Source organism: Solanum dulcamara, chromosome 4 (genome assembly GCF_947179165.1).
Source record: "Solanum dulcamara chromosome 4, daSolDulc1.2, whole genome shotgun sequence".
NCBI lineage: Eukaryota > Viridiplantae > Streptophyta > Magnoliopsida > Solanales > Solanaceae > Solanum > Solanum dulcamara.
In genome coordinates, this window is record NC_077240.1 from 7,824,247 (window position 1) to 7,882,963 (window position 58,717).

The window sequence follows — 58,717 nt, forward strand, 5'->3', positions numbered from 1 at the left end:
AAAAGAAGTAAGATGTCTTCCTGCAGAAAGCTATAAAGAGGAAAGCAAATTTTGAACAGAGCAAGAAGTTTAAGGAGAGGCACCAGGCTTACAAGAAGGAAACTGCTGACATGCAATCTTGACGGCTATTATAGGTTTGTTTTCAAGATACTGTTGTGAAATGTTTCAACAACTAAGGAAAATTTAACGGCTGAGATTTATCGGAGAAAGAGTGGTGAATAGAATTGTTGTTCATCTATTCTGATGTTTTTTTGGATTTAAGTTAGTTAAAGTGAAATAAGATGTATAGACACAAGAATTGATAAATTACAGGAGCAACTTATCAGACCATTCAATTTTGATGCCTGAAAAATCTCAAACATCAAAATACTAATTTGATTATGTGAACTGATAGAAGGTTCATGTGTTGGTGTGAGATGGCAGGTGCCCCATAGTGTTAGTCGAGATGTGCGCAAGCTGACCTAACACACACGTTTTAAAAAGATAATAGAGGCACAGTAGCTTGGTTCTTTTGAGTTTTATCCTACCTTTCTGTTTATCTGTTTTGAGGTTTGGAAAGACACTAATATGGGGAAAGGAAAAGATGAAAAGGTCCTACATGAGAAAAAAAACAGATCTTGTTAGGATATTTTAAGACAAAGCAAATGTGAATTGTTCTAATACAAGGTTGTAAGCCAAGTCTTTTTTGGAACATGGAGCCTGGCGTGCATACTAAACTCTAAACTTGTGTTGATGGCCAGTTGGATGAACAATTGCCAAAAATTTGCTCCACAAAAATGTACTATGAAGTTTATATGTAGGATGACCAATGTGGTCTTTAAATGGACAAATAAAAGGGAAAAGGCTCGAATATGCCATCTAACTTTGAGAAAAGGCTCATTGTGCCATTCGTTAAAAGTTTGACTTATCCGATAAGGTAATTCTAATTTTTCCTTCTTTCTATAAGTATTAGAGATTTATCCGAGTTCAGTATGTGAAATTACAGTCTCTTGAACTTGATCACATAAGCACCAGTCTTCATTCATGGAATCTGAAATTCTAGGCCTTTTGGCTAAGTTTTTCTGTGAAATTGATGCTGGAATTACAATTGAATTTATTGGTAATAAATTGTTGAGGTTATTTCCTTCGTTCTCAAGGCAATTTTATCTTTCATTTGGCTCTGAGATGTTGTGGAAAGGAAGTAACATTTCAGAACAAGCAATAAATGTAAAAAATGTTTGCATCTATGAAAGGTAATGGTACACAGTTTAGTGACTGCTTGACTGTTAAAAAACCCGGGTAATACTTACTTTTAGAAGGCCTGTGGGTTAATGTTGCTACGGTTGGACAATTGCAATCTATTTTTGCTAAAGTTAAAGGTCTTCTGGTAATACTTACCTTTAGAAAGCCTGTGGATTAGTGACTACTTCACTGTTGACCAACCTTGGCAATACCCAAAGCATTAGCTCATCTCCCTATGATGCTGCTAATTCCTAATGAGGTAGTTTATGATCTTCCTTAGTCAAATAAATTCTAACCAATTATATATGTTTTATTCAAGGAATGAAATGTAGGGAAAACCATTTCAATCAATGGATGTGTTGAGTGAAAACTATGGCTATCTGGCATGATTATTTTGAGAGAATGAGTTACAACTTTCACTATGTTCATTTAGATATTTGAGAAGGTTCGATAGATTGGGACATGTATTTATAAAAAATATAGTGGAGTGGTTTCAGTTGGAAACAAAAGATACTAATGCAACCAGTATGATTGTTTAATTGAGCGGCTTTCAATTTATTAGAGTTGGATTACGGTATCAGAATAACATATAAAAGAGCTTAAAAGTCAAAAAGCTACTTAAGAGGGTGTTTGGATTGGCTTATTTTAAGTAGCTTTTGACTTTTAAGCTCTTTTTTATGTTACTTTGATACCCTAATCCAACTCTAATAAATTAAAAGCCGCTCAATTAAACTATCATACTGGTTGCATTAGGGCTTATCAAATTTGGCAATAGAGTAGAAAAAAGAAGAAAAGAAGAAGAAAACCCTCACTGCACCAAAAAGAAGAAACTTGTGAGTTTTGTTCGTCAGGTTACATTGGCGCTTTGCTTGTGGTAAGTTATATAATTGTGTAAAATTAGCTAGTTTTATTTTTATGGTTGAAATTGAATGATCACCATTATGATGGTCACCTATTTCTGGTTGGGTTTGTCTGTTCTTCCTCGCGTGAAGCTCAAGGTCTCGCTCTGGGTTTGCCCCTGCAAATCCCTATCCCCCTGAACTGCAGGTTCTACCCCTTCTTAAACCCATGTTGCACACATGACTTAATCAATCGTTGATTCCCTAACGAACAACATAAGACACTAGAATTAGACTAGAAAGTCTACAACATACTAAATCAAACACTTTGAATGTGTGGCTGAGCCACCTCAGTTAACTGTAGACTATATTAGTAACAATATGGCTGAGCCTTTGACAAACTGAGTTTCGAAAGGAGATTGATCCTCTCTTTGTTGAGGCAGCTGAGTTTCTCCCAGGACTGCTCACCATACTTCCTCCGAGGGTTCTTTGGTTAGCAATTAGAGAAACAGTATCATTTTGTTCATCACTTAACCTTCTCCTAGCCTCTATATCCCTCTCTGAGCTCTTCTTTAGTGCTAAACAATCCCGCATGGGCATGATAATGAGTATGAACATGCCCATCCCAATACAAAAAAAAAGGAAACAAAACCCACAAATGCAAGAGCTTGAAAAGGTAAATGTTCTGGTTGTGTTTTAATAGTTAAACCGAGTAATAGAACCCTTATAGGAAAGAAAGTTGAAACGGATACCACTAGCATGTATACTCTCTTTTGCAGACTCCTATTGATAACCAAATGGAGGATTCTTCCACCAAGCCAGAATAAATACGAAGTTAGCATGATGGCAAAAAGACCAAGGCAGAAAGTATTGAACAAAGGGTAAGTGCACAGTGCAACATCAACATCATCTCTAGATCGCGCGACTGGACTAGTGAAATAATGTGGCAAGTGGACCATGTATTTCTTCTTAAATTGCGGTCCAACCATAATAAGCACGAGCTGTAGAGCAAAAACTGGGAGGAAAAAGAGAAGTATGTATCCTACTGTTTTGCCATTCCATTTCTGGCTTAAAGTTCCTGACTTCTGTAAGGACGCCCGAAGTAGAAACACGACGGAGAGGTACAGACAAGGTTCTGCAAAAACTAAGCTCGAAACAATATAACACTTGCAAACAATTTCCTGCCATCTGAAGCTAAGAGCATTCAACAATCTTCCGTCACCTCTAATCAAGTTAAGCCGAACAACCTCTCCAAATCCCCACCAGATTGCAAACAATATAAATGTAATCCTGATGATCCAAGGACCATGAAAATAGCCGAGCTGATTGTACCCTTGCCTACGTATCTTTGTATGAAAGTAGATCAAGTACAAGATGCAATACAAGCCAACAAGTACCAAAATTGAAACAAGAATAATAGTAATTACACCTAGTGCATCAACAGCAAATCTCGAATAGGGCATTACCCAAACCACAAATTGCACGCATGCTCTCTGACAGCATGGAGACCTGAAACCCCTCTACCACATGAACCCTCAGTCCACCTCCACCTTCTCCTCCTCAAAACATATGAAATCACAGATTTACTCTTGCTAACTTCTCTCAACCTCAAAACTACCATATATTAACAGTCTCGAGATCTGATCACCAATTCCACTCTCCTTTTTCACAATTGTTCAACAATGAACTCTACCTATGTTCACGCCAATTCAATGTTCAACGTTATTTCCTTAAAAAAAAAAAAAAGCGTACACAAAATGATCACAATCTACACCTATACAAAGTAGGAACAGTGCATTTATCTTTATACAAACCCTAAAGCAAAAACTCAACAAAATAGAGACAAAAACATGCAAAAATTAGATCAATAGAAAGCTTACAAGAGGGAGAATCTTGATCTGGAGAGCTCAAATTCTGAATCTTCTTGTCTCCAGAGAGAATCGGGGAGAAGAAGAAAGAACCCTAAGCACAGAAAGAAAAAAAGGAAAGAGAGAGAGAGAGGAGTGAGGGAAAATGGGGGAGAAGATAGAGGGGTGGTGGGGGTAGTGTGGTAGGGAGACTTGTTGGAAACAGGCTGTCGCCAGCGAATAAACCAAAACCAGAAATCGAAGTTATTAATCAGATTTATAATGTTTAAAAACCATGGAACGTTTCATGGACCGAAGAAGTAGACCGTGCAGTACACTTCGGCAGTTTTTTATTGAGGTGTTTGGGTATTTTTCCATTAATTTAATTATGTACATGAATGTTTCTGGGGATTAATTCCTCGCCTATAATTAATTCTAACACTCATAAACCCTCATTCTTCCAAATCACAAGATCAAACCTCTTTAAGTTTCTCCCAAATTCTTTCTTAAGGAAAGAGCTAAGGAAAAATCTCCATGCTTCTATTGAAAGGGGTTAATTCAAGCTTTCTAAGTTCCGCTATGTGGAATTCAAACTATTTATTCTTAATGAACTCATGACCCAAACTATTTACTCTCTTACCCCACTTTCTTTTTTTTTATTTCGCGCATGACATCAGCATCACTATTATGAATTAATTATCTGTCATACTCCATCGGTATATTGATACTATATCGATATCATATAGGACTGAGCTTAATTATCTGTTATACTTTATTAGTATATTGATACCCTATCGGTATCATATAGGATTGAGCTCTATTTTTTAAGAAATAAAAATGAAACAATTAAGAGAAAATTATTAAAGTCACAATCTTAATTACTACTCTAAATTGGTAGAAAATATATTCTTTGTGATACTCCATCGGTATATTGATACCATATCGATATCATATAAGAGTGAGATTAGTCTTATGTGATACTCTGCCGGTAATGAGGCAATAAAGGGTAAATATTTTTCCTTTTTTAGGTATAAATATTCTTTTCCTTATCTTTTTGTTGCCGTTTTGAGGTATAAGTGTTCTTTTCCCTATCATTTTGTTGCCGTATGTCTGTGTTCAACAACCTTTTTTCCACAAGACTATTAGCACTAAAATTCGTGCATTCCTTATGTTGTTGGGATAAGCAAAATATGTAGGATCAAATAGCAACTGCAGTTATTATGGAAAGTGTTTTTTTTTACTTATGTGTATTCCCCAATGGTTTGCTCTTAAAGTTCTCATTTGGGGAAGTTTTCGGTTAAAAAAAGAATCTCCGATGAAAACAAATTAATATGCTACTCATTTTTTATCATTATATACATGGTGTTGCTTAAACAGTTTTTGAAATGTATATATATTTTTCGAGTAAGCCTGGCAATCTTTACCTTAGAATCATCTTAGGAACACATGGCCTCCAAGTAACTTTAGTTTTCTGCAATAAAAGTAAATTGGAGAGCATCTGGGAAAATCATATAAAGAAGAAATTTTGCAAAGTTACAAGTATTAAAGTAACAACTCCGCCTATATGAGCTTGTTTACCAAGACAAGATATAGGAGGAAGGTTAAAGAGGGTAAATCAAAAACAGTCTCTCTATCAAAGATAAGGTTGCGTACATCTTACTCTCTCCAAACCCTATTTGAACTCAAAATAATGAGTTTGTTAGTGCTTAAATAGTATTTTACATAAGACAATTAGTCTTCAAGAAGAATGCAATAACATTAGTGTCTATTACATTGATGTTTGGGTATTGTATTAACCTGCAAAGATGATTAATTTAATCAAGCCAACTACATCGTATTGTGATAGCTGTAGAATTTCTCGTTATTATATCCAAACAGCACCTTTACTTGGCTTGCTATCAAGGCAGAAAAGTTTTACACTAAACCAGATGCAACGGAAAATTCATGGTATTCTAGACACTAAAACTGTCAGGAATACAATAACACTAGGACCAACAAAAGATGCCCTTCAATATCAGGAAGCAACTCGGACACCAACAACATTTTGTCAATGCTTTCAAGCATTGGCGACCATCCCTTCATGGAAGTCAGTGGGTAAGCTTCCTTCTCCAACGGTTCCTTCAGAATCTGCTTTTAGCTCGGATTTGGGTGACCAACCATACATCTTCCTTCTGGCTTCCCTACGGGCAGCTCGTTCTTCCAACTTTACTTCCTTAAATTGCTCTTCAAGTTTTGTTTCATCTTCAGGTGTAAAGAAAACTACCTCCATTTTCCCGAGCTCCTCATACAACTTCTCAATCTTAGCTTTCCAGAAGAGGCCTAATTCAGTGTCCATCTCATGGTAAGGTGTCTTCAGCAGGTACTCATCAATACCCCCTGCCTTGTCAATACATCGCAGGGCATGCGTTGTAACTTTCACACGAATCTGACGATCTAGGATATAGCTGAAAAGTCGTTTCTCTTGCACATTAGGCTTCCAAGTCCTCCTCGACCTGTTCATATAAACAATCACAGTTTTATTTTTTGGGGAAAGCAAAGAATGGCAGCTTATTATGATTTACCACATAAGATCGGAACTAAACTGCAGTCAAAAATATAACCTTACCTTTTCCATCTTTGGTAACCAAAGAGTAGCTAGAAAATAATGTCCTAGAACAAACATTTTGGCAATATACCAAATTCTAATTTGGGAATTATCAAGTTTTTTGAACAACTGAGATGTACTTCAATCAAAACTTCAGGCAAAACATATATTTTTAATAAGGACTAATAGGATCAAGGATTCTCATGTTCACTGCTTTTTACCGTTTACCAAAACCATCCCAAAAAGGGTGATTCTTGAATCAGAAAATATAAATAAACTGAAACCTCACAAGGCATTTCCGAGGCAACCAAATGCAGCTCAAAATGAAACCCCTTCCAAGTTGTTATTACTAATTAACCAAAATTACCAAATTCTCATATGCCTCACTTTCAAGTTGTAGAAGCTGCATAGGCTTGAGCAGAAACAGGCATAAAATCACATTTGGCTATAAATAAATTTTCTTTGAAGTGGTTGCCATTGTAAATGACATTCATGGTAAGCAGTTAAAAGATGATTTCCATATTTACACAGTAAAACAGAAGATGCCTTCTGATAACTTCTAGCCAGTAACGAGATTTCACTTTTAGAACTTGATATTTTTTTCTTTATTTTACAGAACCAATCCCAACTTCCAGTTTACCACAAACTTTCAAAAATTGAACATTTTAGATGAAAACTTGTTATGACCAACCTCGGCCCAATGTCAATACCTACACGGATGTGACAAAACTAGTTATTGGGCCGAGAAGAAGCAACAGAACTGGAAGCCCTTCGCAAAGGTTGATTTGGGACCCAGGCCCAATTAACAACTAGCTAAAAGGACGACGGATGACAAAGAATGGTTTGTGCCTATTGTGAAGAAACTGTTGTTCCTCTCATCTTCGTTCTAGAGTCTAATATTCTCATCCTCATTCTTAAATCTATCCTTTGTTACCTGTTAATTCAGTATTTTCATTGTAGTTCAATAGTTTTAAGTGTTGTCGTTGTAATTTGGTTATCTGTTAGTATATAATACTTGAGTATTTGTGTTGAGAATTCAGATTTGCTACATTGGTGCTTTCATTCAGAAGCCTCTCTAATGGAGGAGCAAAAAGTACTCGAGGCTTTTGTTGATGATTCAATCTGTGATTCTATCCAAGAAATGAGCGATTCTATCTCCAAAGATCTCGCTAAATTCCATTCGATGTTGCTGGAGGTTTTGGGGGGAAATGCTACGACCTCTTTTGAACCCCCAAACACAATTATAGACGCCAAATTATGGCAGTTTCGAGGCGAGAATCCGAAGGCTTGGATAGTCCAAGCAGAGCATTATTCGATTTCCATAAAATTGAGGAAGATCAGAAGCTTAGTGTAGTGTAGTTCTACCTTGATAGTGAAGCATTGGAATGGTACCGGTGGTTATTTATGAATAATCAATTGATTGATTGGCCGCATTTTGCTGCTAAGGTGAGAATTTGATTTAAACAAAAAGGACTTGATTCCGCGAGAGGGAGATTCGCCAATCTCGGGCAGGTAACCTACGTGACTGAGTGAGTACCTAAATCGTTGTGAGGATATGTTGTCAAGCTTTCATGAGTCACATGTACTCTTCCCAGACCACACATATGTTCATTCACAATGGAGTAACACAACCAACTCACTTTTACCACAATATTATGGTGAGCAATCAGAATGCCAAAGCAACACGGGTAAGGTGTTTGATGAATTTTCCGATTGGGCTAAAGGTGCTATACTGGAACCACACAAGGTATGTACGATGACCAAAGATACTATTGAAACACATTTCCCTAGTGATTCTGAGGATCTTGTTGCCCTGAGTGATGCGACCAATGACTATGCTGTTGCTGAAAATAAAGACATGAATGAGGGAGAGACTTCACTTATCATTCCTACTGAAGATGATGTGATTGCCGAATTTTTCCCATGCCTATTCGCCTAGCCCTCTCTGCCCTTGATGCCTGATGATTTTGAGGATCTAACATTGTGTGTGAGCATGAAAAATGGCTTACCCCCTTGCTATTGGTTTGACACTGGACAGCATACTTCTCAGCTGAAACACAGCTTGCGAATGGGTTGCTCACAATTTGCTACTCAACTTGTGGGCGAACCACGTCCTAGGTACCTCATAGTTGTTCCTGTCAATACAGCAATTTTGGAGCGGTTAGTGGGGAACCAATTGAGGGTTGCACAAAGGCAGAACAATTGGATCGCATTGAGTTCTCCTTATTTTGTGTGCAATATTTTCACGACAGCCTTTCGCCAAACAACGATTCTGACTGGAGCATGACTCTTCAACCTTATTTTTCATTGTTTCTCTCGCCTTTGTAAATCGTCCATTTGATCCTGGTATACATGGTATTCTTCTATCCTGTGGTGCCAATGAGAATATGTTTCCAAATAGTAGTTCTGTTTCTACTTATTTTTTAGTAGTTACAGTGTTGGGTGAACAAGTTTGTGGCCATTGGCTGAAACATGTAGGCACTGATGCATCTGAACATTTTAGTAGTTCCTTGGAATTTCTCTTAGCACTCAATCATGTTAGTTTAGTGCAACATACATGGATAAAGCAGTGGAATGCACTACTTGAACACATTGACCCACATTATGCTAATATTATTAAGCTTAAGAAAACTAGGCAATGGAAGGGTCTTGAGCATAACTCTTCAGTGAATCTGATGTCACTATATACCATCACCTACAGAGGATGGCATCTCGGTGCACAGTACTATGGAGGAACAAGCATTTTGGCATGGTCGAGAGACCATATCATAGTCCACATCTTTCACATAGTTATCAGACTAACCCGAAAAAGTCTTTTAGTGTCCCAATGTTTTTCAAGACCATGTCATGCAAATTGGATGCAAGCACTGGTTATATTGACTGGAAGCAACTGGAGAAATGTGCCCCATTGTTTAGACCAAAGTTAATTGTTACTAAGGCAAGTGCTTATGCTCGCCGATATAATCGTGGGCGTCTCCGCAAGGTATGTAACAAGCAAGAAGTTTTTCTCTTGGCATACATGGCACATATCAGTGGCTTGGTTGCTTCTTGGGTCAAGTGTTCTCCTTTTGAGTTGCAGCTGTTGCTACATGTGCTACACAATTTATGGGTGCTAAAGTTTACACTACAATTGTGTTTGGAAAGAGCTTGTTTGCATTTGAGGGTTTTAGTAATGAGCAGACCGTCTTTTATATTGTTTCCAGGTTGGTGGTTCATGTTGTTGCAAGAAGTACACTAGATCACATACTATTTTTTCCCAACATTACACAGTTTGTCTTGGCTACAATTGGTGGGGAGCATGTTATTAACACTATTCTTGACTCGAACCTTGAGGACAAGGTTCTTATTAAGGACAGGAGTATTGTTATGAACCAGCCTCGTCCAACGTCAATACCTACACAGATGTGAAACAACTAGCTATTGGACCGAGAAGAAGCAACAAAACCAGAAGGCCTTCACAAAGGTTGATTGGGACCCATGCCCAATTAACAACAAACTAAAAGGACGATGGATGAGAAAGAACAGTTTATGCCTACTCCTACTGTAAAGATACTGTTTGTTCCTCTCACCTTTGTTCTAGAACTAATCTTCTTATGCTCATTCTTATATCTATCCTTTGTTACTTGTTGATTCAGTATTTTCTAGTGTAGTTCAATAGTTTGGGTGTTGTGGTCGTAATTTGGTTAACAGTTAGTATAAAATATTTGAGAATTTGGGTTTGCTACGAAACTACTCAGTCCACTACGTTAACAGACTAGCATCTAATACAATGCCATTGAACGCTATAAAACAACAACTAATGAATTTCCTGTCTCTTTCGATAGAGGGAATTGTGAGAAACTCCCAAACGGATGAAAACATACCTAATTAATAATAGAAAATTGCTTAGAAATTGAAACAACATCCGAGCAAGGTAATCTTAAGAAGAAACTTAACAAAATCTCACATTTAGCGTAGAAATAGAAAATTGCGAAGAAGAAAAAACTCACGTATTTCCACCCTTCTCACTGACCCTATTACCAAACTGAATGTGGCGTCCAGCAAAGAGGCCACGCTGAGCACGGCCCATGACGACTTTTGCATTTGGTACGCATTTCTCAAGCCGTTGTTTAACTCCAGATGCCAAGTTCTTCTCTCCACCTATATTCTTCACTATCTTTTTCATCATTTCTCTGGATCTGAACGCCATTTCTTCCCTTCCACTTCCCACTTCGGATACAAATTTCTACCTGATTTCAATGGAATTTGAGGTTTAGGGTTTTTTACAAGAGCTGAGAAAGCAGAGGATACTTTTTATTAATTTTCCACAATACTCTCTATACGAGGGTGTTTGGATTGACTGAAAAAAAATAAGTATTTTTATAATTTTTATGTGCTGAAATTTATTTTTATAAATAAGTAATTGAGTGTTTGTATAAAAGTATTTATGCTGAAAATAAGTTATTGATGTGTTTGGCAAATAAGTGTTATTAAGCACTTATTTTCTGTCAAAATGACTGAAATACCCTTAAAGTTGTTAATACCATAATAAATTGATTTAAAAAAATTTTAAACTCTAAAGTTGATTTTAATCAAAAGTAATTTATAATGTAAAATCACTTCCACTATAAAATGTTTATTTAAGTTAATTTTTTTATAAATACATGTCCCATTTACGCTTTCTAGTGAAGTTTGTTGGAGTAATGTGGTTGCTTTAGTATCTTTTGTTTCCAACTGAAACCACTCCACTATATTTTTTATAAATACATGTCCCAATCTATCGAACCTTCTCAAATATCTAAAGGAACACAGTGAAAGTTGTAACTCATTCTCTCAAAATAATCATGCCAGATAGCCATACTTTTCACTCAACACATCCATTGATTGAAATGATTTTCCTTACATTTAATTCCTTGAATAAAACATATATAATTGGTCAGAATTTATTTGACTAAGGAAGGTCATAAACTACCCTCATTAGGAATTAGCAGCATCATAGGGAGATGAGCTAATGCTTTGGGTATTGCCAAGGTTGGTCAACAGTCAAGTAGTCACTAATCCACAAATTTTCTAAAGGTAAGTATTATCAGAAGACCTTTAACTTTAGCAAAAATAGATTGCAATTGTCCAACCGTAGCAACATTAACCCACAGGCCTTCTAAAAGTAAGTATTACCAGGGTTGTTTAACAGTCAAGCAGTCATTAAACTGTGTACCATTACCCTTCATAGATGCAAACATTTTTTACACTTATTGCTTGTTCTGAAACGTTACTTCCTTTCCACAACATCTCAGAGCCAAATGAAAGATAAAATTGCCTTGAGAACTAAGGAAATAACCTCAACAATTTATTACCAATAAATTCAACTGTAATTCCAGCATCAATTTCACAGAAAAACTTAGCCAAAAGGCCTAGAATTTCAGATTCCATGAATGAAGACTGGTGCTTATGTGATCAAGTTCAAGAGACTGAAATTTCACATACTGAACTCAGATAAATCTCTAATACTTATAGAAAGAAGACAAAATAAGAATTACCTGATCGGAGAAGACCGGAGGTAGAGGTGGAACGCCGGCGCCGGAGAGAATGGGGCTGCAGCTAAAATTAGGGATCCGACTCTCGGTTTCCTTTTACCCTCAATTTCACAGTATTTGGGGATATTTGGTTTCTTTCTTATTATATATATATGTGGAATGTTTTAATCCTCTTAATTTATTTTCCTAAAATTTATAATTTTAGCTTATTTTTGTACTTTTTTGGCCTAAAAGTAGGTGCTTAAAGTTACTTTTTATCTTTCTCAAACACCCCAAACATAAAATGGAGCTTAAAAGTCAAAACCTACTTAAAATAAGTCAATCCAAACACCCTTATAGTCATATTTTAGATACATAAAAAATAACTAGAAGTCATAGAAAATATACACTGATAATACAATATAAATTATTTATATATGAGTTATACACCAAATATACATTATGATACATTTTATATATGAAATATACATTGAGTATACATGAATATACATCAAATGACATTTTTTTAGGTAATTAAAATGACCGAATGATCATCTATAATTATCCCTTTTTAAAAAAAGATTAATTGATTACGATAATGATATTATAGTTTGTTCAGATTTATATTATTTTCTACATTTTAAAAAAATATTTATTAAATAAGTTATTTTTACGGTATGCAGTAACATAAAGAAATTAATATATGAAGAGCAAATTTGTCAATTTTAATTTTTAATAGATTTAAAGAATTTACAAAAAAAAGACAAAATAAAAAAGGCAGGCGTAATACCGTAAACCACTGTAGAGATGAGTGTTATAAAGCGAAACTTTAAGAGAGATATTTGAAATTATCCCCAAAAAATGAAAAAGGGGTTTTGCTTTGTTCATATTATTAAAGAGATGAAGAAAAATGAGTATTAACTTTTTAATTTGCAAAATAGTTTTTTATGTCAGTTTAAGTCCTATAATATTTATGTAAAATCCTTTTTATTATTTGCTATATCAAATTGATATAAACTACATATCATAAAAACATCAAATGTTATATTTATGACATAAAATGCAATAATCACAATGCATGGAAACCTTAATAAAAAGTTGAGGTTGTATGAACTACGTAAATTCAAATGAACCTAGATTCTAATTGTCGAAAACCTCTTATTTGATTGATGATAGATCGAAGAATGTTTAAAGAATATACAGTTATGAATGTTAGAACTTAGATTTTAATTGGAATAATGCATAAGTACCTCTCTAAATTATAACCAAAATCGTAACAACACACCTTAACTTAACTAGGATGCTAATTAAGTTAATATGTGTCCCTGAAATTTTAATCCATGAATTATTCCAAAAAAATAAATAATAAAACAATAAATTTTGATGCATTGCACCTTTAAATAAAGCAACAAGAATTTTATAGGTTTGGACAAATTTGCATAAGCCACTCGAATTTCTTACATCTAATCATGGGTGTATGCACATGGAGGGGAGGGGGTTCACATGCACCCATCCTCTCCTCCTGAACCCATGTATAGCACTGCTAATTTTCTAATTGAGGTCTTAAATTTGTATAGGTGAATTCATAAATAAGTAAGCACTTTAGTGTATTGATAAGTACAATATATACAAATAAAGGAGTGCACAACATGTAGTTTGGGAGTTTGAATCCCTTTGTCCACATTAATATTTTTAATTAATATAACTAATAAGTGCTTCTTTTAATAATAATGCTCATGTTCTTAAAATCATGAATACGCTTTGCATTTAATAATCATTCAATTTATTTGAAGTGTTAATGATAATTTAAGTATACCTGCATGAATAGAGATATAACTCAATTTACATACATAAATATATAGTATATAGTATATATTATTTTTCTCGTTGTATTCTAAGATATACAAATCTGCATTGCAAAAGTGATCTCATTAATTTTTGGATAGCTATTGCAAACATGCTGTCCATAATTTTCAAACTAACACATAATACTATCGAGGTCCATTATAAAAAAAATAAAATCAAATAGATTGATTGTCCTTACAAAAAATCATACAAAGTTGCTTTCTTATTTTATTTTCTATTGTATGTTTGATTTCATCATAAGTTCTCTTTGTAACAATGTTAGATTCAATTCTTATTTAATGTTATCATTTGATTCATGATTTAATGGGACATAAATAAAATATGCATGTTTTATATAGACACAAAGATAATTCATCTGACATTAAAGCAAAGAAGGTGAGTTCTTATGAAAATTTATTAATTTTAAATTGTGTAAAAATAAAAATACGTGTCCATTCAAAGTTGATATGCAAATGCAAACAAATCAAACTTGATTGAAATAACTATGAATATATTTATCTTTTATTCCAAATTCAAAGAAATATTATTGTAAATGGTACTTGACAAACAAGAAGAAAATGACATAAAGGGATTAAGTTGGGAATAAATGCATTTATTGTTTCTTCATTTTATTTTTCTTGTAATTGTGTATTCTTTGACATATAAAGAAAAAAAGGAACAGACAACTCAAAATCCACGAAAAGTTTTTTTTTTTTTTGTTCGTTGCTAAAATAGAGAAAAGGGCAAAAGGAAACAATATACTTTTTGAATTTAATTATATTTTATGTGTCTATATTTACTTTTCTACTTAATAATCTACCCTTACGAAGATAATGCACACAAGTCTTTTTGTTTGTTGGAAGGCTTATACGTAATACATATTCAAATGAATATTTATATTGTATCATTATATAATACAATTAAAAAAATGATTTAAGAGGCAGATTCCTTACTGTCCGTGCAATTTATTCTAAAGCTCTCGAGTTTATTCACTCTTTGGTAATTTTTTACGAGTCTCAAAACTCTTCAATCACTGAAAAACAGTAGTTTTCTATCATTCTCAATAGGAATGTCTTGCTATAGAGAAGTATTGATGGCTTATGGGTTGATTACAAAAAAGCAACGCTTCGCATACTAGATCAAATCGCTTATAGAATGTCGACGACTATTTTTCACTTAATTGGTGAATGGAAGAGCGATGCTTAGCGAACCCGCATTACTGTAGGAGCAGACTGAGTTTTCAAAAATCTTGCTGTAAATCAAAGAGAGAAAGGATACTTTCTTACGTAGTTAGTTGGTCAAACCAAAGATATTCTTCTCAAAGTAAAAGGGTTTAGTTTTGGTCCAAATAAGGACATTTTGTGAATGAAGAAATTGACACAAATTTAATTTGAATATGTTGATACGAATCTCTTGAAAGAGTTTTAATAGGTCAAAAAATTATTTCTACTAAAAGGTTTTCTATTGTAATTTTTTTGGCGGGTAGTTTCCTAGTATGACTCGAAGGGAGGAAGAAATTTTTTGAGGGACACGCTTTCATATTCTCCCTCACACGAGGCTCTCTCCTCAAGTAAGGACAAATACAATACCGATTGTGATCATACGTTGAACACAAATTTGAGAATATTAGCTTCAACTTAAATAGAATAAAAGTAACTACAGACGTATCAAGAAAAAGATATATTCAATAGAAAAAGGAATATTATATAATTTAGTAATATAATGATGGTAATATTAAAAAAAAAATATTAATGCCAAATCTATATATGAGAAGATTCAAGTTCTGTATTCTACAGAAATAAATATATTATAGGAAAAATTAAGTATTGAAAGTAAGAAAAACTTACTGCTATATAACATGCAAAGTGATTTTAGTTCATTTAAATTTAGGTGTTATCAAATAATCAAAGGAATGTGCTATAGTCAGTCAAATTCATTCGTTTCAAAATTAGCTTAAATGTGTCATTAATGAAATGCTTACTATTAATTGTAAGATTTTGTAGACAAAAAGAAAATATATGTGATGGTGCAAAAAAGTCTATTCCATTTGCACACCCTTTTGTGAGTAGCAGCCATTAGTGTTTATAGGAGTTTTCCCATTGAGCAGTCCCTTTCTTCCTCCCCAAAACAACTCAAGGTCCAATAAAGGGGGAAGCAGACTGAAGTCTCTCTTCCCCTTTTGCCTTGCCATCAACAGCTGTTCACAGTAAGACCCTTTTGTATCTTTGTATCACAGCCATCAACAGTTTGTATTGAAAAGTTTGTTTCTTGACTAAAGATTTTATTGTAGAATTGGTTTCTTAGATGAATTTGGAGAATAGAATACATCCTGGGAGTTACTTCCGGTACTCTCCTACTGGAATCCATGGTCCACTTCCGAGGTCATCTTCTCTTACAGATCGTGAAAGGTCAAATCTTGATTCTGTTTCAGCAATTATATTCTTGTTTTCAATCAGTTTTCGTAATTTAATGCTTTTTTGGAATGTTGGGTCTGGATCTGTTTTGTTGGGTATTGTGTTTTCTTGTGATTTCTTGGCTTTCTTGGCTGTCTTCTTCTGTTAATTGTCTATATAGACATCTTTGAGTCTACAATACCTTGATAATATCATATCTATGATTGTAGAATATTGGTTTCTAGTTGTTTTTACATGTGGTGACACTTTAGGATCCCTTTCTGTGGTACAAGTTTCCACAAGATGCAAGGGTAAGATCCAAGATTTTAAGCCAGTGTGTGCAGGGTGCCACTGAACCCACAACTATTTTAATAATTGGTTCAAACTTAAATATATAGTTGTAATATTTCTTCAGCTACGCATATTTACTTCAAGATGAAAGCAGTGGTTGTGCCTGCATCTACTACCTTCAACATGCATCAGGTCTTAACCAGGTGGATCCAAATATATTACTGTGCCACTTCCCCTATACTCTACTAGCCTCTAGGCAATAGTTGAGTCCTCTCAATTGAATAGTACATATCCTGATAGCTACTCTTTATTTGATTTAAGTTTATTCAAGTTCTCATTTTCCAAGGGAAGTTTCTCGATGTCAAGCTGATTTTCTCAGTAACCTCATGTAAAAGGTCAAGTAATGTTTGTCGTAAGACAGTTGTATGTTTAACCACATGTTAAGTCCTTCTCTGCTGCCTGATTAGCATCTACATTGGGCTCTATTTCAAGCGGTCAATTTTTATCAATAATTGAAATAGAGTATACCCTATTACCATTACTTTCTGTGTAGCTCTAGATACACCTCTCTTTATTAACATGTGATTTGGCTGCTTGCGAATGACAGATACTTGGCAGAGTTATTGGGGGAGAGGCAAAAATTAGGTCCATTCATGCAGATACTTCCTATATGCAGTAGGCTTCTAAACCAAGGTAGTAAATTGTAACCATAAGAACATTTTACAATAGTTCTGGGCGTCTTTATGTTGGAGCAGAGGTTTCTTTCTTCTGTTGAAAGCTTTTTAAATGTATTATCCCAACAAATTGTTGAATTGTTTGATGACAATAGCCTGAATAGTTCACGTAAATAAAAGAGGTAAAAGATCGCATAGTTCACCAGTTTTGGGCGGGCTTATCCTGTGTACAAAGTGCTTCTGGCTGGTGCAGGTGAGTGGGCGATTGTGCATATACTGTTCGCAATATATTCCCATAGCGTTTCTGCAAAGAGGCAATTTCCACCTTTGAACCTGTATCTACAAGTTACGAGAGGAGCAACTCTAATGTTGCACCAAGGCTTGCTCTCATAGTCAGAACACTCTTGGAAAAATTGATGTGTTGCTACACAAGATTCCAAGTGAGTAGAGGGTCTTAAGTTAATATTTCTTTTTTCCGTTCCCCCACTTCTCCACCAATCCAGCATGAAGAAGAAATATATATATAACCCCAAAACGTAAACATAAGAGTCTCCATTACACCTTTCTTCAGTCTCACCTAGATATAAGTTAACCTTCCAGCAATTGCATGTTCGGCTGCTACACATCATATTTGATATTCCTTTTTTGTACACACATGATTAACAGTCCACATGGAGAAGGATTACAGTACAGTCGAAGTATATTAAGGTTTAATAATATAACGGCATAGATTGCACTCTTTTGTGCTTTCTGATCTCCCAAATGTAAAGAACGCGTAATTCAAGTACTTTGGAGTTGAATAATTTGATGACAAAGATGGAAACATTTGTTGTTTCTGGAATGGGTTTTTTGTCAACAACCAATAATTACAAAACAATATATGGCGAAGAAAGTTCTCCTGATATGCCTAAATGTTAGACTTTAATGGTAGAATCATTAATATATGTTATTTTGTTAAGTGTAGGAACTTTTATTGTCTTGATCAGACTGTCTTATGCAATACTCTGATAGAATTGAGTTTTCTTTTGAATGTTTAAACATCAGCAAATGTAATTCTAACCCACGGATTTGTTTTGTGATGCAAATACATGAGTTTTCTTCTTAAGTTAAAGACAAATCATTTGAACTTTCCTTTTGCTGAATGTTCGTAATCTTACCCCCGTTACACATGACGCCTTATTCGATATTCAATTATTCTGATTGCGTAATAGCCAGAAATCAGTCACTGATGGAAATTTTTTAAGTGCCATGATTTTTTATGATAAAATGAAGGTGATAAAGTGCAATTCGGAGGTTTGTAAGCCTATGATTGGGCGGTGGAATCTTAATAGGCTAGGGATGATTTACTTATCAAGTGGAAAAAAAAGAAGCTAAGGACTGATTTGTATTAATTTGGGTTTTTTGATTTGTATGGAAACAAAACAAATAATCATGTTTTGTTGGTGCTACAAATAATGCTTTACAAAGAGGGAGAAGATTGAGACAAAGATAAAGAATATCTGTTCTAGGAGTCCTTTGGTAATCTCCGGTTACACTGCTCTAAGTTTAATATTTATTAATTATAATGCACTAAATTAGCTAGAAAAGCTTCACCAAAGTGAATCAGAGTGCCCAAATCTATTGAATTCAAAGAATCTGTCAATTTTTTGGTACTTTTCTTATTTCCTATTGTTTAGAGGTTTTAATATGGTAATATAAGGCAACTTCTATTGGTTGACTTCTGAGACTGGGAGGATTCTAAGCCCAAGTTGCTCGGACTCGGGTGCGGGTGTCTAATACGGGTGCGGACCTAGAGGTCTGATCCTCTACGATCTAAATTTTAGATTCGGTGATACAGATCCATGTATGGATACGGGATGCAGGGGTTTGGCTTAAAATAATTTAAATATCTAAAAATAGAGTTATAAAAACTAATTGTGAGCTAATATGCGGTAAACTTGAGGAGAAAATATTGATCGAGAGGAGAATCCTGGAAGGAGATAAAAGGAAAGGGAGTGAAAATAGAAATTTATAAATACAAGGTACTCCATTTTGCTTCAATTTCACCTTGGTTTTTATTATATACAGAAATCATTCAATCTTTCCAGAATCTCTCCCTCGAATTTGGTCAAAGTACCCAAAACCGGTTGACTAGATCGCTTATGGATCCCACACCCACACCACGTCGTGTCGACACGGGTGCGGCACCGAAAGTGAAGAGTCCGAGCAATTTAGTTCTAAACTAAGATGCGGACACTATTATGTAATTAATTAAAGGATCAGTAAGTGGAATAGGAAAGAATTATTTATCAAATGCTAAGTTACCAAACAGAAGTCTCTAAGTAGCTTTTCTGGATGCAACATTAATAACTGTAAAAATTCAAATCTACAAATCAAAGAATTTGATTGAAAGCCTGACCCGGACAAGTGTCTGTTTCCACTTTCTTCCACTTATATTCGACATCATTATATAGTCTTGGAATAATGAACTTTTTGCATCAATACAAAGTTTGATGTCGAGTTTGACCCTGTAGCTTTATATTTTGCTCTCTAACTCGTGCGTTTAACAGTAGACGAAGCAAGGGCTTGGGACAGTAGTTCTAGGGAAAATGATTCATTTGGGTTCTCTTTGCATTCTATTTTTTCAAACTTCATATATGGGTAAAATTGCTATGTGTTCGAAAGGGATGAAGGTGAATTTGGTTAAAATGAAGCTAAAATGGTGACTTATGGATGGCTTGGTGAATCCACCATTGCGGTCTGAAATCTTGTGAAAAGTACATTGAGGGAAGCATCCAATTAAGTGACTGAATAAGGTTTTGGATTTCTTACTGCTGCAGAAATCATGCGAGCAACAACATTGTTGTCCAATCAGTTCGTGGATCAGGAAAGGATGGGACAAGAGAGTCCACATAGGTGGTCAGTCAGTCAACATATGAATGGAGGTCAGATAAATATGGGTGCATGGAGTGCAATGCAAATTGAGGTATGATAAGCTTCTATCCTTCATGGAAGTTAGCTTAGGTATGTATGGCTGTTATGGGTCATACTTTGGTATGTAATTATGTCACGACTGTTGTTCTTAATGTGATCATACTCTTCCAGACTTGTTCTTATCACGTAACGTGTTTGAGCTAGAGTTATTAGTATAACATTGTTGATAGGGGTGTCAAATGGGCACGTTGGGTTGAAATTGAGAATATTAAAAAAAAAAAAAATCGTGTTGGGTCATGACCCGCCCAAATTTACTTTGGGCTCAAATGAGTTGGGCTCAATTGGGCTAAAACTCGGGTTGGGTCATGACCCGCTCAATTTGACCCGCTTAATCTCAATAATTTTAACATATTATTATTTACCTTTTACAACCACAATTTGAATTTTAACTGAAGAAAATAGAAATAAAAATTTACAAATGAATAGATTAATCCTAAAAGATATAAAATAGATAATAATTCATACCTTTAATATGAGAACATACATAACACCAATGCAAATAAAGAGCCTTAAAACGGGTTGAAATTTGAGATTAAGTTGGGCTCAATTAAAGATTCTTTTAAAATAGGTTAAGGCTTGAATGGGTTGAGATTGAACCCAACCCATAAAAATTTAGGCGGGTTACCTATATTTGGGCTCATTTTGACACCCCTAATTGTTGATTTCAGTAAATATGAATTTTTCTGATTCTCAAACTATGCTTTGTTACAGAAGTTAACTAGTTTTTTTTTTTTGGTGACTAACTGGTTGTATTACCAAAGTACAAAGAAGTACAGAAGTCTTACAGTGTTGAACAACAAGCCCCAAGCACTGATGGCAAAATAATCAAAATACATCAAGAGATCCGCATTAACTATCTAACGTAGCCTATGGATAATCGTTGAGTATAGACAGCCTACTATTCAATCTAGGGAATAGAGAGCCCCTGCAATGGATTGCTTGAACAGTCATCCTTACAAACACATCAGGTCCTCTACTCTTCTGCGGAAATGACGTCATGTTTCCCTCCTGCCACACCAATTATAGACAGCATGCTAAATCCAATCTGTTTAGGATAGCGTGCACTGACATGCGTGCCACTAGCATGCTTAACAACCCACATCATTTCTTCATGCGACTCCAGATATACCCTTTGAATGCCCAGCCATGAGAGCAGCTTATCCAAAATGGCAGCTGAGTACTGGCACTTGAAGAACAAATTGTCCAGGCTCTCATCAGTGTTGGTGAAAAGAATGCAGGACATATCAGGTAGAATACTCCATTTGGCTAACCTATATTTAGGCAAAAGTCTTCTTCAAACAGCCATCTAGGTGCCCCATGGTTGTTGCACAGTAACTTCATCCACTCCACTATAGTGTAGTGTCCCCCCTCAGCTTATAATGGACAGTTTGTGTGCTGAATTTAGTCACAGTAGCAACATCCTGCACCTCATAGTCAGCTGCTTCCAGAGTTCTTTTGGCATTGAGGATCTTTTTGATCATCCATGAGGCTTGGTTATCATGCCACATTTCATGTACTGTCACACTTAATGTAGTAGGTATGGACCCATTGGATCCATAACTTGTCCTTTTTCAAACACAGATTCCAGAAGTGCTTAAAAATGGCAGTTCCATTCCAATCAGTCATGTCTAAGAAACCAAGACCACCCGCTGTCTTTGGGATACATAACTTTTCCCCAAGCAATCAAAGACTTTTTTGAGGTCTCAGCACCCCCAGTCCACGGGAATCCTTTTTTTTGAACTGATAACCCAGGCCACGGGAATCCTTATGCAAGGTCTCTGCTAAATGGATCATTTTCTTGGGCAGAATAAAAACTTGTGACCAAAAGTTTTCGACAGAAAACAAGACAGATTTGATTAATTTTTTTTAAATTGGTAACGCGCATTCCTCAACATTAAGGATAGGCTGGAGACATTCAAAAAGAAGCAAAAAGAGAGTAGCAGGAAGCTACTTACAGAGATCCTAACAAATCTACTAGTTCTAATTCATCTATTTCTATCTTTTTACACCAATAATAAAAAGATACAATAAAATTCCATCTAACTTTATGAATGGAATTGGACCTATCTTCAAAGCTTCTGCCATTTCTCTTTTTCCATACATTCCACCATATGCAGTGTGAGATGATTTTCCATCATCTCTTCTGGCTCTTGCTCCCATTTTCTTCTAATCCAACAACTCATCAGATCTGCAGTGTGCTCAGGCATGGTCCATCTTGTGTTAGCGAGGGTAAGAAATAAGGCCCATAACTGTGCAGTGAATTTACAATGCAAAAAGAGGTAATTGCTTGTCTCTTCTGTTTCACCACAAAGTTTGCATCTGAAACTATAATGCACCTCTTTTTCTTCAAAACCTCCTGTGTTAGGCAAGCCTTTCTTACTACCAACCAGGTAAAACATTTTACTTTAGTTGGAGCTATGTTTTTCCAGACATTGTTCCCAAAAGTTGCTGTCTTCTGTTTTGATGTGCATAACTTACTCATAAGCCCTCTTAACAGAGAATTTTCTATTATTTTCATGCTTCCATCTCATATAGTCGGAATTTGAGGTAGTGCCTGAGAAGTCCTCTAGTAGAAGAAGCATGTTGGCCACCCTGTCCACCTCCCAATCATTCAATCATCTTCTAAAAGAAAGATCCCATCCATGATCAGTCCAGCATTCTTTGAAAGTTGCTTCAGGGTTGTTGCATATGATGAATAAGTCAGGAAAGGTATCCTTCAACGGGTTCTGATTACTCCAAGCATCTCCCCAAAACTTTGTTTTTTTCCCATTTCCCACTTTCATAGTCATGTTTTCTTCTATCTCTGGCCAAAGTTCTCTGATTGTTTCCATAGGGCATAGAACTAGAATTGCTACACCATGGGGGGTTCTCATCATATTTAGCATTGATGATCTCTTTCCATAGAGCCTGGTCTTCTTCACCATATTTCATCAGTTGGCTGTCATTCTGTCTCCTCAGATTTGATTAATTGTACTACCAGCATAGGATAGGAATCTAGCGGTCCAAGGCTTAATCTTGTCTATCATCTTATCTATAAGGGGCTTGTACTGAATCATTGAGGTTTTCTTTTAGGTGAGAGGTATACCTTGGTACTTGAAGGAAGAGCACCTTTTGTAAATCCCAGAAGTTGTCGTATAGCTGCTTGGTCAGCCACATTAACACCTCCAAAATAAATGGAGCTCTTCTCAGTGTTTGCCACAAGACCAGAAGCACTAGAGAAGGCAGTAAAACAGTCATTCATCATAGAGACAGACTTAAGGTCACCTCTGCAAAAAAGCAACAAGTCATCTGCAAACCCAAGGTGAGTAATGCACAATTTCTCACATTTGGGATGAAATTTAAAATCAGGTTGCTTCTTCAAGGTTTTCAGCCTGCCTATTCAAGTATTCCATGGCTAATACAAAAAGGAATCCACAAGGGGTCTCCTTGCCTTAGACCCTTCTTGGCATGGGAAGGGGTGCCATTAAAAGTGTAGAATGTGAAACTGTGGTGACACAGATCATAATCCAGTTTATGAACTGTGTGGGGAAGCTCAAAGCCTTGAGAACCTGTTGTAGGAAGGTCCATTCAATGGATTTATAATCTTTCTTCATGTCAATCTTCAGCATACACCTAGGTGAGATCATTTTCCTCGCATACCATTTAATGAGCTCATGGCTCATGATAATGTTATCAGTAATCACGCTACCAGGGATAAAAGCAGATTGACTTGCATCCACCAACCCATCCATCACCCTCTGCATCCTGTGGGTCAGTATCTTTGAGATAAATTTGTATAGAATAGCGCAACATGATATTGGCCTGTACTCAGTGATCTTAGTTGCGTTCTGCACCTTGGGAATCAGTGTTATTGTAGTAGGCTAGCACATTGATCCAGTGGAGAAGAATCCCAAGACTGCATCAGTGACCTCCTCTCCAATACCCCCCCCCCCCATGCCTTTTGGGAAAAGCATGCATTGTAGCCATCACAACCAGGAGCTTTTGAGTCCCTGCCCCCTTTTTTGGACAAAACGACCCCCACAGCTTCATTGGTCTTTTGCTGGCTTGGCAAAATCTGAACTGCACTAGGCGAAGCTATCTTTCTTGAGATCGCTGAGCTACTAGGTCCTCCCACCACAACAGGCGTATTAGCTTTTGGTTTAGCACTTGATAATGGTGGCCAAACTTCAGTGACAGAGCTTCCTTGGTCCGGTACTCCAGTAGAACCTTTTGCACCATTCCCTTTTCCTATGGGTCCTTTCGCACCATTGCCTCTTTCCCAAGCCTGCATGTTCTTCCCAGGTCCAAGATCGTTAGGTTGCCCTTTGCGTGGCCGTCCTCTGGCCATTTCTGGTCTAGGTGCAAATTTTCTCACGTGCGCCAACGGCTTTCAATGGAACAGTGCTAGTGTGCGCCGAGAGATTTTTCTGAGCACTTTTAGTAGTTTAACTAGTTACTCTATCTTTTAGCATACTTTTAATTTTAGATATCAGTTGGAAGTGAATATCTTATGTGCTTCCTTGGAAACCAGGTCCTCGACATACACTATTCAAGCATTATAATTGATGTTTCTCCTTTATACTAAATGTGGAAAATCCAAGCACTATAATTGTACGGGAGCAGTTTGAATACTATATGTGGAAAATCCAAGCACTATAATTGATGTTTCTCCTGTACGGGAGCAGTTTCAATACTAAATGTGAAAATCCTACATACACATACACTTGTGCAAGTTTATGTCTTGAATCACAAGAGTTAACTTCCTCAAGATTCTATGTGAATAATGATTTGTGTATTTGTAGCTTAATAAATGTATGTGTTTGAAAAACCATATTTGTAGCTTACTTGTAAGAATTATCCTAAGTTTGTATCATTGTTCTGTTACTCCTTGTGACAATTACTTAGCTAGATAAAAGGCTTCTGTATGTAGATGCACTTCAGTTGGATTCACTTTCTTAAGCTCAGGAAATATTGAGCTCAATTTTGTAGTTTCACTTATCTATTTAGCTTGAGCCTTAGAACACTATGCTTGTTCGCAAATGTTAGAAAGAAATGTAAGTACAGCAGGTGGAATTTTCATGCATCATTATCGATAATAGTAGCTTTGTAGAGAATGATATTGCCAACTCAGTGATAGAACTCAATGACCATAATCTTATTCTCATCTTCCAAGTCTTAATATATAATATGGCAATGACCATAATCTAATTCTCATCTTCCAAGTCTTAATATATAATATTTTCTTCTGTTGAAAACTTAATGTTGAGCACAAATTTTGCTTCCAAAGTGACGTCTTTCTTGTTTAAGCGAGTGTTTCAGGGATTAAGCATGGATCAAGCGATAATTGCAATAGCGAGAGTTTAATTCAAGTTTCAATTATGGCTGGAGATGTTTGCTTGACCATGCTTTCTGATGATGAGTTTTCTAAGGTAACCTACTTCATCTTTTGAGGCATCTGCCTATGCAATCCCTACCTATAATTTGACGTGATTTGCAGCTAACAGCTATATATAACGGCTGTGAATATTTTTGTATGCCTGCTCAGAAGTCTACTGTACCGCTGGTTTTGAGGAGGCAGATGTACGCAACACTTATATGATCATTCTACCTATACATTCATTACATATATAGACTAAATGTTGTTAATCCGAGTCTTGCCATGTACAAATATGTGTCGCCCTTCTAACTTAGTGTTAGATTCCAAACTGCTAAAGCAGACTGCAAAAAAGTTGTTAATTTTGGATGTTGGTTTTTTTCTAGGCTATATTTGTTTTGATCTTTTAAAAAAGATCAAAGGTTTTCTCTTTTTTTGAGAAGTAGTTATCATTGGCTGTCTCAGATTTTTGTGTTAGTAGTGTCATAATCGATTTCACTCTTGGAAACGATCCCCGATTGCAGCCAATGATAGGAAGTGTGGCATGTGGATTAGCTATCCTTTTCTATACGAACAGAAGAAAATAGCTTTTTAACCCGCCTTGTAGATGTAATCTGCACCACAGAGATTGTAACTTAATACGTTTTCTAGTTATGGTACAAAAGCATATTCAGTGTAATCCCATATCTGGGGTCTGGGAAGGGTAAAGTGTACGTATACCTTATCCCTTTATGTTTCTAGTTACAGTAAAAACCAAATTCAGTGACTGAAGAGTGACTTCATTTGGGTTACCAATATTCTCAACCTTGTGAAAGCGGAGGTGGTTTTGTGTGATTATCAAATTGGAAGTAATTTAAAATATCATAGGCGATAAGTGTTTGATAGCATTCTAGAGCTGCTGGACTGTAACGTGTAATTGGAGCACTCATATTTTTGTAGTCTTTTGAGCAACTCGTGGTGCTTTTACATTAATGGAAATCGCTTATCCAAAAAAATAGGTTATAGACCTAATAGGAAGGCACCTACTGATTATTCCCATCTCCGTTTTCTGATTATCACTTTGAGTATTTCTTGAACTGAGGGAAAAAGCTGATTGAATGTTTCCACTTATAAAAAATGAAATGATTGAACGTTTCTAGTAGTCTAGATCTTAATGGTAGCTAAATTTTTTGTTTCTTTAGAATACAACATAGCATCTCACCCTTCGTTGATTTGAAGCTGTTACATGTATTCATCTATACTTGAGAAACATCTTAACAGTGTGAACTAGTCAGTGGCTAAAGCTCTACCAGAAAGCTTCTGTGGTTAACCCTTCAATTCAATGTATTTTGACATTTTTCTCTGTTTTTCAGTAAGAGTGTGATGAGCTCAGAAAGAAGGTGAAAGCTGGCCTTCAAAAAAAGCTTACAATTGTAAGTTTTTTTGGCTTGCATTTTGTGACATAACTATTATTGTTGAAGCATAGTCTAGATATTATTATATGACTGAAAGCTTTAATATGATTAACTATTGTTTCCAGCATAAAATACCCCCAAATAAATGACTTGTCTAAAAAGTGATCCCTCTGTCGGCACTGCTTGGTGCAAGTTCTGATTGCCTCTAGAACAACCAATTTCTCTTTGGTTATATAGTATTTCTGAAGTCTCAGCTCTTCAGGCAACATGCTGCTTGCAACATACCACATGCTCTCTTGCTTTGTTCTGGGATTCATCCTTTCCCTAAGAGTGACTGCTCTTGGTCATATTCATTTATCCTTCATGTCCTGTCATGTGACCCTTCTGGTGGGAAGGAACTAGTAGAACCTGGTGATCTTGGCTGGGTTAGTGGTACCCAATTCTTAACCAGTTAATGAAAAGGACTCTGATGAAGGGAGAATAATGGAGTGTCCAAGTGAATTCTCTGTAATTGGAATAGGTCTTCCAGTCCTGGTCTGTAGCCCTAAACATTCCGTGTTCTTGATAGTGTCCTCAGTTTTGGTTTCACCAAGTAACAGTTCCTGCAAGCTGGCCTTTATCATCGTGTTCCATTTCAAATAAAAAGCATGACTCACTGAAACCAATTGTCTTCTTTCTTTTTTAGCAAACTTCACAGCACCACCTCAAAGAAACTGTTTTTCCCATCATATGCATGTTACATGAATATTCTTTTTCTCCAAAAGGAAAGACAACTTTAGAATTGCATTTTTGGGAAGGTCTCAAGATAAGAGTATAACTGGACATTGAATGGGTTCATCTAGAACGCTACCGCAGATCAGCCAAACAACATGATTCAATAGTGGGTTGTGTGGATCAGTGCACTTCTTGCCTAGTGTGGAGATAATGAGGGAATCCTCCAGCTTACCAGTTTAACACACTGCTATTCTAGTTCCTTTTTTACTATATGGAGAGTCCTTTTGAATTTCCTTTTTTTTTAAAAGTGCTTTTGAATTTGTACAACTTCATTTATAATCTTAAGCTACTTGAAAGGGAATACTTCTATATAATTTGGATTTGGATTTGGTTTTTTATTCTCCTCACTTGTGGACACGGATATATTCCCCGAGCCATGGGGAGTTTTCAGTGATGAGTTGTGGAGAGACTCAAATCTACAAAATGTTTATTAAATGTTTTGAATTATTAGAGTGCTGATACTTTTATTTTTGTCTTATATTTTTCTGAAAGGATATAAGCTTAATTACTCAAGTTTTCCTGTTATAGATTCTTTCGGTTTAGTACTACCTTAAAACTTAGTCTCCTATTTGCAGGTGGAGGTTGAACAGAAGGCTAAAATCCTTCATGAGGACATCACAAATCATGTATGGTTTCAATCTTACCAAGTTACTTTTAAATTTGGATAATTTATTTTGCTTAGGCACTCCTTGTTAATTTGGATAGTTTGTAGCTCTACGAATTTATACTCCATTGGCATGAGAATACAAAATATTATCGTGCAATATGGATCAAATGTTGTAAAATGATTTCAGCTTCCATTTCAGTAAAATGAAAATATTAGCGACCTGTTTATTTTTATCTTGAATCAATATATTTGCGAAACATCTAAATATCTGATGACACCACCTCTTTTAATGTCAGAGAATTGCTCGAGAGCTGGAACTTGCACTGCAGAATATTCCTAGAGTGATTCCAGAGGAAGAAGAGCTTGAATCTCTTGATGGGAATGACAATCATATGCACCAATGCTCGATGAGACAACCCTAAAGAAAAATAATCTTGGAGTGATTCCCGAAGAAGTACAGCTTGAACCTCTGGCTGAAGATGAGAGGGATGGCAATAAGATGCATCAAGCCATTCTTGGAAAACTTTAGTAGCTCGTCTCTATTACCTTGGTATTTTGATTTTAGTTGTTACAAAGATTATTCAGTTCTAGCTTTGTTATTTATATTACAGTCCGTTAAGACTTTTTCCGGACCGCTTTAGTTTCTATAAGAAAAACCAAATGTACTCATTTTGAAGTTGCATTTGCTCTTACACCATATCATGATTCATGAGAAGGGGTATATGGTGTATTCTTTTCAACTTAATGCAACTTATCTCCCTTTTCCAGAATCATCTTTTCTGAACTTGCATGTCTTCCCTGTGCACATGTCAGGCGGTTTCATGTAGACATTAATCAGAAAATCATCTACATGATATAAACGAACCTTTCAATGTGGTATCCTTCTCTCAGAGAAATACCTCAGCATTATGCATATTCTGAAAAAAAGGAAAAAGTGAAAGTACTGTATTGAGATAGCTTCATCAGTTACTCTGAATGATCTGAACTTGTCAAAAACATTGGTTCTGGAAGAGGGAAGCAAAAGTGAGCCTACATCATTTAAAATTTTCTCTTTGAAAGAATGCAATTCATCTCGATTTATCTTCAAAGCATCTTGATTCCCTTTTTTTTTTTTTCATTTTAGTCCACCAAATACATACAGGGATCATATTACATCTATCTTTTTGTCGGATCAAAATTATCGTAGCATACTAGTAATTAATCCTGTTTCAAGTGAAATAAATTTATATTCATACATCTACTAACTTGATATAAACACCCCATATGATAAAGTTTTATAAACTGACCTACAAATGGAGGATCCTTCTAACAAAGAAAAAGTCTTGAAATTACTTTGCACTCTGTTTTGTTTGACTTAGCCCCTCCACTTATAATTGTGGTTCTTTATGTTTTTATTTTATTAATTAATTTCTCTGGGACTAACACTTTATTTTTTAACAAAAAGAGAGCACGCAAAACTCGCAACTTTTATCAGACAGTAGCATAAATCTGTCTCTAACTGCATAAATGAAAAAATAGATGAAAGATATGTTCTTGTCGAATAAATAAAAAGAGAGAAAGTATAACTGCATAAACCAATTTCCATCAACTTTAAAAAGCAGGAACACCTGAACCAACATCCCCCACACACCAAAAAAAAAAAAACGAATGGAGTTCTTGCATTAATGAACAGGGAAGAAGATGATAAAAAAGGCCATCCAGGCATACCATGCCCATGGATGTAGTTTCTTGAAACAGAAGGTCTGTTCTTTTTCAGTCTAAACATATACATAGATCGCATACTTGTTGATCTGTCCAAAGGGAGCCTCTCTAAGACACAAGAAGAAAATGTTTTTTCTTGATTGTCCAAAATTAAATAGCTGTTTGCTAATTTACAAGGCCTATGAGCTTTCTAGAAGTCCAATAACAGTAATTAAAGAATTCCATCTCTGCAAAAAAAATTCCAAAGGCAAGCAAAAACCACTCCACCAAGCAACTTCAATACATGGCATCATCTGTAATCAAGGGCAATAAGAAGTAACAAATACTGCAGCATCAAATAAAAGAAGAAAAGAAACTGAAAATTGGACCATACCATTATTATCTTCATTCATGTTGTAGTCGTCTTCATCATCATCGTAATCATAAAGATTCTGTACAATTGTTCAAGAGTTTCAATATACTTAAGCTCAGTACATACTTTATAGAGAATGTCACTTACTGACGTTGAATGTCACTTACTGATGTTGATCTAGGTATACAAACAGTTGACAAGCAATGCAAGTATAATTCAATCTAGAGGAACACAAAGCATTCTGATTTCAAGTTCCTTAAATATGACTGTCAGGTTAGGGCCGCAGAAGGTTTTCCCACATACCTGATTGTAATCTCCGTCATCACTAAATTCTTCCTCCTCTTCAATCTTCTCCTCTTGTTCTTCGTCCTCATCTTCACCATCTTTTTTCTTTTCATCATCGCCCTATGAATTTGCAGTGAAAAGAAACATAACAATCAAAAGATAAACATTGCAGTAGACAAGTTAACTTTTTTGCTAAAACATCTCGAAGGAAACATTATTTTATATAGATAAGAGGCTTAACCTTAGACTTTTGATCAAGCTTTTCCAAAAGATCCAATTTTTTCATGTCTGTCACCCAAAAACAATTTCATGAGCTCGATAAATTACAGAAGAGAGAAAAGCATCTGCATGTCTTTTCAACATGATAACTTCTTTTGGATAGGTAATTGTAGCCCAAATACAAAGAGAGAAAAGCATCTCCATTTTCAACGTGACAACTTCCTTTGGACAGGTAATTGTAGTCCAAATACAAAGAACTCACACGGAAGGCAGAAGAGAGAAAAGCATCTGCATTTCTTTTCAACGTGACAACTTCTTTTAGATAGGTAACTGTAGTTTTAATACAAAAAACTCACATGACTTACAAGATCACTGAGAACCCTAGCCCACCACAAAAGCACATATCCACTTAATGAAATAGATCACGAGTGGAGAAGAGCTTTCTTTTGTGCAGGGTCATGTAAATAGCTAAAGTTATATAATCATTTCACACACTTGTCAATGTACAATGAGAAGTATAAGGAGTCCAAGAATATGCCTATTGACAAATTAAAGTTCAAAGGAAAAAGATGGACCATATCTCTTGCCACAGCAATAAGATAAGCTTGTTCAGTGCTCATGCTCCAGCGACCTCACCATATCATGAGCTTCTTGGGATGCATAGAACCAATGCTATCTCACTCTAAAGAAATCTTTCATCTTTCAAGTAGAAAAGATACAAAATAAAGTTGAAGAGGAAAAGGATCGACTCTTTTTTTCTTTTTGAGAAAAGGTAAGGATTCGTCTCCTTTTTGATTTATCTTCTGTTTCTTTTTTATCGTCTTGGCTTCTTTCTTGGCATCTAAACTGATCAACAACATTGTGTCTACAGAAACTGACAAAGACAAGCTGGTGCATTGTGCATATCACATAAGCTAGACCAAGGTTCCTAACCCAGCTTGGTGTCTTTAAAGAACACTGATCAATGGATTGATTCACTCAACTTGAAGCAATTATGCCATATGCAATCATAGGATGTTTAGGCAGACAGTTGCAAATGATCATTATTTGGGTGTCTCCAAGTACATTTGGTACCAAGCCGACGTCTGCCAGGCAATGTGCTGATGATGCTTTGGTAGAGGTTCTGATGCACGTTATTCAAAGAGTGTTGCCATAAATCAGTACTTCTATTACCAAAGTGTAAAGACAATTATTTTTTTTGATAAGGTAAATAACTTTTTAGCAAACCAAAGTGTAAAGATTTTATGCATGGTATGTTCAGAGAACATCATTTGCAACTCAACAGTCAACGCTTCAGAAGATCTATGAAATGTCACATATGAAAGATAATGGAAGGCTTTGTATTTGAAGGGATGTCTGGACTGCACATCAACTGGAGAAATAGCTTTCTATGTCCTATCAATATCAATAAGGTCACAACCATGGAATCCCTGAATGCAATTCTGGGAGGAGAGATTGGTAGTCTACCAACAGTGTACTTGGGTATGCCTTTAGGAGAAAAATCAAAGTCTAAGGAAATTTGGAATAATGTGGTAGAGAAATGTAAGAAGAAATTGGCAAGGTGGAAAAGACAGCACTTGTCATTAGGTGGTAGATTAACCTCATCAACTCTGTGTTAGACTCCTGCCAACTTATATGATGTCCTTGTTCCCTATACCAGCAGGGATCATTAATTGGCTGGACAAAATAAGGAACAAGTTTTTGTGGCAAGGCAATAAAGACAAAAATCTACACTAGGTCAAATGAAAATCTCTGATAATTGACAAGAAGTTTGGGCGTTTGGGGATCAAGAATCTAGACACTCACAGTAAGGCACTCAGAATGAAATGGTTATGGAAGTATGCCAATGACAAAGAGACTTTGTGGGGGAGAGTCATAGAAGCTAAGTATGAGGAGGAAGACAGATGGATGACTAAGGAAACTACAACTTCTTATGGAGTTAACTTATGGAGATCCATCAGAGATCTCTGGACTGAGCCTCAAGTGCTTCTTCAAGATCAAGGTGAATAATGGGGCTAAAACCAAGTTCTGGACAGATAAATGGCATGAAGAAGGCAGCTTAGAAAGGCTATTCCCAGATATCTACTCCTTAGTATTACACCAACAGAGTACCATAGCAGATATATGGACAACAGAGGGATGGAGATTCAACTTTAGAAGGCAACTCAATGATTGGGAAATACCAAGAATGGCAGATTTCATCAAGAGGATTGAGCAATTCAGTGATTGGGAGCAGATGAAGATGAACTATGGTAGCGTGGAGATGAGAAAGGCACATACAAAGCAAGCAAAGCTTACAGGAAAATGAACAACTACAACCAGCAGCCAAACAGTTGGCCCTGGAAGAACATTTGGAAAACCAAAATACAATATAAACTGGCATGCTTTGTGTGGCTTCTAGCAAAGGAGGTTGTGCTTACCCAAGAGAACCTAATGAAAAGGGGGATAATTCTAAGCACCAGTTGCTTCTTGTGTGGGGAGTAGGCAAAGACTGTGAATCATCTTACATTGTAGAATCACAGGACAACTATGGAGATTGTTTTTGAACCTCAGAGGAATAGCATGGAGCATGCCTGGGAAGATTACAGAGGCCTTAACAAGCTGGGAACAGGCTGGGTTGTTGGCCAAGAATAGAGGCAGGTGGAGGATAGTGTAATGACCTTGAGAGTCATTTTTGAGAGTCATTTTTAAAAAATTTATGTGAAATTATCATTTTACCCTATCATTAGTGCCCTCGAGTATTATTTGATCGGTTTGTGTAGTTGAAAGTGTAAAAATCTTAATAGTTTGTAAATTATGCAAATTCTTGAGTTTTATAGAGTTAAGAGGTGAAAAAGTGATTTTCGGTGCCAACCGGAGCAACGGGTCTCGGAATGGATTTCCGTCAATTCCAGCAGCTCTAAAATGTGGAAATTGGTCTAGGAGAGTTTATGAAATTAGTTTTGGAGTTATAACAAAGATTTTAAGTCTTGAGTTGGGAATTTAAGGAATTTTAGGCCAAGATTTGACTTTGGTCAACTTTTGGAGTTTCGATACTCGAAATAGAATTCCGACGACTCCGTTGGATTCGGGGGATGGTTTTTGGTCTAGAAGAAGTGTTGGCTGAATTTTTAGAGGTCCCGAGCCCATTTTGATATTTTAAAGGCCTAAGTTGGTTTAGTTGCGACTTTTTGAGTTTCGGATCAAGGAGACCTCGAATTCATATTTTGATAGTTCCATCAGCTCCGGAATGGACACATTAGGCTAGTAGCATTGTCGGCATAACTATCGAGACAATGGATACGAGTTTGGGGTCATTTGGCGCTTTTGACTTTGAAAGTTAGCCTATGGTTTACTTTGATCAACATTTTTGGAAAACGCACTCGGATAAAAATTCTGAATGCGCCGTTGAGTCCGGAATATCGAATTTAGTGGGGTAGCATATCTGATTTATTTTTATCGAGTTCCGAACGAATTCGAGGGTCCGTTGGAGACTTTAAATATTTGCAAAACCAGAAAAATCTGGTGCAAAAACCAGATTTTCAGACTTTTCTCTCAACTTTGAACCCTCATTTCTTGAGCATTTCAACTCCAAATCTAGTGATTCAAGAGTCTATCTTCAAGAGATTTTCACGAGGAATCCATTGGTGAGCTCGGAATCTTGATTAGAAGCTTCGTTTTAGGTAAGATTTAATGTTTTAGATGCTGCCTCGACCATTTTTGGATTCAGATTTTTGTAAACTTTGGAAGATGATTTCTTGGTCATCTTAGATCCGAATTCAGTGATTCAAAGCTCTAAATTGTGTAGTTTTTCCATAGGAATACAGTGATGTAATCATAAAGTGATGGGGAAGATTTTTTTTAGGTAAGATTCGCGTTATAGCAGCTGCCCTTCCTATTTTCGGATTAGATTTTTGATGAACTTTGAGATTTGATATCTTGAGCATTTTGGGTCCGTTTTCAGTGATTCTTGAGGCTAAATTGCTGAGTTTTTCATAAGGATCGTTGTGGTGTGATCAGTTTTAGCTGTAGAGGCTTCATTTCTGGTAAATCGTTGTTCAAAGTTGCTGTTTTTTGCCATTTTCGTAATGAAATTGTGGTGATTTTTAGAAAATTGTATTTTCATGATTTGGAACTCGATTCTTGCTCGATTTTAATGGGATTTTCAGCCACGAACCCTACTCGATGTGTAGAACATAATTTTCAAATAAAATTCCAGATTTGACCCTTTTCAAAAATAATTATTTTTCTTGGACATTTTTACCCCCGATTCCGAAACCTATCAATATGGGTGTCATTGGACTCCTTGTGATGTGCATGTTTTATTGTTGATAGTGGGTTGTCAGTCCAAGCATTGAATTCGAGAGTTGCTTGTTCGGTGGAGGTGTTCGAGTGCGATTTCGGCAATTGAGGTAGGTTTGGTTATTCTTCTTTGAGACTGAAATGGGGCAATTAGTCATTCATATGTTATAGACTTTGGGATGGGGTTGTAGTATGAATTGAGAATGTTATACATATTATTAGGGCTGTACAGGGCAAATCGATAAACCGCACCAAACCGACAAACCGAACCAAACCGGAAAAAAAACCCGACTAGTGGTTCGGTTTGACTTGGTTTGGTGTTTGAAAAAAAAACCCGACCATTATAGGGTTGGTTTGGTTTTAACTAAAAAAAGTCAAACCGAACTCAAACCAACCCGATTATAGATATACTACTTTTAAATTATGTTATACATAAAAATATTTATTAAAATGTAATTTATAAATATTTTTTAAAACTTTTTCATAATTTTTGTTTTCTTTCTTACATTTAGATTTAGATTTGAGAAGCTCATTTAAATAATATACAAAAAAAGTTCATCTTATAAAGTTATATTATAAAGTTAAAACTTCAAACAATGTTCTGCATCCATCTTATATGTTGATATTTTGTACTAGAACTCTTTTTAAGAAGTACTGCTCTGTGCTTTTTACTAGATACTATGAAAATCCGAGAAACCCAAAAAAACCCGGAAAAACCGAAAAACCCGAAAAAAATTGATATCAAAAAACCCTACTTTTATTGGTTTGGTTTGGTTTATAGATTTAATAACCCGACACAAATGGTTTGGTTTGGTTTGTAAAAAATCCGAACCAACCCGGTCCATGTACACCCCTACATATTATGATGCCCGTGTGGGGGCTTATTTATTAATATGTTGCAGTGTGGGGTTTATTTGTATTACATAGACGGGTAGGGGCCTTATTGGTTATCTTATTTGCTTTGAGAGCATGTGATTCGTGATTTGCCTAAGAGAGAGACTTGAATATATTATTTGACTTGTGATGCCCGCCTGAGGGGTTGAGTTGGGGATGTTGAGCATGCTTGAGTATTGAAATATTGTTGAGAAAGGGGTGAATATTTAAATTGAAGTATTTTCTTCTCATTATTATTTATTGAGGGTGAATATCATGTGTAGGTTAAGTTTTGAGAACTTTGAACCTTGTATCAAATATGAGCTGAATATTACTTTCATACCGTATTTATTTTGATGCATTCATCCTCATTCATCATATCACGAAACATGGGAAGTTGAGAAATATGGAAATTCTTTTTGAGAAAGAAAATGAAACACCTTTAAACCTTTGTATCTTGAGTCCCTGACCGAGACAGTTTTCCGGCAGGGTAGTGGATGCATTGTGATCCCTTGACCACGAGGAGGGGGCAAGGATGATGAGATATTATGATTGAGGTATATGGTCTGCGAGACCCCCATGGGTCCTGCTTGGTAGCACAGCTCGGCAGGTGTATACGACAGGCTGTGCGACAGTCTTGATTCCACCGTACCACCATATCATTGCATCATCATATTGCATTGCATTGATATTTGTGCTGCTTGATTTTTTGATTAATTGTGATTATGAGCTGTTATTATGGGTTTACTTTACTCGTGCCACTATATATATAAACTGACGGTACCAATGCCGAAGTGGGACTTTTCTGTATGCAGGTGAAAACGTTCCTTAGTTTATTTCATAGGTTTGATTAATTCTTTATACTCAGTCAGCTAAAACCTACTGAGTACATGTGAATTGTACTCACCCCTACTTTTGTATCCCTTTTTGATGCAAAAACTAGTTGGGGTACCTCACGTGGCAGTTGATACTCTAGCGGATTGTGTATTCTCAGATTAGTGGTGAGGTCCCAGAATTCGGATCGTCACTAGTCTATCCTTATTTTTCAGTCTTTTGTATCATTCACAGACTTATGATGTATCTTTCGATTCGAACCTTGTATTAGATGCTCTTTATACTTATGACACCAGGTTTTGGGATAATTTCTTCATTTTCTTTCTTTTCATTTAAATCGTTATAATAATTTTTGGGTCGTGACAAATAGTCCCAGCAAGCATTTGGTGGAATGGAAGGAAAGGAATTCTCGGTGTTTTGAGAGCATAGAGAACAGTATACAAAAGATTAAGAGCCTGTTTGGATAAGCTTTTTTAAGCTGCTTATAAGCTGAAAACTGCTTATTATAAGCTAAAAAAAAGCTAGGGTAACCCAACTTATTTTTTTGGCTTATAAGCTGTTTTAGTTAGGGTCGGGCCCTTCCCCGGACCCTGCGCATAGCGGGAGCTTAAGTGCACCGGGCTGCCCTTTTTTAAGTTGTTTTAGATAAACTAAGTCAAACAAATCTAATTTTTTGGGGGGGGCTTATTTTAAGCACAAAATGACTTTAAGTTGGTTAGCCAAACACTCAAAAAAGCTGAAAACAGCTTATAAGCTAATCCAAACGAGTTCTAGGCTTAATTGCATATTGCTACTGTGTTTTTGGTGTAACCAATTACTTTCTAATGATCCATCTCTATTGTTGATGTTTTAGACACATTGTAGACATAGGATCATAGATGTAGGTAGTACTTTGTAAATATGAGGGGTACTACAACTCTTGTAAGATTCTGATTCTAACATAAATATACAAAGTTACCAGTTTCAAAAAAGATTGAGTAAGGCAACTATCCTAAAGATTGGGCAAATATACAAAGTTGCCAGTTTCAAAAAAGATAAAGGAAACTATCCTAACCATTGGTATTGAGGCGTAGTTGTTGTATGAAATAGAAAGGAAAATCAAACAGGTTTTAGATCTACTATTGGATAAATAAGATAAAACATAAAGATATCCTCCAAAGGTTCCATAGCAACATTACGAGGCCACATCATAAGCTTGAGGTCAAATTTTGACCAGGGGGTGCATTAGTGCTTCATGTTACAAAGATAAATTTCTTCAATAACTGTCCTCGGCCTATAACATCAAACAACCATTCATGAAGCTTTGAAAGGATTCATCTCCAAAGACAAATCATAATCCACGAGTGAGAGACATAATATTAGCCAATTTATCAAGCGAGAAATTTTGCAGACAACAAAGACTAAACAGCAAGAAAGAAAGACAATCATGGTACTTTACCTAACTCTGGGCTCCAACGCACTCTTTTTGCAGCATGTCTCTCCTCCCTTCCACCTATAATATTTATAATCATAAAAGCATCTAAGTAAGCAAACAAACAAGAGATCTAAATAAGCAACATATCAAAGAATTTAAGAATTAAGGAATACAAAACCTTTAGCTAATTCTGCAGGAACATGGGCAGAATCCATCCTAATGAAGTGCGTCAATGGTGGCTTTGACTTGGCCCTCTCTGAGCTTCTATCCGAAAACCTTTCTATATCCATTCCTTTCGTTTCTAGAAACAAAATTTGTGATGTACAGAAGATCAGAAATCTGAAACTAGCAAAGGTTCATATAAAGTAACATGTAAAAAATGAAGTAATCCGAATGTCAGACATAGAATAACAAGACATTAAATGTCAAATCATGCAGAGGGGTATGCTAGCTATAGAAGATCGGAAATTTCATACTATGCAGTATGGACATAAGCCGGAGCATCAAATAATCCATAATCATGACAATAATTATCAGATAAGGCAGAAAGAAAAAGGGCAGCCCGGTGCACTAAAGCTCCCGCTATGCGCAGGGTCCGGGGAAGGGCCTGACCACAAGGGTCTATTGTACGCAGCCTTACCTTGCATTTCTGCCAGAGGCTGTTTCCAAGGCTTGAACCCGTGACCTCCTGGTCACATGGCAGCAACTTTACCATTCTAACAGAAAATGTTTTCCAAACTGTCCTTGAAATGAATCACCTGAACCACATGTTTTTTTCTTTCAGAATTCTGTAGCTTCCCTAATTTGCATTGTAGACCTTCATAAACACTCAGGAGGAAAAATGCAAGAAGCATTTTCAAAAAAAAAAAAAAACTCTGAAAGAAGAGTCCATGATGACTCCTTGAAACGACAATCTGCTTGTATTGCAGCACGCATAAAATACGAGTATCAGATAAGGTAGAAATACAGGGCTAAGTGCTTAAGAGTTCACTCTACAGACACCAGGCTAGTCATGGCCCTGCAGGTTTGGGTTGTGACAAAACAATAATGACAATCATGTACAGATAGCTTAATTAGTGGCTTTATTTATTCCTAAACAAGTGGTATGACATTTCCTCACAAAAAGGACTAAAACTTTCAAAATTTGAATCCTTACTCTTCAAAACATCACTTTCCTCTGCCAAATAATAAGGAGAGGAGTTCCAATACTTCTGTAAATTTGCCTGCCAAATTGCCAAAGTTATCCTTTCAGTGACACTAGCTGCATTACCCAAGTTCTCAACTTCCTGCAGATGGTAGAAAGGTTCAAATTGTGTTATCTGCAAACCAGCTGACCACATTAAGCTAAAGTTAAGACCATTTTCAATCTTTCATCTTAATAAACTTTAAGTAGTAAGAGATCTATCTATATCAAGCTCAATAGTTGATTTCAGCTGACAGGCTTCAGCTCGGATTACATCTACCAACAACTATGAGCCAGGTTAAATCAACTAAACTAACAGTGGACATGATCTCAACATCCAGTAACACATAAGTGATAAGACACATTAATCAGGGTTTACATCAAATGTTTTCACTTGAATATAGAATATATATATATATGTAACACCAAAAACACAAAATTCTACATGAACTTCTCATGTCAAAGGCACATGTACAATAGTTCAATTACTAAGCAAAATCTGTCAGAAATAGTTAATCAAGGGACCAAATTTACAAGTAAAATAAAAAGTAACTTCCAAGGAAAAAGGAAATCCTTGGGCTTAAGAAATTCTCCATTATACCAATATGTTAACATCCAAATAATGTACAAGGCTATTTTTCCAGTATTATAATAAAGCTTCCATATTACACCTATTGATAATGATAGGCTTGCATAGCAAGAAAGAAAATTGTCCATATTTATTCCTAGGGTTGCACCATAAAATGCTGGCCAGGCAGTACTGCAATAAATTATATATTCATCCTTCGGATGTTCTTGGAGCATTATACTCCAGATGTATGGATGAAATCTCATACAAATTCTTCTATTAAGTTTTTTTTTTTTGGTGGTGGTGGTGCGTGGGTGGGTGGGTGGGTGGAGGTTATGAAGTAAAGGATTTCATTAAAGAGCATCAGGGTGACGCTAAAGAATTCTTCTATAAAGTTCAATTTTAACATCTCCTGATATACCACATAAGACTTTAATATTCTGATTTTGTTGGCTGAAATAATATATGATGCAAATCCTGAACTTCTCCCTGAATTTATTCCAGGTGTCCAGATATATATAATCAAATTATGTACCTCAAACATCAAAACAGGCACCATGTTTCAGACATCTTTCTATTTATCATCATAAAAACTCTCATATCAGCCAAGTGCATTTTTGGGTACAGCATTATTGCAGGTGTTGAACTTCCTAGGATTAACTTCAGTACGAGAAAACCATCCTTTTGAAAGCCACTTCTCCTATCCCTTCACAAAAATTTGATCTCTTATGTTAGCATGCATTTTTACAACTTCAAAAGTTGAAAAAATTCACCCATTTCCCAAAATCAATTTATTAATCAACTATAACGTCAATTTCAAATTAATCGTGTCCACTATATTATCCATGTGGCTTTATTTATGTGATATACAGATGATTCATTATGTTTTATCTAACATTGCACCTATCACAAACCTCATCCCACATTCAAACTTGTGACCAAGCTCATTAAGCGATGTTACCCATCCAGAAACATATATTGTATCATAATTCGTATGAAGAATATAACATTAACGAGCCAAAGGATTTCACTTACAGGGAAAAGTTCAAATGAGACTTGCTTAGCCTGCCGTGAGCGCCCCCGACCACGCCCTCTGTAGGCCATTAAATCAAACCCTGTATCATGGCCCATAAAATAGATTAATACAGTATTACCCAGAAAAAAAAGAATCAGTAATTACGCCACAAATCTTTAGTTGCTTAACCAGTAGCATAAATACTTGTAGGGGTATACATGGTTCAGTTTGAGTCAAAAAAAATTCTTTAAAAGGGAAAAAACAAAACATATATAAACCAAAATAGACCATCATAAAGCACTTCTTTTTGGTTTCAGTTTTTTTTTTCAATTACATAATTATTAGTTGTTGACTAAGTATTAAATGTATTTCTCATCCGCTAGAGCTTTGCCTCATGCCATAGAGCATGTATACCAAAAGCCAAGCAAATTTTGAAGGTGATGTAAAGTATTTAAAATAACTTATGTATCCACAGACTAACATATTTGCAAAGCATGAAAATCATTTCTAACCTTAGGATTAACATTTGCAGCATTAACTTTTAGGTGATAGAGTCAAATAAGGCAGCCACAATGGTAAAATTCTGTAGCAATTTTACCAAAGATATGGGTTGAATGAATTTCTTATGCAAATTAGTTCCAATACACCACTAATTGAAATTACCAATTTTTCAAGTACATCCTTATATCGAAAGTTGAGGTAGATCAGAAAACCAGTGCGTCAAATTAACATCCCTATTGAAAGATTTTTCGCACATCTATATTTTTAATCCTTTCAACATGTTTAACTGCCACATAATAGGTCAAAGTCTTTCGCATGTTGGGTTACTGACTTGCTTAAAGGTTTTAACCAACCCTTTGAAAAGCTAGGCATATCTAGCCAACTGGAGAAGTCATATGCGCATCCATTATCTGAATTAATTTCTTCAACTATCTAGCCTGTTCACGCTTCCGATGATCATTAAAGAAGTGATCCATAAATAATTTAGTGAGTTTATTGTCAAATCAGTGTTGTTGCCCTTGTTTATCTTCCTAACAGTTCAGCATCTAACCATATGTTGACCATGTCCTCCAAAGTGTATGTCGTCAGCTCTACGGACCTGTCACTGGTGTATCCATGAGCTCAAAATGCCTCAAGCATCTCATCTAAGAACCTCTAAGGATCCTTAGTACTATCAGAACTACTAATCTTTGTAGTTCCAATTAAGAAACTCAGGTAAGAATACATCTCTATACACCTGTCAAATCTTAGTCAATATAGGTGAAGGATACCTCTAAGGCCTTATTAGATTTCTCATTTTTCTCCTGTCTATCCATCCATTATACCTGTCAAGCTTTCAATTTTCCTCTACATAGTGGTAAGTACCTCAATAATAGCACTCTCATAGGGCTATGGTGGTAGATGAATACTCATTTCAGGAACGGACTCTATTACACATCTCATAGTGGTATGAATGCACCTCAAGGTGGCACATCGGCCTTTTCCTGGGCCTTGTCTGTTATCTCTGTCTCTTCCACTTAGATGAGAGAGATAGTTGCTTGTTAGAGGCCACATTTAATGCACCTAACCTCTGGTCTATTCAAACTATTGAATGATCGAGTTAAATCCATCTGGTTAACAGAATAAACAAAGTTAAATTCATCTAGTTGACCCTAAACATCACACGTATCGAAAAACAGACCCTATCACGCTCTCACAGGAGGGGCCGGCAACATAACCATAATTGAGATTCTACAACTAAAGAGTGCTCTATAAGTCACAGGTACCTAAGTTATACTAGGGGTGGCAATTGGGCGTGTTGGGTCAAGTTTGGGCGGGTCATAATGAGTTAAGACAACAATTGGGTCAAGATCCAACCCAACCCAACTTAGTTTTGGGTCAAAATGGGTAAGGTAATGGGTTATATAATGGGTCAAGATCAAGCTTAATTGTTTTATTTGTTCTTTTAAACTATATTAGTGCCTAATAAAATTATTTTTTTCTTTATTATGGCTATATATAACATATCAAATTGAAAAAAAAAAGTTTTTTAAAAACATTTTAACAAGATTTCTCATGAGCCAATTCAGATTTATATATCAACCCATTTTTTAATGGATTGAGCTAATGAATGGGCGGGTCAATAACCAACCCAAACTTAAACGGGACGGGGTGGGGTTGGATTGGGCGGGGTGGATTTGATTTTGCCACCCCTAAGTTATACCAACTACAATTTAAGGCCGCCTCATCGGTATTTTATAGAAAATCGAACAAAGTTACCCTTATATATAGAGTTACCCAAAAATTTCCCGTCAACAAAATCAAACAGACAAACCCAACCAGAAATAGGCAACACTGTTTGACTCCAAACTCAGTTTGTCAAAGGCTCAGCCATATTGTTACTAATATAGTCTACAGTTAACTGAGGTTGCTCAGCCACACATTCAAAGTGTTTGATTTAGTATGTTGTAGACTTTCCAGTCTAATTCTAGTGTCTTATGTTGTTCGTTAGGGAATCAACGAGTGATTAAGTCATGTGTGCAACATGGGTTTAAGGAGGGGTAGAATCTGCAGTTCAGGGGGATAGGGATTTGCAGGGGCAAACCCAGAGCGAGACCTTGAGCTTCACACGGGGAAGAACAGACAAACCCAACCAGAAATAGGTTGATTTTAATCAAAAGTAATTTATAATATAAAATCACTTCCACTATAAAATGTTTATTTAAGTTAATTTTTTTATAAATACATGTCCCGTTTACGCTTTCTAATGAAGTTTGTTGGAGTAATGTGGTTGCTTTGGTATCTTTTGTTTCCAACCGAAACCACTCCACTATATCTTTTATAAATACATGTCTCATTTACGCTTTCTAATGAAGTTTGTTGGAGTAATGTGGTTGCTTTAGTATCTTTTGTTTCCAACTGAAACCACTCCACTATAAATACAAGAAGTGGAAAATATTCATATAATACAAGCATCAAGCATTAGAAATGTCACTAGCAATCATATCACGAAACCCCATCCAATAGACACCAATTCCATCCATCTCTATTTAAATGAGTGTGTGGTCTATGTCCTTGTCTAATCTCATTTTCACACAAATCTATAAATTTAATGTTGGCATCATCATCCCACTTAGCATTACTTCGTGCTTTACTAGTTTCCGGCATAATTGAATGTAAACAATCTGAAGAAAGGAGAAATAAACGTTCATGAACTCTGCAACATCAAAAGAAGAAGTGGAAGCAGCAGCTGCCACAGCAGGAGCAGGAGCAGCAGGAACAATCTTTATCCTAAAAAAACTTATGAATGATGTGCTTAAATATTTTGTTTGTTGGGTAGTTGATTGATTAGATGAGGAATAAAGGATTTTGAATTTATTTTTAATGTTGCAGGTAAAGATCACATTTTTAGAAGAAATCTCATTAATCATAATCACTGTTTAGGTGATAACATGTAAAAAATACATTTTTCTAATTGATATCTGCACATATTTATGGAAAAATGGTTCTTTAACCCTCTGTTTCAAACTATATGCCTTAAATTTGATTTTGCACATATATTGAAAAGCTTAAAACTGGAATATTAGTTGAGAGAGCATGTTGTATATCGACCTTCGAAACTATGAAATACCACTATGAAGTACCACTAAAGAAGCAGAAGTTAAACAAACAAATGAATAAATCCTTGGAAGAAAAATTCTGGGGTCAAATCAAAAGTGTCTAAAATTGATTCTTTACATAAAATTTACAGAAAAATGGAACAAGCTCAAATATGAAACTATGAAGACCACTAACAGAAGCAGCAATTAAACAACCAAATGAAACCAAAAATGTTTAAAATTGATTCTTTTCATACCATTTAACCAAAACAAATGGAACGACAAGATCAAATATGAAACTATGAAGTACCACTAACAGAAGCAGTAATTAAACAACCAAATGAACAATCCTTTAAAGAAAAATTATGGTTCTAACCAAAATTGTCTAAAAATGACTCTTTTCATACCATTCAACAAAAAAAAAGGGGAACAAGAAGCTCAAATATGAAGATATGCTGAGATTTAACTTACCTCAAAAGGGGATTTCTGAGATCTACAATGGAGATTGTGGAGTGACAGAGGAAGAAGCAGAGGGATCTTGTTGGTGGGAGAATTCCAGACGTTGGTCTCCGTCTTCTCTTCAATCCCCTTCTCTCTCTCTCACCCAAACTGAAGAAATCTCAAGATCGACAGAGGAGAAAATTGTTAGAAACCAAAGCAAAATCAGATTTCACAATGTCAGCAGCTTCAATAATGGTGGTTGTGGGAGCATCAAGCTCGTGGTCCAGAGCTATGATACTGATCTCACCTTACACTTTCTCCGCTGTCGGAACTGCCATAGCTATTTGGCGTCTCTGTTCTTGGTGGACGTTGGATACAGAGGGTGGGAATACAAGAAATAAAATTAATTTCACTCGTCAAAAGAAAATGGCTTTAAATTTAAAGTTAGTCAAACACCACAGTAAATTAAAAAAGCTTATAGGTTGGTCAAGCCTATTCAAATGGGCTCAATATCTACGAACAAGTGTAGGAAAAATAAAGGTAAAATTACTTAATTGACTGTGTTTTAAAAATATTTATTATTTTTAAATATATTTTTATTTTATTACTATTTTTAACAATTAATAGCAATACTTTAATTAAAGAAACATTATATTCCCTTTTTATTTAAGGAAGATGAAAGGATTTTCTTTCTCTAAGGTTTGTGCTTCTCTCTCTTCTTCCTTCGTCTCTTCTTCATTCTTCCATTATTCCTTCATCTTCTTGTTTATTTCAGACAGAATTTATAAATTTTAGGTGCACAATTGTAATGAAAGGTCAGAAATCTCATAGAAGAAACCCAAGAATTCGAATTGTTGATTCAACCGATAGTGGTGGAGTGAATGTCGGTTCAAATTTTGGTTTGGAAATTTCTGCAAATCAATCTCCAGAAGAAGCTGGTGGTGAGGTTAATCAAAATTTTCAAGCATTGCATGTGAAGAAAAAGGGCGGTAGAAGTAAGAAAAAAACCAATGAATTGAGTTCTAAATTGAAAAGAAAATGAGTTGATGTTGCATCGGCATCTAAGAAATTTGTTGACAGTGATGATGATTTTGAGGATTTACCTCCTCAATTTCAGTCAAAGAAAGTGAAACCTACAGTTGCTCAGGAGAAGAATCCAAAAATTCGAAATCGATTGTGCAAAAATACGATTCTACTAGAGAGTTTATATCCGGTATGTTATTCTACCAACACATTATTTAACTGATAGCATTTTCAATCTGTTTATGTGTATTTTCTTAGTTTGTTGTTGTTTTGAACTTGTGTGCTAGATGTTGAAGAAAAATTTGTGTATTTGATACTTTTATTATAGTCTAAATTTATTTGCTCAAGTTTATTATATCAGTGATTGTTGGAGTTTTTTCATGAATTGTTATATCTTTTGTGTTGCAATTTGTTTATTTTTTTAAAATAAATAAATATAAATGAATTAAACTTTGAATTAAAATGTATTACACATACATTAAAGTTGAATTAGAAGAGAATAAGAGATGAATGAAATCTGTAGTTAATTGAAAAAAGTTTCCAGTTATCTGTACACCACAAAAATGAATTAAACTTGAATGAAATTGTGTATTACACACATTAAAGTTGAATTAGAAGGGAATTAGAGACGAATGAAACCTATAGCTAATGAAAAAAGTTTTCAGTTTCTCTATTTTGAAATCACTTCTTACGTTAGATTCATAATTCCTTAATCTTTTGTATTTATCTTATTGTTGAGCTTAAGACCAAAGGAAGATTTGATAGCAATAAATAGATCTTCTAAGATCATTGCTATGTATTATCAATTATTGTCATATAAAAGACATTGCAATATAAAAACAGTCATTGGTAGAATTTGCAATCTTCTGTTTTCTCTTGCAATTTTCATTATGCTTCATTACCATTCCTCTTCACTAGCTAATATTAGCACTGATAAAGCTACTCTTCTTTCCTTGAAATCTCACATATCTTTTAAGTCCTATTTGAGGGTTCATGTTAAGATATAATTATTTATAGTGATAGATTGAAATTATTTATATGCAGGATCGTAAATTTAATTGTTTATCAAATAAATACTATCTTTTGTATTGGTCTTATTAAACTCAATAGTATTTTTATAATGATTTTATATTTTAAATTTTATAGGGACTGTGGAGTTTTTGTGGCTGCATTTGCGGAGTTAGTGAGCAATGGCCAGGATATTGTAAATCAACAACTAAGTGCAGACAGTCTCTGAAAGAGGTTTGGGGCTCTACTATGGGAATATGCAGTGAAGAAGCAAAAGAGTAACCTTCAAAGTGAAGATAAAAGTCCACATAAATAAATAAATGTAGTTATATTAGTTAAAATGTATATGAAAACTATGTTCTCTAAAAACAGTTTATAGCTGATGTATTAGTTAGATTTTGAAGATTGTTTTGCTATCCTTTTTAAGATAATTTTTGTACACCTAAAATACAATTTTAATATAATTTTTGTTAATGTAAAATGTATCTTCTTTTTTTATAATGCAATACATAGCTACGTTAATGTTAAAGTGTTTCAGTAGTGTTATCAAACTGAAACCTCCATTATGAATTAAACTTGAATGAAAAATGAATTAAACTTGAATAAAAATTAAATTACATACATATTAAAATTGAATTAGAATAGAATTAGACACGAATGAAAAGTGTGGCTAATGAAAAAGCCTTCAGTGATCTATAGAAACACAAAAATGAATTACATACACACTAAAGTTGAATTAGAAGAGAATTAGACACGAATGAAAATTGTAGCTAATGAAAAAGCCTTCAGTGATGTGTTTCAGTAGTTTTATCAAACTGAAACCTGCATTGTGAATTAAATTTGAATAAAAACTGAATTAAACTTGAATAAAAAATAAATTACATACATATTAAAGTTGAATTAGAATAGAATTAGACACGAATGAAAAGTGTGGCTAATGAAAAAGCATTCAGGGATCTATAAAAACACAAAAATGAATTACATACACACTAAAGTTGATTGGACCACCAAGAAATTTTCAAAATTGCAACATATCTTGCAATTTGGAAGGAAAAACATGCACAATGCAATGGCTTTCCAATGTTGCTGCTATGCAACAGTCTTGGAGATACAGGTACAGGATTTTGCAGGTACACTCAACAAGCAAGCCTGAGGTTGCAACAAATGCAACATGCAGCACCCTTGAAAACTGCAACATCATAACTGCAGCAAGTAGCATAGCTCCAAGAGTGAACAACATACATGTTCAACCATCTTTGGGACTTCTTCTGGAGTTCTTTTCTTTCCTCTGCCTTTCTTCTTTTCTTATTATGCAGGCACACTCTGAACTACAGCACATGAAAGCACTATCAGCTTGCAAGCAACAACTAACCTTTAGTGTGGTTTTGAGTTTGGCTGTGCAGCAACAGTTCCAATACATGGAGCACAAAAAGGAATGGTGGATCACAATGCAGGGATCCTTGCTGAGAGTAACCTGCTACACCAAACAATCCAACCATAGCAATCAAATACATCATCCAATACAGATCTGTACCAGTAGTCCATCACCCTCTTTTGCTTGTGGTTGCTTACTAGTTTGTGCAGGTTTCACAGAGTTAAACCAATTACAGCAACTATGGAGCATTGCAACATTCAACAATACCAAACAATCTTGGGGATTCCTTGGGTTTAGTTGTTTGTGCAGGTACAAAGGCAGAACTGCAGCACCTATAACTAGCAGGGCTGCAACAACATCACAGCCAGAAGCAACACACAAACTGAACAACAACCAACAGCCCTTAACAAATTGCATCATCCATCGCCAAAAATGCTCCAAATTTTGCAGGATTACAGCAACTCCAAAAATTGCAGAGCCCAAGAAGTTTCAGCTCGAATGGATAATCAAAAACGTTAGTCGAGCAACCTCGAAAAAGGCAGTCGATCACCACTATGAAGGTAGTTATGGATTGACTAGTGCATTCCCTAGCAAAGTGGCCTGCCTCTCCATAGTATATTAATTAAAGTTGAACAACAAAGGAATTACACACACATTAAACTTGAATTAAAAGAGAATTAGAGACGACTGAAACCTGTAGCTAATGAAACCAGCCTTCTCTGTAAGCCACAAAAATGAATTAAACTTGAATTAGAAGAGAATTAGACACGAATGAAACATGTAGCTAACAAAACCAGCCTTCAGTGATCTGTAGGCCACAAAAATGAATTAAAATTGAACAATAAATGAATTAAACTCACATTAAACTTGAATTAAAAGAGAATTAGAGACGACTGAAACCTATAGCTAATGAAACCAGCCTTCTCTGTAAGCCACAAAAATGAATTAAACTTGAATTAGAGGAGTATTAGACACGAATGAAACATGTATCTAACAAAACCAGCCTTCAGTGATCTGTAGGCCACAAAAATGAATTAAAATTGAACAATAAATGAATTAAACTCACATTAAACTTGAATTAAAAGAGAATTAGAGACGACTGAAACCTATAGCTAATGAAACCAGCCTTCTCTGTAAGCCACAAAAATGAATTAAACTTGAATTAGAAGAGTATTAGACACGAATGAAACATGTATCTAACAAAACCAGCCTTCAGTAATCTGTAGGCCACAAAAATGAATTAAAATTGAACAATAAATGAATTAAACTCACATTAAACTTGAATTAAACTGTAAACATAGGAGATCAAAGTTAAATAGATGAACATACGGCGAATCTGAGAAGAAGACAGGATTTGCCGACAGAAAAATCGCCGATTAACAATAGTTTGAACAAGTAATCGCTGCAATCAAAAAAATAAAAATCGATAATAAAAATAAAAAATTTTGGAGAAAATTTCGCATGAATATTGTTGAATATCATACTATTTGTTGCTCATGTTTGCTTCTTCCTCTTTTTGACTATGGAGAACAAAAAATTTTCTTCTGAAAAGTGAGATTCCATCGAATACACGTCACTTAATTCCAAAATTGGAGTACAAATGTTGTAGAAAGTTGTGGTTGAGAAGCTATGAAGCTAAGTATTGCCCTAATTTTGGAGAAAATTATGGGTGAAAAGATTGGAGAGAATATTGGTGTAGGAAAGTTGGAGAGAAACAGGGGAAGAGAAAATAGGGGGTGAGAGTTAATTTAATTCAAATAATTTGTTATATATGATTAAAATAATTATGTTGCTCTATATGGTAAATATTTTTTGAATATTGTACATTTAGGTAATTTTCCCAAAAATAAATACTTCATTGTGATTGAAGATTAAATTAATTCCATTTTATGTTTTAATGGATATTATTATTTTGGCAACACACACAAAAAAAGGCATGAATAGTATTTGTCAATTACTCTATTTGCTTCATACATTTTCTATTTTACCTGTCGAAAAATATTTTATTAATTTAATTTTTTAACATTTTTAATACACTCTGTCTATTTATGTACGTGCCTTATTAATCAATATAAAAATTAACAATGAGATAATGTATAAGTATGATCTAAACTATGATCAAAATTACAGCGACACACCTTAACTTAATTAAGGTTCTAAACCCTCTTAAATAATTTAAAATGAAACAAATACACCTTAAAAGTTGATCTGACACTCTGCACGCTTTTTTGAAAACAAGTGATGAGTTAAAAATTGGATACATGTTCTTTTTAATTGGAAACTTTATAATTAATTAGTATACATAATTAATGATAATAAACTTATAAATATATAATTATTTTCATTTCTTTCCATGTAAAATATGTTGTGAAATTTCACTGGGTTGTTGTTGTTGTTGTTGTTCTATGTAAAATATTTATTTTAATTTATTCCCCACTTTAAACTTTTTATTTTTTCTTCTTTCATTAATTTCTTGTCTTTTCAAGTTTAATTGTTTTTAAAAACTTATGTGGATTTTTTTAAAAATAATTAAAAAGTATCTTTTAATTTTAACATTTTTTTAATGTTTTATTTGATTGTTTCACTTATTTTTATATTCATTCAAAATTAACTTATTTTAAATACAAGGCATTTGGAATTACATTTGAAATCAAATTAAAAGGAAAGACAAAAAATAAAAAAGAGTAAATAGAAAATTAAAAGAGAAAAGACAATGAATAAAGGTAAAAAAAAAAGTTAAAATACAAGAAAAAAAAATTATAATTTTTTTTTACTTGTATGAACTTAATTTAAATACAAGAAAAAAAATAAAAAGATTTAAAAAGAATTAAAAAAAATATTGTTTTAAAAATATATATTTGTTGGCTTGGCAGATGCGTGTGTACAAACACAACCAACTTACTTGGTTTAATGTGTCATACTGCACAAAAGGTGCTGCGTGTGTACAAACACAACCAACTTACTTGGTTTAATGTGTCATACTGCACAAAAGGTGCACAAACATGCAATAAAAAATGAGTTCGGAAGGTAATAGGACCCTAGTTAAGTTAAGGTGTGTCAGTAAAATTTCGGTCATAGTTCATAAGTACTTATGCATTATTCCATTAACAATCGATGAACTTTACATTATGAAAAAAAAACTTTACGTATTTTTACTTTCAAATGAATTAATTTTAAGAGCAAAATTAATTAATTCTATTTTAATTTTGTTAAATTAACATATAATTTGGAACAAATGTTTTTAGTGGCATGAACAAGTAACATGGGGAAAAAGAAAGTACTTTTAGAAGTGTAATTTAGGCGTTTATGGCAATTGATAAACTTATATAACAATTTGAAAATCAATGGTAGGAAATAACTAATACATGGTCAGAACAAGAAAGTTAAATTATTTAACTTTATATAGTTATCTTTGCATTGAAAGAAGATATCTCTTCCAATAACAACGAGAAGAAAAAAAAATCCGTTTGCCCCACAATCAAAAACTTTACATATTTGCCTAACAGATTTTGTAAAAACATAATCAGCAAATATGTCATACAAAAGGGTATCAAGCCAGCTCCCAACTCTTTACACACTAGCTAGACAAAGTTTCCCCTGTTTCATCTCTTTTGTCCCTATTTTTCTACAAGAACTCTGGATGTAATCAAACTATTTAACTAAAATCAAAGATTCCTCTGATTTGAGGATAACTCTCTGATACCTTGTGAACCAATTGGCTGTTCTCTTATCCTCGATAAAAGTATTGAAACGTTCTCTGTGGCAATGTCAAGACGTTCCCTTGACTTTGCTGATTCTGTTACTAGAGTAGAAACCATACTCTGCAATAACTGAACCCTCTCGGTGTGGCCACTTTGCGTATTCTGAAGAGCTTTGGTTGCTGGTGTACTGATTCGTCGCCACCGGTGTAGCAGATATCTTTCTGGTATCTGGAAGCAATTTCCTGTTGAAAGAACACGGAGAGCATGGCGACAAAGTATTCCAGAGAATTCAAATTGATGGCAGCTGCAGCTTATGATGCCCTCTCTTGGAACCCAGTAAACTTTCCGTCCACCCTCAAGTTTTGTATGATGTCGGACAAGGAAACCATCTTCCATCTGGAATGATGCATAATGAGCAGCCAAAACAAGTTGTTCTTGAAGCTTAGAGAAGGCAAATGGTGTAAGAATTGTAGCAGCATGTGCTTCCATGGGAGCACCTGTTTTAAGGCATATATTTTGTACATTTTGCTGCATAGTCTGCTGCTCTCCTGTTTGATCCTTGAAATCAACCGTAACAGCCACCTGATCATCCACACTATGTAAGTCAGAATAGAGATCACTTTTACTCAGTAAAAACATATGATGAACCACCTTGAGCGATTGTAGTATACATGCTAATTTTTCAACTATAGGACCATCTGTAACATTTCAGTAATCACCTCATGTTTCCTATACACCTCATCAAGTAAAGCATGTATAAAACCATACTAAATTCCTAACCTAAGTAACTCAAGGGGAAAGGGTGATGGGAGGGAACAAGTGGATAGCAATAACGGCATTCATGACAATCGTCATGACTGACAATTTTCTTCCTGACACTCGAGAGTAAAGATTATCAGGAAGCAAGCATAGAGTTTAAACATCCTGCCAACTAACATTATGAGTAACTTTTGGTGGCGTTGAAGTAAATATCAAGCTTCACCTGAGATATCAAGTCCCTAACCTTCATCTGGCTTTCAAGTGGTCAAAAGAATTAATTTAGCACTTTAAGAACATCTTACCACTACCAGTAAAAATAAACAGCAGCACAATTAAAGTCCGGATAACATACCTGTTCCACAAAATGTGCTAGCCTGGATTGTGCACTCAGAAACCGTTGGATAAAAGCATTGATTGACTTTGAGTGGCCTGTTGTGGTCATACCGGCAAAAAAGTGGCTCCTAAGGTATGGCAGTGCCCACAGTGATCTCAAGGCAAATAGACTGGCAATATGCCTGTTTGTATGCAGTCCGAATGAGTTCACCATGTCTCTCCAACCCAACTCAAAGTCCTCCACAGATTCCAAATTATAGAGTCGGTTAAACTCAGCCTTCCACTCGTTGTAGCGCTCTCCTAAAACAGAATTAAACCATGATGGGTACTTTGCCATGATAAGCCAGATGCAAAGGGCATGCTTAGTCGTGGGCATCTCCAAGTTAATTGCCTCTTTGAGACACATATTTTGATCAGTTAGTACTGTTTGTGGAGCCTTCCCATTCATGAACGCCAAGAATGCCTACCACATTTGAAAACAAACAAAGTATCAACAGAGATTCTGAAAAATTGTTAATATACTCATTTGTAGACACCATTTCATATTTATCTTGCATATTCTCCTCTCTTTTTCTCAAATTTTCTCCTCCTATTGGAGCAGGAGCATTAAAATATTCCTACATCCAAACGTTAGTACCACAAGAACTAAACGGTATTAATTGAGATAATAAAGCAATATCAATATCTGATCTGCCCAAAAAAAAAAATGTTACAGCAACCATTTTCCTAATAGTAAACCATTAATAATTCCTCGTCTTTCAAGACACATTTCCATTATTGCAAGTCCATATATGTTCAATTTTTTTAAGGACATATATCCGAATTTCCTTAAACACTTGCATAGTCTGATCTTTATAAGACCAACGATGTTACTGATCCCTCCGTTCCTAAATACTTTTCTTCCTTACTAAAAATAGATATCCACAATATTTGTCATTTTAGAAAACCAACAAATAATTAGTTATTTGTTTCCACCTTTACCCTAAGTCATAAATATGGAGATATATTAATGTGGTGCAAAAGAAAGAAGTATTAAATTGAATGGAGTAATAAATTAGGATAACTTCGTTAAATTACCCTCTACTCAATGTTTTTCTTAAGGCGCGTGCGAAAAAAGACATGTCAAGTGTTTAGGAAAGGAGGGAGTATATGAGAGTGAATGTTGGGTGGGTAATATCCAACGTATTCACAACTCACAAGATGAGTGTCGTTGAGGTGTGAATGCTAAGATGAATGTGCAGTCAAACAAGATAAGAAATGGCCACATTTGACAAAAGGTGCGAGTAGCACACATCAAGGATAACTTTGTAGGTGCTAAACTATGGTGAGTAAATCTGTTAAAGAGGGAACGAGGTAGACCTAAAATCACAGGAGGAAATTGTCCCGAAAGACCTACAATATCTTAGAATCAACGTAAAAAGATAGGGCACAAGAGAGAGAGATCTATGTAGGCGACATTTATTAGTTCGGGCTATATCTCAGTCACAATAATATTTACTTCAGGTCTTATGTTCTCTAAGAACCATTTAGTCCTATCTGAGATTTATATTTTTTTTATGACAAGGGAAACCCGCAGCCGCTACCCTTTGGGTGCGCACATGGTAAAAACCCCACTCCTATGCAATAGCTCGCAAGCCATACAGGAGAGATAACCCGCACTAGGCAAGCCCGGTGGGACGAGCTCAACCCAGCTATCTGAGATTTATATGCCACTAGGAAATCTAGAAAACTGCCTATTATCCACCAGTTTTAAACCGTGTGAGACTGATCCCGGGGATTTCTAGGTTATCAACAAGAAGGAAAATCCGATACATTATTGTTATTATTAGTATCATTATTATTTATGTATAATATGGGTCTAAGATGAGCTTAAATGGAACGGCATGTTCAATGAGGATTCATATAGATAGATCTCAACTTGCTTGGGATTGAAGCATAATTGTTGCAGTTGTAGTATTTATAGAGTATGATCTAGCAGTTACTCACTTCTACTTACCTAGAAGCATGGAACATGTGACCAGACACATTATGAATCATAACAAGATTTTGAATAGTACGTTAGTATCAGATATCCAAATGTCATGTGTGAAATATTTCAACTTTATTCTGTGTTTATTTTCAATTATTTTTTCTTTGTCCTTTACAGGAGGGGGGGGGGGAGAGTTTAAAGAAGGGCAGGGATCTGAGTAAAGTAATGGCCTCCAAGTTGGCCAATGGTTCAGAAATCAGCAGCATGAAATTGTATATTCCTGCTTTTACCTTCAAAGCCCAAGAGTAGGATCTCAAAGTTTCCTCTCGAAGAAGAACACAACCAAAGAAGCATGGCATACCATAGTTGTTCACTCCAACCCATATCCCAAGTGGCATGTCAAAAGCAGTCAGCCGATGAGTTGTATCAAAGACCACAGCATCACCAAAAATGTCATATGACTGGATGGATGAAGCATATGACCATGCAATATTTTCCAATCTGTTGTTGGAATCTAGTGAAAAATCATACTTGAAATTGGGATCCTTTTCCTTAATGTTTCTACACATTCTCAACAAGTCTATGCTTTCATCCTCAGGATCCACCTTCCTGAATGACTGAAGCAAATTTCTGACATCCTTCTCAGTGAATGGCAAATATCCTGGTTCCACACCCTTCTCTAGCTCCATAAGCCTCATCATTTGCTGCACTGTAATTCCTGTTTTAGCAAACATTAGAATTCGGCTCTTGTCTGCATCTGATATGCTGCGATATGCAGGAAGAAAGCGTACTTGGTTTGGCTCTAGAAGTTCGTGATTATGGTGGTTCGTGAAACCAGTCACTCTCCATTCAGGCATTCCTAAGTCAGCTGTCTTGCTTATCCGCATATATGCTTGGCATCCACAACGGGAGGATTTTCTGTTCCTCTGAGGCTTATTATCGTTAGCAGCTTTGACAGGAGTGTTGCCTGCACGATGGCAAACAAAATAGCGTCTTGTAAGTCCTTTGCCGACACCATCTTTCCCTTCTGTACGGTGACGCCTGATTGAAAACCCACAGCCTTTGGCAAATTCAGCATAGAATTCATAAGCAGCATCATGATTAGGAAATCTTTGTCCTATGTATGGAACTGCATCATTAATTGTCTCCAGAGACAGCCTTGTTTGATCAGGTGATTCCTCAGTGCTGCTTGTATCATCCAAAGATAGAGATCTCTGATCCGAGGGATCACCATAAAGCCCCATCATATGCCCAGCTTCTTCAGACATTATAAATTTGTCAAGATACTGCTCACTACAAACCTAGAACCATGTCTAATATTTTAAGTCACGCAGATAATGTAAGAGTTCAACAAAATGGTTGTGTTTGATATGTTACAATATATATGCAGAAATAAATCACCAGCAATACAGATACGTAGACCTAGCTTAACTAGATATAAGATCAAAGCAGAAGCCTAAAGAAGCACTAATTGAACAACTCAGAGTTCATTTGGGAAAAGACTAACATAACAGCTCATATGGTCAAGTCCTGGCAGAAACTGACACTCCTAGACATTCATACACATAAACAAAGGAATACAGAATAGACCACTTTTAACAGATTATTACATTTATGTTCACATTCTAAATATCGTTTTTCACCATTAACTCCACCCAAACATCAACAAAGAAGTTACCTTAGACTCTCCGTCTAAATTCAAATAATTTAGAGGTAATGTCTATGGACCTCTAGTATTTCCAAAGGACAAAAATTTAGGAGTATAGGCCCCCCTTTTAACTATATATATGTATATATGGTATATTCTTTTCTATCCTGAAGTTTGTAGTTTCCCTGAATCAAGCCAAGTATTACAACTCTTTTTACCCATCATATATATATATACACACACGTGTACACATGTTTGCCTGCACATTGATTGCACAAAGTTTACCACCATGTAAATTGGTGAGTCAAACGAATTTCCAATATTTAAAGCAATCGGTGAATTTGAAATAAGAGGATGTGGAGGTCACGGATTAGAGTAGAAGGGTAGTAGGCAATAGTGCATTGTCTTGATGTTTGTCCATATTAATAGTCATAGTATTGCCCCAGAAGTTTCTCATCCCTCGATTTCTGATATTATCTGTTGATTCCTTGTATCTCAATTATCATATCCTTTTGTTGTAGTTTCTCTTCTGTTACTATATGTTGTTATTATTATTATCAGTCGTTTTTGTACTTCCATTCTTTTTGGGACTGCATAGGATTGTTTTTCCTTCCGGTAAGGGTCTAATGGAAACAACTTCTCCACCTTTAAGTAGGTTAAAGTCTACGTACACTCTAGCTGTTGTTGGTGAATTTGAAATAATGGACACTATCACACTCGAAGGAACTTGATCCTCAAAAGAAATTCACAACGTACGGACCTAATGAAAGCTCGAAAAATCTACAACCAAAAGTGTTCAACTAAAAAGTTGTCTCGATAAAAGCGATACATTTTTAGAAACAATCAACCATTGATCAAAGTAGCGAAAATTTCAGCATTACTTACAGAATCAGAGATATGAAGCAGACGTTTCATCTAAAACATCCCATTCAATGCTTTTCTCCATCCATAAAGCTGCTGGAGAATTTATGCGCGAAATAGCGAAGAGAGACTGATTATCCGTTGGGAGTTTTGTTTGAGAGAACAAAGTAGAGAAGAACCCTAATTTGCGCAGGTATGTGATTGGACCATTTTATACCAAGGCGCACGTTTAAGGGACATGCTCTATTTTGTTAACAAAACGGCGTCTCGTTGCATAACGCTGTGCATCTATTTTGTTTTATTTTCCGGTTTCCCAGCCCGTAGAACCAATGGCCGAGCGAATAAGTCAACTTTAAAGTGAATTTGTTGTGCGAAGAGTGTATTATGACCTGTAGCCGCCTGCAGAGTCCATTCGGAAAAAACTATATAATTACACATACTTCACTATAATTTAAAAGATGAAAAAATTACACATACTTCACTATCATATTTACGTACTATTATTATCTACTATCAGTGGTGGAGCCACCTTGTGCCTAAGGGTTCATCCAAACCCCATTCGGCAGAAAATTATAACATTTATATATGGTTAAAATAAATTTTTAGGTATATAAAGTAGATATCGAACCCCCTTCGACTAGCCCGTGTGTTTACTTATTCAGATTTTGAACCCTCTTATTCAGAATCTTGGTTCCGCCATTGTGTACTATAATTACAAAATATTACGTATCTTACCACTAATTAAAAGTTTCTCACCATATATTGAGGAAGATACACTTAAATATATGTATATTTTTGCTACCAGATACACCAAAATAGGAAGAGAGGTTAGCGAGATTCGCATGTATCTGAGATACCAAATACATGAGAGAGTGGCGAACGAGATGGAAGAGAGGCGAGGAGGCGAGTGAATTTTGTTATGTATCCCGAATAAATGCAAATCCACTTGAATACAAAATTACACCTAATTTTGACCTTATTTATTCGGAGATACATGATCTAAACATAT

The 58,717-nt window shown here is 35.4% G+C and overlaps 5 protein-coding genes, 1 long non-coding RNA gene and 1 pseudogene across 8 annotated transcripts in view; 3 read left to right on the forward strand and 4 right to left on the reverse strand.

Moving 5' to 3' along the window:
• The window catches only part of LOC129885931 (uncharacterized), a 692-nt gene extending 570 nt beyond the window's left edge, over positions 1-122 (forward strand). Inside the window, exon 3 of the mRNA XM_055960419.1 lies at positions 27-122. Within this exon, the coding sequence (XP_055816394.1) occupies positions 27-122 (96 nt within the window). The remainder of the gene's footprint in view (positions 1-26) is intronic.
• A 2,630-nt stretch (positions 123-2,752) lies between these two features.
• Positions 2,753-4,300, reverse strand: LOC129885927 (uncharacterized; annotated as a pseudogene).
• Positions 4,301-5,644: 1,344 nt separating this feature from the next.
• LOC129885928 (54S ribosomal protein L24, mitochondrial-like) lies at positions 5,645-12,130 on the reverse strand. 2 transcript variants are annotated; one of them, XM_055960415.1, is made up of 3 exons: positions 12,008-12,130; positions 10,481-10,720; positions 5,645-6,399 (listed from the first exon to the last, which is right to left on the reverse strand). In XM_055960415.1, the coding sequence occupies exons 2-3, from the start codon at positions 10,678-10,680 to the stop codon at positions 5,964-5,966; spliced, it is 636 nt and encodes a 211-aa protein (XP_055816390.1). In that variant the 5' UTR covers positions 10,681-10,720; positions 12,008-12,130; the 3' UTR covers positions 5,645-5,963. The 2 variants fall into 2 exon arrangements, with proteins under 2 accessions (XP_055816390.1, XP_055816388.1); XM_055960413.1 differs by lacking the exon at positions 12,008-12,130 and having other exon boundaries at positions 10,481-10,772.
• Positions 12,131-15,856: 3,726 nt separating this feature from the next.
• On the forward strand, positions 15,857-20,157 carry LOC129888018 (KH domain-containing protein At3g08620-like). Its single transcript, XM_055963274.1, has 5 exons — positions 15,857-16,034; positions 16,119-16,236; positions 16,637-16,715; positions 17,120-17,205; positions 20,006-20,157. The coding sequence occupies exons 2-5, from the start codon at positions 16,194-16,196 to the stop codon at positions 20,155-20,157; spliced, it is 360 nt and encodes a 119-aa protein (XP_055819249.1). The 5' UTR covers positions 15,857-16,034; positions 16,119-16,193.
• A 479-nt stretch (positions 20,158-20,636) lies between these two features.
• Positions 20,637-29,032, forward strand: LOC129885932 (uncharacterized). The gene is made up of 5 exons (XR_008766158.1): positions 20,637-23,460; positions 25,458-25,567; positions 26,865-26,924; positions 28,256-28,306; positions 28,584-29,032. It is a non-coding gene; the product is annotated as an uncharacterized LOC129885932 (long non-coding RNA).
• Positions 29,033-29,922: 890 nt separating this feature from the next.
• Positions 29,923-45,421, reverse strand: LOC129885929 (uncharacterized). 2 transcript variants are annotated; one of them, XM_055960416.1, is made up of 10 exons: positions 45,339-45,421; positions 45,062-45,199; positions 41,033-41,112; positions 39,403-39,532; positions 38,425-38,547; positions 38,271-38,324; positions 30,867-30,913; positions 30,644-30,745; positions 30,362-30,419; positions 29,923-30,281 (listed from the first exon to the last, which is right to left on the reverse strand). In XM_055960416.1, exons 3-10 carry the CDS (start codon positions 41,099-41,101, stop codon positions 30,265-30,267), a joined length of 600 nt encoding a protein of 199 aa, XP_055816391.1. In that variant the 5' UTR covers positions 41,102-41,112; positions 45,062-45,199; positions 45,339-45,421; the 3' UTR covers positions 29,923-30,264. The 2 variants fall into 2 exon arrangements, with proteins under 2 accessions (XP_055816391.1, XP_055816392.1); XM_055960417.1 differs by lacking the exons at positions 45,062-45,199; positions 45,339-45,421 and adding an exon at positions 40,533-40,703 and having other exon boundaries at positions 41,033-41,114.
• A 6,382-nt stretch (positions 45,422-51,803) lies between these two features.
• On the reverse strand, positions 51,804-58,000 carry LOC129885933 (protein FAR1-RELATED SEQUENCE 11). The gene is made up of 4 exons (XM_055960420.1): positions 57,733-58,000; positions 55,490-56,500; positions 53,250-53,693; positions 51,804-52,720 (listed from the first exon to the last, which is right to left on the reverse strand). The coding sequence occupies exons 1-4, from the start codon at positions 57,760-57,762 to the stop codon at positions 52,103-52,105; spliced, it is 2,103 nt and encodes a 700-aa protein (XP_055816395.1). The 5' UTR covers positions 57,763-58,000; the 3' UTR covers positions 51,804-52,102.
• Between the last annotated feature and the right edge of the window lie 717 nt (positions 58,001-58,717).

Excerpts from the sequence above, each read along its gene's own strand:
- LOC129888018 (XM_055963274.1), top strand. The coding sequence starts at position 16,194 with ATGGTCCACTTCCGAGGTCATCTTCTCTTACAGATCGTGAAAG. Across the intron at positions 16,716-17,119 it reads ATGCATCAGGTCTTAACCAG|ATACTTGGCAGAGTTATTGG; the intron begins GTGGATCCAAAT and ends TGCGAATGACAG. Across the intron at positions 17,206-20,005 it reads CAGTAGGCTTCTAAACCAAG|AAATCATGCGAGCAACAACA; the intron begins GTAGTAAATTGT and ends TTACTGCTGCAG.
- LOC129885929 (XM_055960416.1), bottom strand. The coding sequence starts at position 41,101 with ATGGCCTACAGAGGGCGTGGTCGGGGGCGCTCACGGCAGGCTAAGCAA. Across the intron at positions 39,533-41,032 it reads TCTCATTTGAACTTTTCCCT|GAAGTTGAGAACTTGGGTAA; the intron begins GTAAGTGAAATC and ends TACCATCTGCAG. Across the intron at positions 38,325-38,424 it reads TCCTGCAGAATTAGCTAAAG|GTGGAAGGGAGGAGAGACAT; the intron begins GTTTTGTATTCC and ends TAAATATTATAG.
- LOC129885928 (XM_055960415.1), bottom strand. The coding sequence starts at position 10,680 with ATGGCGTTCAGATCCAGAGAAATGATGAAAAAGATAGTGAAGAATATA. Across the intron at positions 6,400-10,480 it reads AGTGAGAAGGGTGGAAATAC|GTCGAGGAGGACTTGGAAGC; the intron begins GTGAGTTTTTTC and ends TTATATGAACAG.
- LOC129885933 (XM_055960420.1), bottom strand. The coding sequence starts at position 57,762 with ATGAAACGTCTGCTTCATATCTCTGATTCT. Across the intron at positions 53,694-55,489 it reads CCTACTCTTGGGCTTTGAAG|GCATTCTTGGCGTTCATGAA; the intron begins GTAAAAGCAGGA and ends CAAATGTGGTAG. Across the intron at positions 52,721-53,249 it reads TAGCACATTTTGTGGAACAG|GTGGCTGTTACGGTTGATTT; the intron begins GTATGTTATCCG and ends GTGGATGATCAG.